Raw genomic sequence first — 72,089 nt, forward strand, 5'->3', positions numbered from 1 at the left:
GATGCAAGCAATACCAAATGTATATTTTGTATGTGGAAGATATGCCTATGTGAAGTTACCAGATAATTGGTACGGATCATGCTATTTGGCTGTTGTCTTCCCTAAAATATATCATGTTGAGAATTTAGACACGCCTAAGAAAGAAATATCAACTAGATGGAAGCGAGGGCTGGGTGCAGCAGAAGTAGTTGGAGATGTAATAGGTGCTGCATTCCCTTTCTTAGGATTGATAATGAATGACATTAAGATCAGGAGGTTAGCTACAGTCGTAGATAGACTGTCTGCCAGTACTGCAAGATCCTTGATGCTGATAGAGGGGGAGATGCAATCGATTAGGGCAATGGTTCTTCAGAACCGACTTGCTTTAGATGTTCTGTTAGCAAAGGAGGGAGGAGTCTGTAGGGCCTTGAAGGTACAGGAATGCTGTACTTACATTCCAGACAATTCAAAGCCTCTAGAGAAGTATATACAAAACATCACTGCCATACACTACGAAATTGAGGACCTGGCAAAGGTAAATGTGTGGGAAAAAGTAGGTCATGGAATGGGTAAAGTTGGAAGTTGGTTTGCCAACTTAGGAAAGGGTATCGTTTGGTACATATTGAAACCCATCATCATAGTAGTGATTTGTGTAATCACTTTGTGGGGATTGGTGCGTTTGTATCAATGGTATAGAGCAAATAGGTTACAGAGAGCTATGAAGAAACAGGAAGAAGAGTTGACAGCGATGCAGGACACTCAATATAAAAGTCTGAAAGCATTAGAGAGTATGAAAAGAAGTGGTACTGTCCTGACTTCACTTTAAAGGTTCTACATTTTTAGTGTCTTGGTGATGATGACCCCTGAAGGTCATCAAAGGGGGGACTGAGAGAGCACAAGTTTGAAAAAAATGTATAAGTACGCCATATTTACAAGCACGTAGTTAGTTAACATGTACTTTGCACCAGAGTGTTTATATTTAGAAGTGAAATACACCGAGTGTCTTATATTCAGTGGTGAAATGCATAGAATGTTTAAGTAGAGTAACAATAATCATAACTGTGTGAGACTAATGTAGAAATGTTCGGGATGAATATGAAAACCTCACGTTCTCATGTTAAAGGAATAATGTAAGAGTTGAATGTAACTCTAAAACCCAGTATTTTGTGTAGGCCTCATGGCAATTCACAAGCAAATCTAAACGTGCTGCTAAAATAATGTGAGACAAGGTTGACATGGTTCTTCTAAATGTACTATTGAACTTAGGGTTAAAAGTATATGCTTTATAGATGTGTTATTTTAGAAACGTATGCTAGTTAAGAATGTTTGCTGTTTAAATCAAGTTAACGTTTTAAGAGTGCAGGAACCTGCTGCATGTAAATCAAGTAGGCCAGAACAGATAATGTCATGTAGTTTAAATCGTCATGTGCTCGTTAGAGGAGAGGTCGTGAGGTGTCCAGTATGGAGCTCTGAGAGTGTTTTATGGCCTAAGATATGGTGAAGTCTGGAATTTGAGGCCCACTGCAGGACGAGCTGTATGCAGGTGCGAGGGTCCTAATCAGCTCGAATGAAAGGGACTTTGTTCAGTGGCGCCTTGCGCAGGCCTGTAGGAGTTTCCAGGAATTTCAGGGGGTATCAGCGCACTGAAGAAGCCGCCTGGGAACCAAGGCCAACTTTAACGAGGGTCTTCAAGAGTACCATCATGGAGTTTGCCGCGGAAAGATGTACCACGTGAGGGGCGTCCCAAGGGGCGTTTCTATTGGAAATGTGATTTGGTATTAGGGAAAGAGACCCGGGAGGAGAGCAGGGCAGATGATTTTGGGGAGCCTAAGGAAGCGGATGGGTAGGCAGATAGGCTGATCAGGAGAGACCCATTATCAGAGTAGAGACAAAGAGAAGTGCGTGATCTTCTTAGGAAATCACCACGGCTGACACCTAGAGGGTAAAGATCTTGTTAAGTAGGGATGTCATTTAGTGTAGTGTAGGGACAGACTAACCTTAATTTTCTTTTCTGTAATGACTTTGAGGTTGCAACTTGTATCCATTTTAGCAACCCTGATGGTTTTCGAACTTGTACTTATTATTTTGTTCTTCAGACTCAGACTATTTAAAAAGTTCATGTTCATAGTGATACCGATCTACCTCTTGAATCTCATTTTGAGAAGTTTGTATCTTCAGTTATCTTTGACTTTATATTAAATCTTTAAAACTTAATTTTGGTCAGTGGTCATTTAGAGTGGTGCAAGTTCTTAAATTGATTTTTACTGCGAGATTACCTTTTACTCAAGACAGGTACCAACGATTCAGTCGACAGGAAATGGGATTTGGTAAGATAATTAGTAACCAGTAATCCCGCGTTAGCATGAGCACTGTGGTTCGGCACTCAGACAGGCAGTAGGAGCCTGGGCATGTTCTCCACCTAGGCTGGTGGAGGACATGCAAAGTGCACAAGTCTGAGCTGGCTGGCCAAACAGTCATGCACACTCACAGTGTGCCACCGCTCCTCCCCATGCTCCTCTGTCATCAGAGCAGCCCACCTGCCCGCAAAGCTGCCGCAGCTGGAAAAAGTAAAATGATAATAACAACAAGTAATTTCCTTTATTTCACTGCTGTAGTGCAGTGGAGTGATGCTTCTCCGCCTTAGCTGTGGAGCCACCACTGCATGCCCATCACATATGGCTGTGCCCATCCATCCTTCTTAAGTGGCCTTTAATTTTTTTCAGGAGCTCTGCAGTGGCAGCCACAACATTTTCTCCATGGGCCAATTACAGCATATCTAGACATCAACGGTCCACATATCTCTAACTTCAAACAGAATTCAGAAATAGCCAGGCCACTCATAATCGATTTGAGGCCTAAGAACAGTATCCCAAACCTGTTGTTTAACACCCAGATTCTAACGTCTCTGTATTTCCCTACTTTAGCTACACAAAATATGCATTCAATTATTAATATAGATAAACTAGATTCGTAATTCTGATCTAGGGTAGTGTAAAAAAACTTCCGTTTAAGAAAATGTAAAGACTTTGCAGAGTTTCGTGCATTTGCTGGCACCTCGCTACAGTTCATAAAAAAACAGGAAATTTGGATCAGATTGCCATCCATTATCCTGGTTTCCTAATTGCAGCTTCACAAATATTTCATTCTTTTTATTCTAACACTTTTATTCTGTTTCAAGGGCAATCAATAAAGCGATCCAATAACTAATCCCACAAATATGAAAAAGACTTACAATATCATATTTCAGTTAAACATAACAGAAACTAGACTTACAATTAGTATGCAATAAAGTAGAAACAATCTCCATATTCAGGTAATAAAAATTAATATCTGCATTTTAATGACTCATTCTTTTGGATCAAAGAACAGATTAATATAAAAAATATGAATCATTGCTAAAAGCACATGGAAACAGCTATTCACCTAAGAAACACTAATAGATAACATGCTGACAGAACATAGAAAAATAACTGCACACAAGCACGTCACGCTGGGAAAAACACTGATTACACGACTAAACTCAATAGGCTCATTATTAGAGGGAGAGACGCAAGAGGCAAACAGAGAGGGGTCTGCAGCGGCGGAACTGACACAGGTTCTAAGGAACTAATTAACTAAAGCTACAATAAGTCATGATCAATTTTAGGCAAATGCTGGAAAACTGTGCTTACTTTTACAATCCGTGCTTCTTTGGAAAGCTGGGAAAGCTATAATTATTTCCAAACATTATAAAACATTTCTCTGCAGGGTCTTGACGAAAAGCTAGATTAAAAAACACCGCTTTTTCAACCTTTCTGTCCACGGCGTGCTGTTTGATCATCCAGGAGGCAGCGCATTTGGAATTATATTACCTACTGGCGGTCGCCAGTAGGTAGTTATAGATAGGATTGATTTCCATAGGAAATCCGCAACATTCTATTGGGAATAACTTTGGCGCCGGTGGACGAATCTTCGCAAATGTCTCAAAGAAGATGGCCCGCTCCGCTCTGCTCCTTCCCTGAAAGTTTGGGGGGGATTCGTCAAGCGGGGGCCGAGATAAAGGGGGGTCCCAAAACGTGTTTTCCCCATATTAATTTCCATAGGGCGGTAGGACTCACTTTTAGCCCGAACGGCTGTATGGATTTCCACAAACCTTGGCAAAATTGTAGTGACTGGTAGCCCGATGTGCCTTTGCTATGTCTCAAGATATGTGCTCCAGTGGATTTTGAGTAATTTAGGTTAAAAAAAATATATATATATATATCTGGGCGGAGCCTAACCACACATCTGATCTGATTGGCTGTCAGCACTTCATCCAAGAAGTGTTGGCAGCCATCTTGGGACCAATATACATGATAGCACCTCATTAAAAAGCATTGTAGTTAATAGAGGGTTTTAGGACTTTAGTTACATTATAAATCATTTGTTGATGGTACCATACTCATTTTAGGAATTGTGGTGTGTTCTAAGGTGATTTTACCATGTGAAAAAGCCTTCTGCTGTGATATCATGAATCATGTTTGAAAGAAAGCTAATATCTCATGATTTTCCCACAGTGGTTTGGAAGGGGATCTATAAGCTAAACTGAAAGTATATTTTCTGTAAATTCACATTATCTTTCTCAGTCATGTGAGAATGAAGTCTGACATTCTCAGTAAAACATGTACATCCAACAAGGACAGAGACTGTCAGTTGATTCCTTTGTTCTACTGCAGCCTCCTAGAGTGTTCTAAAGAACAACTAGAGCGCTAACAGTCCTACTGATTACAAAGGTATAGCACACCTGAAGCCATCGTGATGGGAATAAAGTGGTAACTCTTAAAACATTTAATTTAAAAAGGAACAAAATGAGGGGGTATATTATGCCATAGAAAGTATTATTAGTGCTGCAAAAAGAAAAATTAGGGCACATTTTGAGTGACTTCTCAAATCCTCTTCTATTTCATTAAAAAATTCTGACATGCAGTCTCCCAAGATGGCCACCAGACACATAAGAGCCCAAATGTAGCCCAAATATCACCCAGATGTAGCCCAAGTATAGCCCAATGACAGAATGTCCCAGAGTGTTCTAAAGAACAACTAGAGCGCTAACAGTCCTACTTATTACAAAGGTATGGCACACCTGAAGCCATCTTGATTGGAATAAAGTGGTAACTCTTAAAACATTTAATTTAAAAAGGAACAAAACGAGGGGGTATATTTTGCCATAGAAAGTATGATTAGTGCTGCAGAAAGAAAAATTAGGGCACATTTTGAGTGACTTCTCAAATCCTCTTCAATTTCATTAAAGAAATTCTGACATGCAGACTGAAACATGCACTTTGAATACCAGCATTCTTCCCTGGTGAGCAGTAGCTTTACTACAGTGATCTAATGAGCAACTAGAGTGCTAACATTCAGAATTTATGGCAAATGTGTGCCACATCTGAATTTTTTTTTATTTTTTTTATTTATTTTGTATAGCGCAAACAGCTACCCAACAAAGGGTTTCCCGGCGCTGTGATTCAGTAGTAGTAGATCGGACGACTGACTTAGATGTTAAATAGCCAGGTTTTTAAGGCCTTTCTGAATTTGATATAGTTCACCTCTGTGCGCAGAGCTTGTGGCATAGTGTTCCACAATGAGGGTCCAAGGTAGGCGAAAGATTTGCCGCCCATACGTGACAGTTTTATTTTAGGAACAACAAATTTATTAGCTGTTGCAGATCTCAGAGTCCTGGAGGGATGATAGCAATGTACTAGATTTTGTAGATACTTAGGGGCTTTATTTGTAGAGATTTTATGCATGAAGCATAAGGACTTAAATTTAATTCTGTTCTCAATTTTTAACCAGTGCAGCTCACGTATAAATTTGGTGGTGGATGAGTGGATAGGAATTTTACCTAACAGTCTCGCGGCTGCATTCTGCACAATCTGCAGTATGCGGATTGTGGCTTTGTTTGCCCCCAAATATAGTGCATTTGCGTAATCTAACCTTGATGTTATTAAGGCATTAATGACATTTTTTTTTGTATGGTCTGGTAGCATCCAACAAATTTTTTTTAACCACTTCAAGATGACAAAACAAGTGGCCGATGTTTTAACAGCTTGCTGGTGCATACTCAGTGTGTCATTGACAATAAAGCCTAGATTACGGGCCTGAGTAGTCGGAATTGGGGGAGAGCCCATAATGGAAGGTCAGTGCTGAGGTCCCCAGAGTTCTTTATTCTTTCCCAAAATGATTAGTTCGGTTTTTTCACCGTTTAGTTTCAGGAAGTTTTTTTGCATCCACTCTGCAATTTTCACTAATCCTAGATTTAATGTGGAGGGGTTGTTATTTCCTGATGGTGGAAGGGAAAAGAGAAGCTGAGAATCATCAGCGTAGGAAAACATCATTAAGCCGGTCTCCTCGACTATTTTTGCGAGCGGGCTCATATAAAGATTAAAAAGTAACGGACTCAAAATTGAGCCCTGTGGAACTCCGTGTTTGAAGGTAAGGGTTTCAGAGCAGGCAGATTGGGAAAAAACTTGAAACGGTCTGTTCTCAAGTAAAGATTTAATCCAATTTAAGGCGGGGCCACAGATGCCAAATGAGTGGAGAGTCTTTATTAGTACCGCATGTGACACAGTGTCGAATGCGGCACTGAGGTCAAGAAGCACCAGTGCCACTGTTTCACCCCTATCTATCATAGCACGGATATTCTCTGTTACACCTAATAGGGTGGTCTCAGTTGAGAAACCAGCCCGAAAGCCAGACTGATGGGGAGGTAGCAGGTCATGTGTGGTTATAAAGTCTGTAAGACAGCGATGGACATGTTTCTCCAGGATTTTAGCAAAAATAGGGAGAAGAGAAATTGGCCAGAAGTTAGAAGGCACTTTTGGGTCCGCGTCAGCTTTTTTCAGTAATGGATGAATCATAGCATGTTTCCAGTCCTGAGGCACGTATTCTTCCTGCAAGGAGATGTTTAGAAGGTCCGTGATAGTGGATAAAGCTTTCTTACTAAGTAATTTTAAAATGGGACATGGTAAGGGGTCTCTTGGTGAACCAGATTTAATAGTATTTATGAGGTCAATGACAGTTTCCACATTAAGCATGGGCCAATTGTTTAATGAGAAGATGTGAGTTAAGCAGACATTGGCATCTAGAGTGTCCTCTTGAATACCAGATCTGTTAGGAGGGGAATTACGGGTATCAATGAGAGTTTCCTTGTGTTGATTTTGATCAAGTTCGATGGCCTGGTAAATTTTATCAACTTTATTTACAAAAAAGGTGGCTAGTTGATCGCATTGTATTTTATTAAGGTCAGGTGGGGTTGGTAAGGTGTTTGAGCCTGCCAGCTCTTTAACTGTTTTGAAAAGAGTCTTAGATTGATTTAGGGCTGCCGTGATTTTAGTGCAGACAAAATCGGCTTTGGCTTTACTACACATCTTTTGGTAGTGTGTTAATTGGATTTTATAATCTTTTTTGGTTTCCATAGAATAAGACTTTCTCCACTGACGCTCAACAGTTTTGCATTTGGTCTTTTCTAGTTTTAAAGAGTCGTTATACCAGGGGGCAGGCAAACGTTGATTTTTTCCCTTTAGCTTTGTTTTGGGCAAGCACGAGTCGATGGCTGTCAGAAGCCATGTCTGAATAGAAGCTGAGAGATTTTGCACTCTCGTGTTAGTACATGGTGTCGTGGCTTCTAATAAGGTATTTAGAATATTGATATCAAGTTTTTTCCATTTCCTAACAGTAGGGGTTTGGACCATCGGAATGTCCTTATTATGGGGTTGCGTTTGAAATGAGAATTTAATAGGAAAGTGATCTGACCAGGGAATGGGCAAGGCAGGAAAGGTGTCCAAGTTATGGATATTGGAGAAAATTGGATCCAATAGGTGACCTGCGGTATGTGTAGGGCCAGAGTTCTTTAAGCTTAGATTGAGAGACGCAAGGTCGGCAATGAGTTCTGTAGCCTTTGTGCAATGGTCATTGTCTAGGTGTAAGTTTAAATCACCTATGACTGTAAAATTGGCAGTATTCATGGCGAGAGGGCCTAGAAGTTCCGATATATTAGTTAGCCAGTTTGATGCTACTCCAGGTGGGCGATAGATGAGTGCACCCGAAAAGGTAAAATTGGGAGAAAGTATCATTTTAAAAGTGGCGCCTTCGCACCCAGGACAGGGACATTTTTTAAACTCACAGGTGTAAATTTTTTTAAAGATCACAGCTATGCCCCCTCCTACTTTATTTATCCTATCAAGGCGTATGATCGCATATGAATCAGGAAGGGCCGTAGCCACATCAGGTCCAGAGCTTGCATGGAGCCATGTTTCAGTAATAAATAAAGCGTCAGGAGCTTCATCTATTAATAAATTGAAAATTTCTATTTTATGTTTGGGTAGAGAAAGACAGTTTAAGCTAAAGAAAGTAAATAGCTTAGAATCAAAGTTTGAGCATGTCGTTTTTGTTCGATTCTCAAATTGTTTTATCCCAACAGAATTTGTTTTCAAAGAACAACTATGGCAAATATTGTAATTTATCTTCAACTCAAATAGACAACAGTGCGGTTGTTTAGGTGTTTTTAAAGCTAGTAGTTGTTCCGAACTGTATTCTATAGAGGAAGTAATGGTACTATCAATAGTTATAGGGCTGGTGACACATACCAGTGAAGGAGACAGAGAAATATGAGCCATGGCCGCTGGGCGCGTCCGTGGCGCGGACGGGCGCAGACGGGCTGACTCAGGCGTGACTCCGGCGCTGATGCAGGCGCGTCCACAATTCGTGTCCGCTATCGCGGAGAGTTTCCGTTTCCTTAAGTAGGGATGGCTAGAGCGCTGTTGAAGCTCACGCCTCCCACCCAAGATGTCCGCCGTTTCCGAATCTGATGGCAAATAAATCGGTATTTAGCCCGTAAATCGGCTGTTACCGACTATGTGCAGGATCTAGTTTTTATAATGCCAGGATTTACGCTAGTGCTGTAAATTAATCAAAAAGTTTTAAAATACGCCGTTTAAAAGCTCACATTCAGCATTTAAACAGAAGCAATAAAGTGCAGTTCAGAGGGCAGTCTACCTCCCGGCTACTCGCCTCAGGAGGGGTCCAATGTTTTAACAAACGAATGAATGCCTTCTTGATGGAACCAAAGTAAACAAGCATTGAAAATGCAATCGATCTCGCCCTCGTTTAAGTTAAAGCCATTCTGTTTGTAATGAGGTGGCTTTTTAGCTTTGCTTTTAATAGTGTTTTTTAAACTTTCATGTAAATAACATGCATCTGTATGCATATATGTATATGTATGCATGCATTTATATTTGTATTTATATAGATAAACAGATTATATATGTTTATATATGTATGTATATACATACACATACATATATATAAATGCATATGCATATATATGCATATATATATGTGTATATGTGTGCGTGTAGAGAGAGGTAGAGAGGTAGAGGTGTAGAGGTAGAGAGGCAGAGAGGTAGCGGTAGAGAGGTAGAGACTAGTAGAGAGAGAAGTAGAGAGAGGTAGAGAGTAGAGAGTGAGTAATAGAGAGTAGAGAGTGAGTAGTAGAGAGTAGTAGAGAGCAGTAGAGAGAGTAGCAGAGAGTGAGTAGTAGAGAGTAGTAGAGTGAATAGTAGAGTGAGTAGTAGAGAGTAGTAGAGAGTGAGTAGTAGAGAGTGAGTAGTAGAGAGTAGTAGAGAGTAAGTAGTAGAGTGAGTAGTAGAGAGCAGTAGAGAGTAGTAAAGAGTGAGTAGTGGAGAGTAGTAGAGAGTGAGTAGTAGAGAGTGAGTAGTAGAGAGTAGTAGAGAGTGAGAGAGAGAATAGTAGAGAGTGGTAGAGAGTGAGTAGTAGAGTGAGTAGTAGAGACTAGTAGAGAGAGAGTAGTAGAGAGTGAGCAGTAGAGAGTAGTAGAGAGTGAGTAGTAGAGTGAGTAGTAGAGAGTGAGTAGTAGAGAGTAGTAGAGAGTGAGAAGTAGAGAGTGAGTAGTAGAGAGTAGTAGAGAGTGAGTAGTAAAGAGTGAGTAGTAGAGAGAGAGTAGTAGAGAGTGAGTAGTAGAAAGTAGTAGATAGTGAGTAGTAGGGAGTGAGTAGTAGAGAGAGAGTAGTAGAGAGTAGTAGAGTAGTAGAGAATGAGTAGTAGAGAGTGAGTATTTCAGAGTAGTGGAGTAGGAGAGAGTAAGTAGTAGAGAGTAGTGGAGAATATTCCAAAGTTGGGCACAGCACCACTTGCACAATAAGTCCAATCAAATCATATCACTTAGAGTCCTTATTGAAGCGCTGAATCTTGGTGTATATTCAAATGCTTTTATTTTCCTTAAGTTTATGTACCACAGCCAGCCGAAACGTTTCGTTCTGTACATCAGAACTTCTTCAGGGCGTTCTTATTTCCTTCAAGTTATGTCGGTATCCTGTTGTCATATAAGTAGATATTTCTTCCAAATGTTAGACAAGACGTAAGTACATTCTTATTCAAAGTGACTAGGTATCAATTTTACCCACACAATTCGGGCAGACTTGAGTAATTTATAGCATCCTCAAAGTCAGGCTTTCAAAAATTCCAAAGTATAGGACATGATAATCCAAATCCAAATGTTTCTCAGGAAAAGTCATTTTCAATCGTTCGGAATATCGGTGTTTGGGCAGATATGACCCAGGGACCCCCAGTATGCAAGGGGAATTAGTCCCCCCTCTGCAAACGCGCCAGTGGCCTGCGTTGCAGAGAGGTGTAAAAAGGGGCATAGCCTCATTACACCTCTGTGCAATGCAGCCCCCTGGCGCATACTGGAGGTTCCAGGTGGGCTAGTTGGCCCCCAGGGACCCCTAGTATGCAAGGGGAATTAGTTCCCCCTCTTCAAACATGCACGGGGGCTGCGTTGCAGAGAGATGTAAAAAAGGGTGTGGCCTTATTACACCTCTCTGCAATGCAGCCCCCTGGCGCATACTGGAGGCTCCTGGTGGGCTAGTTGGCCCCCAGGGACCCCCAGTATGCAAGGGGAATTAGTTCCCCCTCTGCAAACGCGGCAGGGGGCTGCGTTGCAGAGAGGTGTAACAAGGGGCATAGCCTCATTACACCTCTGCAATGCAGCCCCCTGGCGCATACTGGAGGTTCCAGGTGGGCTAGTTGGCCCCCAGGGGCCCCCAGTATGCAAAGGGAATTAGTTCCCCCTCTTCAAACATGCACGGGGGCTGCGTTGCAGAGAAGTGTAAAAAGGGGCGTGGCTTCATTACACCTCTCTGCAATGCAGTCCCCTGGCGCATACTAAAGATTCCTGGTGGGCTTTCAGGTCTTATATAGTTAGGAATTAGCATTAAAAAACCTTTGAAATTCACTGAAAAAACATAGGTTTCAGGCCTTATATAGTTAGGATTTAGCATTTAAAAAACCTATGAAATTCACTGAAAAAACCATAGGTTTCACACCAGTTATAGTTAGGAATTAGCATTTAAAAAACCTATTAAATTCACTGAAAAAACCATAGGTTTGACACCAGTTATAGTTAGCTGGAAATTTTACTGACATAAAACCATTGAAATTCCCACGTTATAGTTAGTTGGACTCACTATAACTTGCGCGCCTGCAATGCACTGCTGATGACGTCACATATTACATCACTCATGACATGGTCAGTGACATCACTCATGACATCACTGATGACACCATCCTTGTGACAGAGTGACAGACCTCCTTTCAGTGTAATGTAACCCTTGAAACACATATTCAAAAATAGAAACTAAAATTTTCAAAAAAATAGAGATACCCATACCAGTTACAACAACCAATTCAGTAATACCACCATCTATATACACATCCACTCATTCACCAACAGTTCTATATAGTCACTCATACATATATTCACTCATCATATGTAGTGAAACACCTATACATCCTGTTACACACCGACAGTCATCCAAAAGTTACTCACACACATAATCACACATGCAAATAAACTATTGAACATCCATTTATTTGCATATACAGCTATACACACACTACCACCTTACTTCTAAGGAAACTTACACATACTTACTCTCTTAAACAATCACTTATAGAAACACATACTTATTTAAACAATAACTCTTTCAATCTCTCACTCTCACATATACTCACTTATATACATCAATACTCACATATACTAGATTAAAACATATGTAGTTACTGATAAAGACACTAGTGAGACAGTCATTCACTCACTAACACACACATATACACACTCATCCACCCATACAGTCCTGCACATATGCTGTCTTCAAAACACATACAAACAGTGAGTCAGTCATTGATGCATCTATGTGCTGAGTAACACCCCCACCAAACCATACAGACACTCATACTGATACTAAAAAAAACATCTAATAACCCATATACACACACATGTAGCTACTCACCAACCCATGCAGCCACTTATACACAAAGTGAAACACTGATACAAACATTTAAATATTTAAACAATACTCGCTAATATATGTATTCACTAAGATACACGTAATAAGCCAGTTAACCAATCATTTTTATTTTTTTAAAACATCCATTAAGACACTTATTTAAACATTTATTCTTCCATCGACCTTTACATATACATATATAAAACATATTTATTTTTCAGAAAGACACACATTCACTGGATGGTGTCATCGGTGATGTCATGAGTGATGTCACTGACCATGTCACGAGTGATGTAATATGTGCCATCATCAGCAGTGCATTGCAGCCGCGCAAGTTATAGTGAGTCCAACTAACTATAACGTGGGAATTTCAATGGTTTTATGTCAGTAAAATTTCCAGCTAACTATAACTGGTGTCAAACCTATGGTTTTTTCAGTGAATTTAATAGGTTTTTTAAATGCTAATTCCTAACTATATATATATATATATATATATATATATATCGCATACAACTTGTCCTGTCACAGCGGGAGCACTGTTACAGCCGGTGCTTGCGATGGGACCAGGGCAGTGTCCCAAAATTGTATTCAAAACCAAAAAATCGCCGCACTCGCCTTGGGTTTCAATTTGCAGTTTTATTATTCAAAACGTGACAACACCTACGCGTTTCGAACCGTAGTTCGTGTTCACGGTAGCCAGTTAGTGTAGTCCCCTCATTAGTTTTAACACATTGATGCCTGTAAGACACGCCCCTAAGTTTTGGGGCATGCTGGGACATGTAGTTTTACTCTGTTTGAGCCATCACAGTTTACAGTGTGAGTCATGGGGATTCGCTGCATTGGGGCGAGGATCTCCATAATAGCTAAACTTCACGTGAGCCAGCCCCCTTCCACTCTGCGGGCAGACTCAACACGCACATGTCAACATGTGCGTCATAAAGCGCGACTTGCCCTGGTTAACAGAGGGCCCGCTTTTAGGTGAAATAGCGCCATAACTCGCCCCAATGCAGCGAATCCCCATGACTCACACTGTAAACTGTGATGGCTCAAACAGAGTAAAACTACATGTCCCAGCATGCCCCAAAACTTAGGGGCGTGTCTTACAGGCATCAATGTGTTAAAACTAATGAGGGGACTACACTAACTGGCTACCGTGAACACGAACTACGGTTCGAAACGCGTAGGTGTTGTCACGTTTTGAATAATAAAACTGCAAATTGAAACCCAAGGCGAGTGCGGCGATTTTTTGGTTTTGAATATATATATATATATATATATATACAGGGCACAAGTCCTAAAAAAAGAAGTGGGGGGACTCTCCAAGGTAGGCGTGGTCACAGGAAGTGACATCACGACAGGAAGTGACATCACGACAGGAAGTGACATCACAACAGGAAGTGGCATCACAGCAGGAAGTGACATCACATGTAAGGCAGATCTATCATTTGCATATAATGCAAGATTTAACAATTGAAGCTGCTTGGTACTTAAGCCTGTGACTTAAGGTCCCTGCATGGAGGAATTAGCAGCCCAAATGTGGATGAAGTTTGGCGAAGGTGACATGAACACATTTTCAAAACGCTACAGGAAAGTTTGACTGCAAGATTTAGTATACATTACAGGTTCCCAGAGAGGCTGCTTCCCACACTCGATAATGACTATTACACACAGTAGGGCTCCATATTCACGTTATTCTATTGATGAGTGTTATATGTTATCTCCCCACCTATTGTAAACTAGCGACTCTGTATTAAATAGTTTTGTCCCAGCTGCCTCTCTCTAGCTGTGGCTAGATTTATTTATTTTATTTATAAAGTTTTATATAGCGCGAACTTGATCCCGAAGGATATCAGAACGCTTTACAATTTGCAGCAAAGGTAACAAATCAGAACATTAGTCTAACATTGGGAATCTTGGCTGAAGACAATGGAGCTGCCGGGGCATTAGCTTGGGTCAATGCCTAAATTTTAGATATATTAACTGGCCATTGTATTTATTTTAGCAGATTTATTTATTTCTATTTATTTTAGGAAATGTATTTAGTTTTGGTATATTTTAGTTTGACTTATTTGCCTTAATTTACTTCAGTGCAACAAAATATAAACATTGCTTTACTTTGTATTAATACTGTTTATTTTTGTGATAGTTCCTAAAAAAAGGGCCGATTATGACTCATGCATTGTAATGGTTGTTTCCCCCTTTACAGAGACTACTTACTATAAAATCGGGGTGGGCCTAGCTCATGATGTCATTTTGTGGGGACCCCTTGAAGAAAGCGGGCAGAACCTTTGCAAAACTTTGTGCCCCCCTATCCAGTAGTGCAATTATCCAAACACTGACAGGATTGAGCCTAAATTAAAAATATACTGACATACGTAATGCCAAGTCAGACGTCATCATGGAGTCATGTTTAAATGAACAATCCAGCACCATCCTACACCTCCCCATTCCACAAAATTATACAATTCAGACCAACAACACAAACTAGAAGGGGGCGTTGCTGTCATCATTAAACATTCCATGTGGAAACAGCGACACACGGAAGAACACACAAGGGTACACCATCATACTACTTACATTTTGTAGCCTGGTGTCAATTGTTCAATGCAGGGCGTAATTTGTGCCAGTGCTTAGCGCCGGCACTTAATTGGCAGGGCCGGGTCTAGTGGGACTCTGATTCTACACGCACAAGGCGCACAGTGCATGTAAAATGTTTTCATTTAACTTACAGCACACGTGCTAGTACTAATACTTAATTAACTCCTCAAGTCTCGTGCAGCCGCATCGCATTGTGTTTAGTTTTTCACATCTCAGTTTACCCTTAATTGTTCACGATCACTTGAATAATGAAATATTCTGAGTGGGAGAGCTCTTTGGCAGCACTCTGCCAGGTTTCTCTCTCGTCACTCTCATGCTGCTGTGTTAAAGAGCCTTGGTTCTACCGCACAAAGAATTAGGGTGACCAACTGGCATTGGTGCAAATTCAGGACGGTGAGTGTAAAAATTCAGGACAAAGGGTCAAAATTCAGGACACAAATTCAGGACAGGAGGTCAAAATTCAGGACAAAACTTTAGGACAATAGGTACGTTTTACAGACACATCAGAGGTTGTGCAATAGTATATAAGTAAGCCCAGCCATTTCCAAAAGTATTCAACCATTTGCAAACCTATCCATCATGTATCCTTCCATCTATCATTTCACTCATCCATCCCTTCATCCATCCCCTCATCCATCCTTTCACTCATCCTCCATTATCCATCCACCCTTTCACCCTATCCATCTGTACACTTATCCATCCACTCTTCATCCCATCCATCCATTCACTCATCCATTCAGCCATTTACCCTTTCACCAATCCAGCCATCCTTTCACTTACTAATCCTTCCACCCATCCACTCTTTTAGTCATCCATCCATCCTCCCTTTCTCTCTCCATCGACCCTTTCACTTAGCCTTCCTTCCTTCCATCCATCCATCCACCCACCCATCCATCCATCTACTCATCCACTCATGAATCCATCCATTGCCCCTATCACTCATCCATCTATCATTTCACTCCTTCACACATCTATTCATCCTTTTGTCCATCTACTCTCCCTTTCACTCACTCATCCATACTTACACCCACCCTTTCACTCATATGTCCATTCATTCACCCTTGCACTTATCAATCCATCCATCCATCATTTCACACATCCACCTACCCCCCATCATCCACCCACCATCCACACACCCACTCATCCATCCTTTCACCCACCCACCATCCAATCCACTGATCCATCCTTTCACCCATCCACCATCCACCCACCCACTCATCCATCCATCCTTTCACCCACCCACTCATCATCCATCCATCCATCCTTTCACCCACCCACTCATCATCCATCCATCCATCCTTTCACCCACCCACGTATCCATCCATCCATCCCTTCACCCACTCTCCATCCATCCATCCTTTCACCCACCCATCCATCCATCCCTTCACCCACTCTCCATCCATCCATCCTTTCACACACCCATCATCCATCCGTCCTTCCCCTCATCATCCATCCATCCATCCCCTCATCATCCATCCATCCTTCCCCTCATCATCCGTCCATCCTTTTCCCTCATCATCCATCCATCCTTTTCCCTCATCATCCATCCTTCCCCTCATCATCCATCCATCCTTTTCCCTCATCATCTATCCATCCATCCATCTGTCCTTCCCCCTCATCATCCATCCATCCTTCCCCTCATCATCCATCCATCCTTTTCCCTCATCACCCATCCATCCTTTCCCCTCATCATCCATCCATCCATCCATCCTTCCCCTCATCATCCATCCATCCTTCCCCTCATCATCCATCCATCCTTCCCCTCATCATCCATCCATCCTTCCCCTCATCATCCATCCATCCTTTCACCCACCCCCTCATCATCCATCCATTCCCTCATCATCAATCCATCCATCCCCTCATCATCCATCCATCCACCCTTCCCCTCATCATCCATCCTTTCACCCACCCCATCATCCATCCATCCATCCTTCCCCTCATCATCCATCCATATATCCATCCTTCCCCTCATCATCCATCCATCCATCCATCCACCCTTCCCCTCATCATCCATCCTTTCCCGTCATCCATCCATCCTTCCCCTCATCCATCCTTCCTTTCATCCATCCTTCCCCTCACCCATCCATCCATCCTTCCCCTCATCATCCATCCTTTCCCGTCATCCATCCATCCATCACCTCATCCATCCTTCCTGTCATCCATCCATCCTTTCCCCTCACCCATCCTTCCATCCCATCCATTTATCCTGCCCTTCATCCATCCATCCTTCCCCTTACCCATCCATCCATCCCATCCATTTATCCTGCCCCTCATCCATCCATCCTTCCCCTCCATCCATCCATCCATCCATCTCCTCATCCATCATCCTTCCCCTCACCCATCCATCCCATCCATTTATCCTGCCCCTCATCCATCCATCCTTCATCCTTCCCTTCATCCATCCTTCCTTTCATCCATCCTTCCCCTCACCCATCCACCCATCCCATCCATCTATCCTGCCCTTCATCCATCCATCCTTCCCCTCCATCCATCCATCCTTCCCCTCATCCATTTATCCTTCCTCTCATCCATTCTTCCCCTCCATCCCTCATCCTTCCCCTCATCCATCTTTCCCCTCATCAATCATCCAGCTACCCTTCCACCCATACATCCAGCTATTTACATTTTCTCTCCATCCTTCCCCTCACTCATCAATCCATCTATCCTCTCTCATTATCCATTTATTCAATCTTTCATTCATCCATTCACCCTTTCACTAATTCATCCAGCCATTCACACATCCCTTCACTTACTCACTCGCCCACCTTTCCATATTAATTTTGAGCTGAGCCCTTTTGAGAAGAGGCCCATCAAGAACTTCACCCTCGCTGCAGGGGCCGTTCCAGGACTGGGACAGAAGCCACCCAGGGCGGAGACAGGATCCACCACAGGGGGGGACAAGAGCCATCACAGGCGGGGGTGGACTGGAGCCACAACATGGGGGGACAGGAGCAGGAGTCATCACAGGAGAGGGAAGGTGATCCACCAGGGTGGGCACAGGGGTGGGCATGCAGTATTCTAGTATCATCTTGGGCTTCTCGCTCCCTCCTGCACAAGACAACGAGAAGACAGGCTCTATGTCCAAAATGCCACCCCCCACTGTGATATACAGTACTTACAGAAGATACTCTAAGAGAACTGATTGAACTGATTGTCCTCCATACTTTGTTCATCAGTGTGGGTGCGATTGTGCCATTTCTTTATTGTATTACATTATGCATGTTTGAAGAACCGAGGTTTGCTTACAAATTAGGGACAGTAATTAAGCTCGGTGAAGAGAAGCAGGTGCTGCCTCGGTGTAATCAGGGGTGTAATCTGGCCGAGTCTAGGATGTTTGGGGCCCTGGGTAGAAATGGATGTGTGAGCCCCCCTCTAAATAGCAGATACAAGACGCATTCAGGGCTGTTTGCATGCGAATGGATGCCCTGCTCCTGAACCTGCAGCACCTCCCTCTGTCACCTTCACGCACCTCTTAACAGCTCATCAAGGGCTGGAGGTGTGAGGGCTGCCATCCCGCTGTGCCTCTACAGTGCTGCTGCTGCTGGGGGTCGGAGCTTTCATACAGCCTCGGAGTCAAGAAGGGAGGTGGGGGCAAGCTGTGCCCGGTTCAAATTACGGAAATGCTTTATTTACTTTGTGCGCGCCGCGCTCCCGTTTTTTTAATGGTGGACGCGGTTTTGATTTAGCAGGGTGGACGGCGTCCACCCTGAAAAACCCTCGGAAATAAGTGGGGGGATGCCGTCCACCCGCGTGGTACCCCGACTCGTGCCCTGTATATATATATATACACACACACACACATATATATATATATATATATATATATATATATATATATATATATATATATATATATATATATATATATATATATATATATATATATATATATATATTGCAGCTCCAAACTCCTTCACCCATACCCAGCCGGGTTGGGAAAGAAGAACAGCACTCACGGGCTCAAAATTCGTGCAGCAACAGTATTTGTATTCCTTAAGCAAACGCGTTTCGGGACAGCGTCCCTTCGTCAGTGGTTCAACATCGAGAATCACGCCACGCCATTTTTAGAACACATTTGGTTGCAAAAATGAAAAGCGGACTAATTACAAGCCACATTGAGGTAGCGCCATCTTAGAGCAGTCAAAAACAATTTAGAATTGCAAATTGCATACACTCTTAAAACATGATTGTAAATTATCTTTTTCATGAATTGTAGCAAAACATTTTAGCCGTGTATCGGCTTAGACTGCCCATTGATTTATAACCTCAAGATTGACTGTTATTTGAGAGGTCTTCTCGCAATAGGGCTCAGCAATGGAACTACATGTATTCCAATTAACGCTCATGGTATATTTGCCATGGCAGCTTGAACAATACCGTTTATGTTGTTATCTTGCCGTGTATCGGCAATTGCAGCCTCATGGCTGCTTAAAATTCAATCTGCCTTGTCCCCCTCAGAAGACATCTCTCATATATTCGATTTTAGCCATTGTATGTTCAGAACCACAACAGACATAAGTACTCAAAACCCACAACAAAATTTACAATAAAATTCAAGATTTCCTATGTTTTCCGTGTCATTAATCAGTTCATATTACATTCTCAAATAATCATGGTGTAATATGAACTGATTAATGACACGGAAAACATAGGAAATCTTGAATTTTATTGTAAATTTTGTTGTGGGTTTTGAGTACTTATGTCTGTTGTGGTTCTGAACATACAATGGCTAAAATCGAATATATGAGAGATGTCTTCTGAGAGGGACGAGGCAGATGGAATTTTAAGCAGCCATGAGGCTGCAATTGCCGATACACGGCAAGATAACAACATAAACGGTATTGTTCAAGCTGCCATGGCAAATATGCCATGAGCGTTAATTGGAATACATATAGTTCCATTGCTGAGCCCTATTGCGAGAAGACCTCTCAAATAACAGACAATCTTGAGGTTATAAATCAATGGGCAGTCTAAGCCGATACACGGCTAAAATGTTTTGCTACAATTCATGAAAAAGATAATTTACAATCATGTTTTAAGAGTGTATGCAATTTGCAATTCTAAATTGTTTTTGACTGCTCTAAGATGGCGCTACCTCAATGTGGCTTGTAATTAGTCCGCTTTTCATTTTTGCAACCAAATGTGTTTTAAAAATGGCGTGGCGTGATTCTCGATGTTGAACCACTGACGAAGGGACGCTGTCCCGAAACGCGTTTGCTTAAGGAATAAAAATACTGTTGCTGCACAAATTTTGAGCCCGTGAGTGCTGTTCTTCTTTCCCAACCCGGCTGGGTATGGGTGAAGGAGTTTGGAGCTGCAATTTAATAACGCGGTACACCGCCGCGTTTTAACGGCACCCGACACTGAGAGTGACTCACGGTTTCGGTGTTTCTGGAGCCTTAATATATATATATATATATATATATATATATATATATATATATATATATATATATATATATATATATATATATATATATATATATATATATATATATATATATATATTTCCTGTTCCTTTTGCAATGATTTTGATAAAAAATTATATTCTTGAGAGTGTTGTGTAATGATACCAGGGTCAGATATATGATTGTTTTTTGCAGTCACAAACGGAAAATCGACCCGTGTGCGGCTGCAAAATAGGTCTGCCCTATATACAAACTCTATTTTTCAAGTCAGTAACCTATTACCGACTTGCAAAATAGGGTTTGCAACTCGCTATTAGGAAGGGGCATGCCAAGGGCATCCCTTCCTAATAACGAGTCATATGAACAAATGTTTTTCGACCGGAATTGTGGTCACAAAACACTTGCAGTTTACCACCTATGTGAAAAGGGTGGTAAGCCACTCGCTTTGTGACTGGCAGTGAAAATATTTTCTAAGAGGAGACAGTGGTCCCACAGACCACTGCCTACTCATAAAAAATTAATCAGAAACATTTCATTTTTCTTATTTAAATGCATTCCGTTTTCCTTTAAGGTAAACAGGCTGCATTTTTTTTACACTGCTTTATTTACAAAGCAGTCACAGACATGGTGGTCTGCTGACCCCAGCAGGGCACCAACCCTGGGAGTGCTAGACATTCCTGATGGGGTCGCAAATTGCACCTGCCTCATGAATATTAATGAGGCAGGCAATATGCGACCCCATTAGGAGTTGCAAACAGTGTCTGAGACACTGTTGTAAATTCCATTTTGCGAGTCGCAAAACAATGCAATTTGTGACTCGCAAATTGGAAGGGTCGTACGTCTGGCCCCTAGTGTTTTATCCAATACTGATGCTAAAGCATTTATCATACTTCTGTATTATTACCTCATGAGAAATGATTATGTATTGTGGTCATGATCGTCACAAAAGACTTGGTATTCGGCAACCCCAACATTTAGCAGTGGCACTGGAGAGGTTTTGAGATAAATGTGGGCAGTCTTCTAAAAAGAAGTGTCAAAGCAACTCTTCAAAACAGTGTGTGTCCAGACGAAAATCTAGATGTACTGCACTGATTTAATTAGAACCATGCCTTGACACCTAAATTCACTGATGGCTCTGTCCAAAAACTCCACACTCACTTAGAGCTGAGCTTCTGATAATAGCCAGGATAAATAAATACACAGAGTTTGCCTGTAGTACTACCCAAAACACTCAAAGAGCTTGTACAAAGATAACACCTAGGCCCTCGCTATGAATGACCTCTTAACTTTGATTCAAGTGGCCCAAACGAGAATTGTAAGTAATGCATTATTACTCCATGTTGTCTTACCACTTGGGGTAACACCCCTTGTGATGCCAGGGTCAAATGAACTATGTCAAACCCGGTGGAGGATGTCCCTGGAAAAGGGCAAAAATGTGAGCACTTCATGAGTAAATCAGTGACAAAACACCAATTTCCTCCTATTATTCGGCATTTCAGATGTAAAATCTGATTTAAAAAATATATTTATAAAGTTTTATAAAGCACGAACATGAGCAACATTTTGGTGTCAAAGCGCTGTACAACCTTATAAATAGCATCAAATATACAAAATACAAGGAATAAAATATAGACTATACGGCATGAAAAGATAATACAAAGCGACATAGTGAAAACACCAGCTAACAAAATCAAATTGGCACGGATAGTCACCTCAGATAGGAAGGAGATTATTCAGTAGTCTCATTTTTACTTTGTTTTTTAAAAGAACGAATGAAGGGATGGTCCTGATCTCTGGGGGAAGAGTGTTCCAAATTATTGGCGCAATTCCAGTGAAAGATCACTTATAGGTTTTCTTTTTGTGAAATTTTGGGGGTTTCACCAGTAGGGAGCATGTACTACGAGAAGCTCTATTCATTCCGGATAGCACCAGCTCCTGAGCCGGGTAGCGAGGAGTGTTGTGGTGGATGGCTTTGTATGTCATGCATGCTATTTTTAGGTGGATCATAGATTCATAAGATAGCCAGTTCAGAGAGTGGAGGGCTGGGGTGATGTGATAATTTTTCTTTAGGAATGTGATGAGCCATGCAGCAGCATGGAGGGTAGCCCTCAGCGGTGCTTTTATTTTCGGTCGGCTAACAAAGGTAGCATTCCCATAGTCAAGTTTGGAGATCACGAGAGCCTGAACAACCATCTTACGATCTGCATTGAGCAGGAAAGGCTTTAGTTTTCTTAAGACGTGGAGATGCACATTGGCCCCTCTGGTTGTGGAGCTGATGTGATTCATCATGGAGAGGTTGTTGTCTAGTGTTATTCCTAGGGATTTTGCTGACTCAACAATATTTGGGGTACAGTACAAAGCGGTGAGTAGTGGGAGCCAGTCTTTGATGATAGAGGTGGGGTTGGGAGGCGAGATTAATATGAATTCGGTTTTGAGGGTGTTAAGTTTGAGGTGGTTAAGTGTTAACCAGTGTTGAGTTTTGTTCAAGCTGTTATTGAGCGTGCTGATGTCGTTAGGGGAGGTAATCTTCATGTACAATTGTGAATCATCAGCGTACATATGGCAGGAGATGTTGGAGTGTTTGAGGATTTCAATCAGGGGTTCCATGTAAAGATTAAACAGGGTGGGCGAAAGTGAAGAACCTTGGGGAACGCTGATAGTGACCAGTGTCTGATCTGATAAGTCATGATTGATTAGGACTCGTTGAGATCTGGAGGGTTTCATGTTTGACTGTGTCAAACACTGATTATAGGTCAAGAAGGATTAAAAGACAGGATTCATTATGATTAGGGGTCCCAGTTTTCACTTTAAAAGCATTTTTACATATACATACAGACGGAAAACGAGTTTTCCTTTATGTGTATTTATATATAAAAACGGGAAAATACTAGTACATTTTGCCTCACTACCGTGCTCCAGCAGACCTGCCTACAGTAACACAAAATGCTTTTGTTGATGCCCCAGCCATTTACCGGGTCTCCACTCCGTCCCTCGAGTGAGGTCTTCATTGACATCAATAAAATCACACCCCCAACCATCTGGTCTCTCCCCCTCCTTAGAGGGTTAAGTGGTGTCAGCCCGGGCAGAGACACAGCTTCCCGGGCACACACACAACAGCACCCACCTGAGTACTTCACAGGTCTTTGAAAGACCATTTACTTGTTAACGTGGCTTTGTTGTTCTTTCACCCCTTCTTGGAGCCCCCATGAAATTTGGCTCTAGTTGCGCCTCTATAACCAGCTCCATACTAGCAATCAGAGGTACTGCTCCAGTGACAGGTGAAGGACGGTACTGACATGTATCACGCGCACAGGTTCTGTTCCAACTGGTAATCCACTGTCCGATCTCTGCCCCCATCTTATCGTTAGGGGAGATCTAGGGATGGCACACAGTGGTGAGAGTCCAATGAAGGGATGGGTATATACTGCTAATATATCTTTTGTTGTGGCTAGGACTCAGCAGGTATGAGCCCTGTGCTCCCCTATGACTGGATGGGCACGAGACTGTGATCTCCCTGCTGTCTCCCTGTGAATGGCGGCCTCGGTGCAGGATTGAGACTGGTTACTTAGTGAGGACTCACTACTTCAGCATGGGTGACTTCTGATTTGCCTGGTCCTCAGTGCTTCTGTAGACGAGGGAGAGAGACCTGCAGCCTTAACTGCTTGCAAAGTGACCCTGTGCAACTTTCATAGTAACATCTCTGAGTGAAGCCGAGTGTGCGTGTCCCTCCCATGTCCTTGCACACTAGTGACAGACGCGCATTGCGCATCATCAAGGCACTACAGTTCAGCATTGACCCTTACAGGTAGATTCATCAAGCATTTTTGCGAGCGCAAATGGTGCGAATCGCAAAATTCGGCCGTTTGCGCCCGCAAAAATGGCAATTGAGATTCATCAATGGTTCATGAACTCGCAATCTGAAAAATCTCAAATAATTGCGATTTATCAAATTGCGATCGCATTTAAGGAATCTCAATTTGAGATTCCTTAAATGCTATTCATGAACCTTTTAAAAATTGCTATTTTTGGCCGCTATTTACCGCGAAGTCTGACTTCGTGGTAAATAGCGAAAACTTAGAAAAATGCACTTAAGTGCATTTTTCTAAGTTGTATGTTACACATACACACATGTCCTTTGGACATGTGTGTGTGCAACATCAGTCTACATTTACATTTCAGGGGTGCTACAGGGTGTCCTTTGGACACCCCTGGCACCCTTGAAATCGCATCCTTATTTGCGATTAGCAAATTGCTAAACGCAAATAAGGAATGACTCCCCATTCATGAGTCATTCCTTATTAGCGATTAGCAATTTGCTAATCGCAAATAAGGAAGCTGTAGGAATCGCAAATAAAATTGCGATTTCTACATGAATCCCGTTTTGCGAGTCTTTAATAGCGATTCCTTAATAATCGCTATTATGAACTCGCAAAACGGGACAATGATGAATCTGGGGGTTAGTTCTTTTTTCTAGACCATCAGACACTCCAAAAGTACAAGGCTGTCCGTGATGTCTGGATATTCATTGTGAGGACAGTGATATCAACATCCCGGCGTGGCCTAGGAGGTCCAACCCATGAAAAGAAAAAACAAATCCCACAATGTCTTTTAACCCAATTTGGCAGGACGAGCAATCACCAACAATAAGGATTTCAGAATGTTTGATAATGTCTGATTGGGTCATGGTGACTCTTGTTTATTTCACCACCACCTGGATTCATGCCCATCAAACGTGCTAGTGGCTCTCTTCATCCATTCTCCATGCATACCCATCAAACACTGTGCTGGCCCCTCTTGTTATTTCACTCTCCACCCATAATTCACATCCATCCAACATTGGACTTGTATCTCTCGTAATATCTCATGCGTCTTGTTATTTCACTCCCACCTGTATTCATGCCCATTAGACACCGTGCCAGTGACTCTTCTCATCTCAACCTCTATCCACCATTCACACTCATCGAACACTGTGCTGGGACCTCTCAAAATGTCACCCTCCACCTGCCTTTCACTTGATCAAAGACTTTTCTTTTCATGTTGTTAGCTGTTCAAGCAAAAACACTCATCGATTTCTGAATAATGAGTGTAAAAGCTTTAATTTGAATTCCCGATGAGTGTTTGCTTTTTTCCAGTATGTTGTTACTTTTTTTCAGGCAGCATATTACTGTAGTCTATTGCATAATTTGAATTGAATTGCTTCCAGGTGTTTATAGCGGAGCACAATTGAGTTGTAGCTGAAGGCAGTGCAAATTTCTCTCAGTGGGGCAGTATGGTGTTCAGTTGGGGAGTGGATGTGGCACTCTGCTGATGACAGAAACTGCAAGGCTCTGAGACAAATGGCTTGTTATAGCACTTTTAAGCATATTTGGGACATGCTGCAAATAGCAACGTTTTCAGATGAATGTATAGTGTTGACCAATAACAACCGAGCGCATGTGTGCATTGTCAATTTAAATAAATGTGGAAAAATACTAGCTGTAGTGTCGTATTTTGCTTGCGGCAAAAATAAATGTGGATGAATACAAAAAAATGCCCAAAAAATAAATATGGATAAATACACACAGAAATGGCCCAAAAAAAAAATGCCATAAAACTGGGAGACCTAATTATGATCGAGAAAGCGTGAAGCATCGTACTGTGACCTGGTCTGAAACCAGATTGGCAGTGGTCGAGGAGTTGGTGCTGGGCAATGTGATTGCAGAGTTGTTGATGAACACTTTTTTCCAGGAGCTTGGCTAAGGCTGGGATGCTAAAAATGGGGCAAACATTGTTGGGATCAGAGAGGTTCGCTTCTGGCTTTTTGAGTATAGGTGTGGCTTGTCCACTTTTTAGACAGTCCGGCATGGTGCCTTGTGTAAGAGAGGCGTTGATAATTCTGGTCCATAGGTGTATCAGCAGGTGTGAAGTTTACTTGAGGAATTTGGAGGGGAGAGGGTCATTGAAGTGGTTGGAAAGGTTAGTGGAAGACAGTAGTTTTGAGATGTCTGCATCCTCAAATGTCTGAAAGATGGACCATGAGGCATTGTTTTTAGGTTTAAAGAGAAGGTTGCTAGGACAAATTTCCTGCAAGGTGGAGGTGTATTGTGACGGGGTTCAGGCTGTAAACAATTCACAACAATGCAGACCTCATTTTCAATTGACTTAGTTTACTAAGAAAAGAAGGAGGAAAGTGTTTGACAAATTAGGTAGGGTTGTAGTGTCAGATGTGGAGGATTTACATTTCCCATTAGTTTGTTGTTTCACCAGTTCAAAGAGTTTTTTGGGACGGTTGAAGGCTGTGTCCAGTTGCTGATGGAAAAATGATGATTTGGCACTTCTGATGCACCTACTGTAGCTCCTCTTAACAGCCCATAAAAGATAAGCCAGTAATGCTTGGTGATATTATTTTTTTTCTTGGCCATTTGTAATGAGGTCCTACATTCATTCATCTAAAGTTTTCTTTTGTTTATGATAAGGCACTCACCCAGATGTCTACAATAGATAATACTTAATCGTGACCTCCTAATGAATTGAGCTAATATTTCCCACTTCTCCTCATTGCAGATGTGTCTCTAAAAACTTTAAATATGCCATTAGATCCATTATGCAATCAATTAAAAGCTGGGATGCCCAACATGAGAATGTTTGTGTATTATCATAAATTTTGTTCAACTGACAAATTGTGAAAAAAACAACACAATGCCCGTTATACATATTGGTGCAAGGGAAGGTCATGTCTATCAGAATACTGTGCAACCTATTAAAACCACGGCCCATACAAGGCCATGCAATGGTTTTGTGTCCATCGAATTATTGTACCATGAAACGGTCACCCCCACAATAACAGGTTCAGACCAGGCTTCCAGAATAATATATTCATTTTCATTTTATCTGCTGAAATAAGACTGAGCACTTGAATAATAAATCAATCTAGGTCACGTTTTTACCTGAAAGCATGCAGAGTAATATTGAAGACTCGTAGTTTGTGTTCAATAGAGAGGATTTTAAAATGCTTCTTGTTTGTTTTTGTTTTGTATCTTTAAAAAAAGATTATGCACCATTGTTCTTTTTGATTTATAAAATCATGCCCCCCCCCCCCACGAAAGATAGCCATAAAGGCCCACGCACTGGCTGTGGCAGTGGACACTGAGCCTCAGGGAGAAAGTGTATTAACAACACACCTAATAAATTCAGTGGAAGGGGTCTTAAATAGTATTGATGTTTCCTTAAAAATATTAATTGGGTCTAGTATTTCAAAGGCCACCTCTGCCCCAGGGGGCTCCACTAATCTGACTACTCCCTCCCTAAATGCAAATTTGGTCACACACCCTTTTTACCCCCTTTAATATCAATCCCCACGGGTGGTGACACCAATAATATCGTGACACCAATGCAACCCCCAAACTCACAGCCATCTCAAGCAGATAAAGTAGGTTCAGGTCCCCCAAAGCAAATGCGAAAAAAGGAGAGTTTAGTCACAATGGCAGGAACAATAAGTCAGTTTTAGTTGATTCGAGGAAAAGCCATATGATAACACTTCATTTACCCCCAGAAGCAACTCCTTATGTTATTGTTCTTAAAAATGTTCCCCCCCTTGCCTCATGGTAAGGAAGAAGACTGGAAACAACGTAAAAACAAAACAGTGCATTGATTGGTAAAAACCTTGGGCTGGCCCGGTTGTGATATATTACATGATAACATCAATAATGTTGAACGTGTGTCTTAGTTAGGTTCACACACAAAAACAGAAGCAGGTGATTGTATCATGGTGAACTTTAAGGATCAGAACTTGGTACTTTGGCTTATGGATAGGCTTGTTTGGAGTGAAAGTGCGGGTGTCTCTATTGAAGCTGTACCATTAGGATTCTTTTACAAGCCATTGTTTAACACGGGCACTGGCTGTGTGCCCAAACAGATTAATAAGCCTCCCCTATTTTCTATCCCAACATTTAACTATTTTTCACCCCTAGACCAGGTGGAATGACTGAATTATCAGCCCCGGTTGAAGACTGGAGCTGAATCTTTCTATCTTATGCACGTACCCGCAATATTAGATGGAGCTGGTTATCATGTGCCAGTAGTAACATCAAGGGCCTCATCCAACATTAGCACCCATGAGAATGTCACGGAGTCACTGTCAGCGTGTCCTGACACTTTACTGACTGAAGTGCGGGTTTGCAGCACGTCACGAGAAAAGTCAATACAAGTGTTTGATGTTCCAGTCTATCCTGCTATTGGTTGTATAGAGAATGACCACCATCGCCAGTCAAGTGTTATTGCAAATGGCAGTTTATACTGGAATATAGCAGGACTGCAAAGTAAACTAGAAATTACAGAATGGTTAAATTTGGTTTTGAAATATAATATACTCTGTTTACAGGAAATCTGGTGTTATGATGCAGCTTATTTAAATGGTTTTTATTCCATACACACACCAGCTAGAGCTCCCATAGGTGAACATAATAAAGGAGGACTATTAACTTTAATTTCAACCACACTAAATGGCAGTATAAAAGAGATGAGGTTGGAGTCTCCACATTTCCAGATTGTTAACATTCTGTTTAAAAAACACCTGATGTTTGTGGTCGTCAACTTCTATCATAATACTTTTAAAGATACAAATACTACTATTGCACAGGAACTGGAAACTGCATTAACAAAGCATATAGAGGAAATAAAAATGGATTTTGTAGTACTAGGGGGGGGGGGTTTAATTGTAAATTATGCTCTCTGTCCAAATCTGGGGCCCGTCACCGCTTGCCCAGGGAAATGGGGGGGGGGGAGTTATCTTTTCGAACACAGTCTATGTGGGAATATTTTCAACTCCCTGTTGTTGAAATTTTCACTATTTTTAACATTGGATTTTATAGACTTGACAAAAAATAATGTGGTAACATACGTCGGTAAAGGCCAAGGCACTCTGATTGATTTTATTATTTTGTCTGATCACTTTAATTCACACATAGCTACTCTTAAGATACCAAAAGTATATTTTAGTGATCACTATCCACTAATATTGACTCTGACGGTCCCAACCGATGAGCCAACTATGTCACAAAGAGTAACACCTCTGTCCTATTCTAAAAACCAGGGTTTATTAAGGAAATGGTCCACTATTAACCCAGACCTCGTTTTAGAAGAGATAATAAAGCGCAATCTTGAGCAAGTACTGGAGTGCCTGGAAGTAAAATTAAACATCCCAGTCATGATTAAATCATACAAGGCTATAAACTAGACGATTAGGGAACTTTTAACCAAGAGTCAGCGAGACGGGAAACAAAAAAATAAAAGATGATTCAATAGAAAATGCTATGCTTCCACATGCATAATAAATTAATTACAACTTTAAAAACTACACCACGTGTTAAGGAGGCAGTTCATCAGGCTCGCATAGACTATAGGAGTGCTCTTGAGCACCGTAAGATGGAGATCAGGAAAGATGCATGGGGTAAACTTCATCAGGCGTCACAGAGCAAAGACTCCAGACTCTTCTGTCAGACGGTTAAGAGGAATATTTCTGTGACACACAAAATAGTATTATTGATGTAACTATTATACCGGAAACATGGGTGAAACATTTTACTGACCTTTATGGTAACAGCATCGAATCAACTAGTGGCTTTTACATTGAATATGAGGTATCTCCCCTTAAGCTGCCAACCCTAAACGAGGTAGATAGGGCACTTTGCCAGACTGAAAAGAACAAGGCTCCCGGGCCTGATGGGGTACCTGCGGATTTTTTTCTAGCAGATACAACCTTGTGGTTACCAGTGCTAACAAATATATTAGGCTGCTATGCGGCTTTGGGTCCACCAGATTCTTGGAGATCGGTAATAATAGTGCCCATATATAAAAATGGAGACAGATCAGACCCTAAATGCTATCGACCAATCTCCCTAATTGATTGTTCTTGTAAAATAATGGGCCGAATAATATTAGAGAGATTGGAGGTCTGGATCGTAGAAAATGGGAAATTTTCTAATATTCAATATGGATTTAGAAAGGGTCTGGGCACTGTTGAACAGTGCCTCAATCTGCACCTGGTCATCGGCAAATATACCATGGCCAAGCCAGGGACCATCTACCTTGGGTTTATGGACCTGACCTCTGCCTTTGGCTGGGTTCAGAGGGGGAGACTCAGGGAGAAAATGCTGCTTATGGGCATCGATCCATCCATTGTCCATTACCTAGCAGCAATGCACCACAGAGTCACAGGGAGAGTACGTTATGGAGCAGCTGGTGAGTTGTCACCTCCAATAAAGATGGATTGTGGGGTCGGCCAGGGATGCGTACTTGCACCATTTTGATTCTGCTTATATGTAAATGATTTAGAAAGTGAGATCAGAACTGGTAATATAGATGCACCAACAGTAGGTAACAGGTCTCTACCGGCCCTATTATATGCTGATGACTGTGTTTTAATGTCGAGGACTGGGGTGGGATTACAAAGGGTTTTAACTGGTTTTAATGATTTTATGAGTGACCTTGGCCTAAAAACCAAAGTTGCAAAATCACATGTAATGGTAATAGGTAAATCTCTGACAAAAATAAAACATTTTATATAAATAATGAAATATTGTCTTGGGTACCAACTTTTTCTTACTTAGGCATACTTTTTAATGAAAAAAAATCATGGGCACATCTAGTGGATGCAAGGATTTGTAGCTTTAATAAAAACGCAGAGGCCATCTTCAGATTCACAAAGAAATTAGGCTCCCGTCCAATTAAAGCCACAATAGACATCTACAAAGTATGGACATGTGCCGTCGCTTTGTATGGAGCAGGAGTCTGGGGCGTCACTAATACTCTGGGATTTCAGAGAGCGGAAAATATTATGTTAAAACGCACATTGACATTACCTCAAAGTACTCCTGTCATTATGTGCCACAACGTATTAGGTGTAACACCGTTGACTTTTCATATGCAACTAGCTCCCCTGAAGCTCTGGCATAACATATGGACCAAGGAAGAACCAGTTCTGAATTGGGATATCATTTTGGATTGCTTGAAATTAGATTTTGTAAAAAAGGTTCCCTGGCTATCTTATATTCAAGAACAATTAGGGAAACTGGGTATGGAGAATTGTTTCAGCACCCCGGGTGACATTTCTGCAATCCCAAAACAATCTGAAAAGGGATTTTCTTCTTTATTTGAAGCATGTAAGAGACGGTAAAGAGATGGCAAAAAAAAGGGTTGTAGAGCACTCATTATTATTCAGCTCTCCAAAAATTGAACCGTACCTCTCTTTCCATTTCAATCAGGCTAAAATGTTTTATTTGATCAGATTCAGGATGGATATTGCTCATCTCCTGGTGTCGTACCCATGTGATGCATACTGCTATAGTAAACTAGAATTGTGCCCATGTGATTCTTTTTCTGCACCGAGCACTTTACATTTTATGTTTTTTTGTAAATTATATTCTGGCCCGAGACGTACTTTTAAAAAAAACATTACTAAGATTCTTAAATATTAGAAAGTGCCAATCTGCGCTATGTCACTTACTTATTTTAAATGATGAATTTACCTGCCTAATGATTTATAGGTATATTTCCACTGCAGTTCGGCTTCGTAAAATTGTTAAAAAATGATTCCAGTGTTTTGATTTTGTCAAAGATTAATTTTATTATGTATAATCATGTAATTCAAATGTTTTTATTGCTCTTTTGTGGCTAAATTAGCCGAATAAAGATCATTGACTGACTGACTGATTTATAACAAAAATTACCATCTGTATAACTGCAAGAGTTTCATTAAGTTCTGCATTTCAAAATGCAAAGACTATCCCCCACATGCATCATTGTGACATTTTGCACTTCTTAATTTGCGAAAAATAAGGAATCGCAAATTAAGAAGTGCAAAATGCTATGCATCATTATTTTCGGTATTCATTTGTGATTCGGTAAAAATCGCAATTTTTACCGAATCCAAAATAAATACCGAATTCTTAAGTACATTTTCGCAATTCCCATTGATTCCTATGGGCCAAAAGGCTCATAGGAGTCAATGGGAAGGCAGTAGCAAATTGCGAGTGGCACTTTGAAAATTTCATGGGTGCAGGGGGGGGTCCAAAGGACCCCCCCATGCACCCCTGAAATGTATTTTTCGCATCATGTTTCACACACACAGGTCCTAAGGACATGTGTGTGTGAAACATGAATGTTGAAAAAAAAACATTTTCAGCATTTAAAACACTTTTTCCAAATTTACCGAGTGGTTCAACCACTCGGTAAATTTGACACCCTAATTGCGATTTTGCACTTTTAAAATTAATGATGCATTGCTTTTAAGAAATCGCACATCTGCGACTTCTTAAAAGCAACCGCAATTTTAGAACTCGCAAAAATGCTACGAATTCTACAATTGCTTCATGCATCCCAAAAAGCACTTTTGGCATCGCAAACGGCCGATTTTAAGGAATCGCACCGTTTGCGACTCCAAAAATGCTTGATGCATGTGGGGGTTCGAGAATGGCTCTTGACAACATGCAGATTCTCACACGACCCTGGTCTTAAACATCTAGCATCAGTCAGAAAATCCTCCTTATAACAGCATCTACTCAAATGCTCTCTCTGCACTGCCTTTACTAATACCCTGATATACATCAGAGACGTTTTAAGGCATGGGCAAAGTGGGCAATTGTCCATCCCCCCTTCCAAGGGCTCCCCTAGGAAAATGTACCTTTTCTCTGGCTTACGTCTTTGTATTTTGTATTGTAATCTTTTACTTATATTTAATATGGTTAAGCAACATAGGGCTTGAATTAGCAAAATATGGGTAATACAATTCTAGTTTGTTCCATACAGGGTCCCCACAATATTTCTTGCTGAAGGCACGTAAAACCCTTAATATGACACAATAGACACAGTGCTTGCCACTATAGATACCCTAAACGTGAGGTAGACATGCTGCCCTTACCCATAAAAGACGTTTTGGAAAAGATGAGTGCTGAGACCTTGCAGCACATATGGAGGCCTTCTTCGATTCTTGGTCAAAGAACAAGTTCATTCCACAGAGCATGTAAAAATACCTACCAGTAAATCTCCAGTATCATTCCAGGGAGATGGCAAGTCGGTTCTGAATGGATGCCCTCAGGAGTTAGCTTGTTTTGGCACTTCTCTTCCTTTGCTGCTCTCTCCTACCCGATTCCACAGTGGGAAATGCGGGCATTGTTGACCACAAGGTGAGCCCTCACCAAGCTTGCACTATTGAACCTTAGCAAGAGTGTGCACCTGGCTATGCTAAGGAGAGTGTGTAAGCCAGTGGCAGGTCTTCTTCTTTGGGAAGATGGGCTGACCTGGCCCTGTGCCTCACCAATCCACAGAATCTAGATATCACCTTTGGTTATTTTTAAAGCGCAAATATCAGAGAGTAGTGAAAATATATGTTAATGTCATGTGACCTACTGTCCTGTTGGGTACTTGTTTGAATGAGGACAACATGCTGATTGTAGGCTACTGTCCAACATGGGAACTATTGACTAAACTATTAGTTGCACCATTACATAGACATCTTGGCAGGTAATATTCACCTCTCAGAGCAATAGCTCCTCTTTCAGGTATCAGGCCAACACATCAAGCAGTATTTAATTACAAGAGAAAAAGTTTGGTCCCAAGACTCCTGCCTAATTGGAGGTCTATTGCCTGATGGTAACGCTTGAAGGGGTAAGAAGCTAATGCTGGGCCAGCTACCAGAGAGAGGACAACTATTCTCCATATGAGACAGCAACCCTCACCATTATAACTTATCATCTAACAAAGTAATATAGTCTGGGGCTTTTCTCTGAATAGTGCTGCTGCTGCCCGATAGAAGAACTGTAACTTTTACCAGGTTACTTCTTGGCAGTGAGGATACTTTCTCATGTCCCTTATTGGCAAATGTCTGTTGAGAGGCTGGGGCAACCAGTGCCTGAGTGAGAGGGAGCAGGATGACTAAGTTGTGTATTAGCTATTGCAGCTATTGTGGGATGCGTTGGCTCAGTGAAAATGTGGGACTAATGCCTGACGGGGAGGAGTATTTTTTGATGCAGGGACCTGCCCAAGTTAGCTCCTGCCTACACTAGGCCCAGAGGATTCCATTACTTACAATGACTCCCATTGTCTGCTGTTAGGTAAGTGAAGGAGATAAAATTCCTCAAAACAATGCTCATTACTAGGATTGAAAATATGGTGATAGAAAAGGTGCCATCTAGCTGAGAGAACAAAAGGTGGCTGCAAATTGAAATGTCTCTGATTGTATCGTATTGTAACATTTCTATAGCGCTTTTCCACCTCTTGTCAAATGCCAACAGCAGTCTCCAGCTAGATGTTTAGATGGACCAAAACCTTCGGTGCATGGATGAGGGAAGGTATTGGTTTAGTGTCACAGATTAGTGTTTTTTTACCATGTTGTGCTTGAGGCCCAGAAAGCGTTCTACAAATCTTTTGCAGACATGGGTAGCAGACCCTTAACCATAAATCAGAAACTACAGGAAAATTGAGGTATAGCTTAAAGCTTGAGGTCAGCAGTGTTACATTTTATAAGAGCCTAAGTCTTTGTTTGTAATCTGAATTCCAGTGGCTGATACTCAGTACTCTTTAAGGGGTGTATTCCAAGGTTTTCCTGTCTGAACAGCGAAGATATTCCCCTAAAGGGGTGACGAACAGAATCCACCAAGGCTCTGGAGGAAGTCAAACCTGGAGGCTCTGTTAAGCCTCCAGTAAATTACCATTTATGGAGCCTGCCCAGTCAATCACTATATGCAGTCCACCTACAGAGAAAGGATCCCAACCTTTGTTGATGCTGTTAAGCCACTATTAACTTGCTTAATGGAGTCCGCTCAGCAGAGACAGGAGAACAGCTCATGGAGGTACTGTTAAGCCACAAGAATACATTTAAGTACATGCCACAAAGTATTCTTGCCTAATTGCACGCACTCCATGTTTAGGCTTCAGCTAAAGGTACCTGGGGGATGTTTCTTCACCTCCAACTTGTGCTCAATGGACTGTGAAATGAAGGCTCAAAGGCTGTGAGTTGTCATTGCTTAAATACATTCCTAAATCTTCATAGCCAGTAAACAAGAGGCATTGTAGTGATTTACTCTTTTTTGTATGTGGAAAGCAGCGCAGTGGTACTGTCAAAGAATTTAGGTGAGACGACAGATCCATAGTGATCTAATCCTTTTTGAATATGGAAAGCACCACAGCGCCACTCAGTCAGAATTTAGGTGAAATGACAGACCATAATGGGCTGAGGTGCTGGAAAACAGGTTGATGGGGGCTGAGAAACAAACACCACACCGCTACCCATTAGTGACCCTCATTCACACACTTCCTGTGTTGGGGCAATTTCTGGGTCATTAAGGGTAGAGCCTTATTTAGTCATCTTTGGAAATCAGTCCTTTACATGCCAACATGTTGCATGGTTGCATTTCTTCTTCTCTTGGCACAAAACCTGGAAATGCTCTCATGTAGGTACAAGTGTGATCACCTTTATACATAATATAATGGCACTGAAATAAAATGAGGGGTTCCAATTCTCTCGCTTTCATGAAGGTAGGCGAAGGCGACCACCTAAATGTGATGAACGTTGAAATGACCCTACGATTCAGAAAAGGGGTGGTGATGAACAGAGTGTCTGAATTAAGCAGACCACTCTTACCCAGTCCAAAGATCAGGGCTTGATCCATCACTGTTATTTAGCTCACTGCCCCATCCCAGCTCAGAACCTGGCTATATGCAAATTAGTCTGTCCCTGGCCCAGTGCATCATGGGAACAGGGCAGACCAAACTACCAAGCCAATTCTTCACCAGAAAGGATACAAGCTACCGGGGACCGGTTTCTGGCATTTCAGCCTCGTCGGCCCGGCTTGCTTGAATCCTGATGGAGCAGTGAGCAAGGGACTCATGTCTGAGTATACCCTGCCACACCTATAGTGGCCAAAAACGATTCAGAAAAGGGGGTGGTGATGAACAGAGTGTCTGAATTAAGCAGACCACTCTTACCCAGTCCAAAGATCAGGGCTTGATCCATCACCGTTATTTAGCTCACTGCCTTAGGTGAGACGACAGATCCATAGTGATCTAATCCTTTTTGAATATGGAAAGCACCACAGCGCCACTCAGTCAGAATTTAGGTGAAATGACAGACCATAATGGGCTGAGGTGCTGGAAAACAGGTTGATGGGGGCTGAGAAACAAACACCACACCGCTACCCATTAGTGACCCTCATTCACACACTTCCTGTGTTGGGGCAATTTCTGGGTCATTAAGGGTAGAGCCTTATTTAGTCATCTTTGGAAATCAGTCCTTTACATGCCAACATGTTGCATGGTTGCATTTCTTCTTCTCTTGGCACAAAACCTGGAAATGCTCTCATGTAGGTACAAGTGTGATCACCTTTATACATAATATAATGGCACTGAAATAAAATGAGGGGTTCCAATTCTCTCGCTTTCATGAAGGTAGGCGAAGGGGACCACCTAAATGTGATGAACGTTGAAATGACCCTACACTTATTATCAGCTTTAGATTCTCCTCTCCTTCATTCAGACCATTAGGATCTAGCTCAGAGGGAAGCAGAAATTAAATAGATCTCAGTGACTCAGTTTCTTTGCTCATAATATTGCCTGTGTGATCTATGTCATATGACCTGGGTTCTAATTATGCCACGTTCATTATCATCATTAAATATTCATCACAACTCAGGGCATATTAGCATTTCTTCATAAAAGCACAAGCATGGTGAGTGGAAATGCATGCTCCTTGCCAACCACAAGTTATATTATCAAGCATCTTTGGAGACACAGTCGCCATCAGGAGTAGTGTGGCAGTTATTACATAACACTGCCCTGTCATGAGACTGGCAGGTCTTACTTTTATTACATCTTTTTGTCATGGGAGACCTGGCCTACTTTCTCTCTATGACAGCAAATCTGTTTATACAATAGTATAGCTTCATTATTCTCAATGGGTAACAAATGGATTTGCACACATCATGTGGTGCTTATGTGTGCATGGAAAGCAAGATGGTCCTCTCTTATATTAGAGCGTCCCTTTCCAGTACTACATTACAGTTGAGCTTTGGACAATAATAACAGGCAAAGTAAATCACAAGAGAAGGCTGAAAGCACACTACTTGAAACAACAACTGAAACTCAAACTAAGGGGCCCATTCGGATCTCGGGCGGCTCACCACCGCCATGCGGGCGGTGGCGAGCCGCCCGAGATCCATCCCCGCCCAACACCCAGTTACCCCCGCCATATTACATATTACTATGGCGGGAGGACCGCGGCGGACGGAAAGACCGTCTGCCACTTTTACACCCAGTCAACAAGTTGACCGGGTGGAAAAGAGTTTAATATGGTGGCGGTGTCTGTCAGGGTGTAGAAGCATGCCTTTCCGTGGCGGCATTGCTGCGACGGAAAGGCATGCGGTAAATGCTTGCGGGGGCTCGTTGCAGGCCCCCAGGGACTCTGGGGGTGGGGGGTGCACATGGGGGGTACGTATGGTACGCCCTGCAGTTCCATGCACAACATGCCTTCCTGGCATTGTGGGGGGCGGTGGTGAGTGCACCGCCCGCCACAATGACAGGAATGCCACTGTGGCGGGTGTATCCTAAAGGCCCCCACTGGACCCCCGCCCTTATGGTGGGCGTTGCCATTTCCCGAATGGATGGCGGGTGTCCGCCTGCCACCCTAATGACCCCCTAAATCTCACATGAACATGTAAAAGTACCACAGTGCAGGGTGTTACCTACATCACATGCCATGTATACATTAAACCATGTTAAAACACTTCGAAAACTCCTACATCTCTCAACTTAGTTCTTCCTGGGGGGTGCCTTAAAGGGGTCTTCAAGTGTAGAGAAAGAAACTGCTCTATTTTTTAGTCTTTAATCTCGCCATCACCAACAATAAGCATTCCAGAATGCTCCTTTGTTTGACAGAGTCTGATGGGGTTTGAGACCTATTGTGACAAACTTCCCCTTTAACGTCCTGAAAGCAAGGAACCAGGTCCTTCTGAATCACTATAAGTTGTTGTGAAATGTCCAGAAGCACCTGACAGCCCTGTGAGGATGATGACTTGTAAATGAGAGAGGAGAGAGAAAAAGTTATTTCGAGATGGTCAGTGACTTCCCCTCATAATTGCTGTTGATTACAGGAATCTTGGAGCTGGCACAGATCACATTCCTCCTGTACCTGCCTGTCATCCATCACCGAGATTTATGGCGGTGGCATCTGCTTCATACAATTATACAGTGTCATTGATTTGCCTCCCTAGGGTGACCAACCGTCTGTCATTTTCACAGACTATCTGTAAATTAGTCCTAACATCCCTTGTCCCTAATAGATGTCTTAACAGGCAGCATTTGTCTGTAATTTTAGCTTCTTAGATGAAGGACAAAAGTTCATTCCAACAATTGTGAGTCTCCAGCTGAAGTGGAAGAGTGGGTCTCCTGTGCTGCATTTCGGAGGTAGGGGCAGACGGCTTAAACGACAGAAGCCTTCATGCCAGAGTGTCTGCTTCCCTAAAAGAAATACAAACGTGTCCAATCAGTAAACATAAAAGGCTGCTCTGGAGCTGGTAGAGCTGTGAATTGATGGAGTCACTTGAAGCTTTCTGATAACAAGATATTTTCTTTTTGAGAGGGACTGTAAGGGTTTGCTAAGCTGAGCTGGAATTCGTGCTTTTAATGCACAGTTATAAAAAAATGTTTGCAGTGGATATAATCTGTATGTTACTGAAATCTATCATTTAGAAGCACTTGTTATCTTTCACCTAAATGTATCCGTGCATTTAGTGGCAGCCTGTGTTATGCTGTGTGAAATGCACGTTTAAAATATTGACTGAAACATTCACAGAGCTTTCAGGGATCTCACAGCTCTAAAAAAAAAACACAAGTCACTTTCCTTGCTACACCAAACAGGATTAAATTCTGTGGAGCTTGTGTTGCACACATATACATCAGCAGTGATCACATATACATCAGCAGTGATCGCATCAACCAATACAGGTTTAATAACATACAATAGTGAATTTTCCACTGATTGGTTTAACTTTTATTTATTTTTTAGTTAAGGTGTGCATTATTTTATGTGTAGTTACCTGACGGTGAGAGAGCAACAAAATAGTTACACTATATTTTTCTTTTGTTAGATATGCCTTTGATTCCACCTGCGCTCACTGACCCTGTCTCAATGGTAGTAGCCATACTTTTTTAATGCACTTGAGCCACTGCATTGAATATCTTTAAGTTGGGTGAGCCAATAAATTAAGAAGGTGAGCCCAGCCAGAGGTCTAGCTCGGATCTTAGAGCCCGCGCAGGCCCAAGCTCTGATACATTTGCTATGTAAATCTTATAACAAAAATAATGTAAAATATGATAACATTTAAGAGAAGTGTATTTCTTTAACACAGGAAGCGTTAATACATCACATTGAAGCATATTAAATAAAATACTCTAGGGCAGATTTACAAGCCCCTTGCGCCTCTTTTACGCCGCAGTTGCGTCACATTTGTGACGCAGCGGCAGCGCAAAAGATGCGCCATGGTGCGGGGTATTTACAACGTGACGCATCTGGGAGATGCGTCACGTTGTAAAGCCCTGCGCCAGAAGGAGGCGTTCCTGCGCAGGGGGCGGGGGTTCCGGCGCAGGAACGCCTCCTAAAAGTGGCTGAGTGAAATCTACAAGATTTCACTCAGTCTTTTTGGGGCCCATGCTGTGTCAAAACCCTGCGCCTGTTGCGACACAACTCCAGCAATGCGCCACTTTTACGGCACAGATGCGTGACGCATCTGTGCCGTTTTTGCCCCATGGTGCGCCGCATTGTAAATGCGGCGCATTCCTGGTGGCGGAGGCATGGCGCACAATAAGTGGCGCATCCCTGCTGATATGCAGGGATGCGCCACTTATTGTAAATATGCCCCAATAGGATTTTGTGCAACAACTGCCATTCAGAACTCACATATTTGAAAGTGCTTTCCAGCACATTAATGGAAAGAAATTGTGAAGTAACTAGGATTTGCCTAGGATCACACAATTTAAGTAAGGAAGCCGCTCGCAGGAAGCCGCTCACAGCCGTTCTTGAAGCGCTGAGCCCTTTCCAACTCATTGACATTTCCGTGTTCGGATTGACTCTGGCTGTTCCTTTTTGCTGACTTGGGCTGTGTAACCGAGAGAGACTCTGTTCCCCTATCGAGCCACGGACTGAGGCGGAGGAGACAACATCACCGGGAGGCAGCGGGACTGCGAGGACCAGAAGGCAGTGCGCGACATTGGGCGCAGCTGGTCCTCTTCCCGCCTACCATCAACTCCCCGCAGTATAATACGGCTCGCGACCCCGCTCTGCGGGAGCCGCTCGCAGCCGTTCTTGAAGCGCTGAGCCCTTTCCAACTCATTGACATTTCCGTGTTCGGATTGACTCTGGCTGTTCCTTTTTGCTGACTTGGGCTGTGTAACCGAGAGAGACTCTGTTCCCCTATCGAGCCACGGACTGAGGCAGAGGAGACAACATCACCGGGAGGCAGCGGGACTGCGAGGACCAGAAGGCAGTGCGCGATATTGGGCGCAGCTGGTCCTCTTCCCGCCTACCATCAACTCCCCCCAGTATAATACGGCTCGCAGCCCCCGCTCTGCGGGAGCCGCTCGCAGCCGTTCTTGAAGCGCTGAGCTCTTTCCAACTCATTGACATTTCCGTGTTCGGATTGACTCTGGCTGTTCCCTTTTGCTGACTTGGGCTGTGTAACCGAGAGAGACTCTGTTCCCCTATCGAGCCACGGACTGAGGCAGAGGATACAACATCACCGGGAGGCAGCGGGACTGCGAGGAACAGAAGGCATTGCGCGACATTGGCCGCAGCTGGTCCTCTTCCCGCGTACTATCACTATACCTCCCACTACTTAAACAGGCCCACACCCGCGTCTCGCGGGATGCACGCGGGCGGCGCCGGGCGAAGCCCGGGCCAAGGGCGAGCCCGTCTACGCCCGTCCAAGCCCAGTTAAGGCTGGACTGGGCCACCCCTCTAGGATTCATCCACCGGGCCTTAAAGGCAGAAAGAGGTACTGTTTCTGCCTTCGGAAATGGAATAAGGCTTCTTGGGGGTGATAGTGTTAGATCAATGATAGCATTAACACTCTTCAGCTAACTTGTGTGTTATTATTGTCAGGACATTTGAAAATGACTTCTAAAGCCGGTAAGGGTAAGATAAAACAGGTGGGGGGTAGTGTCAGAGGGACATTGGACGCGTTTTTAACAAAGGCAGTTTCGAATTTGGAACACGAAATTTCAGTTGCCGAGACCCGCTTGTCATTAGAGTTTACAAAGTAAAGAGAATACTTCTATCACAGATATTAGTATTCCCTTACTACTCCAGGACAATTCACAACCACTATCTCAAGTGTCAACTAGGATGGTGCACCACGATGTTGTAAACCTGGAACCCTCCCTAGATTTGTCGCTAGAGGAGCCCTCTTTGTTACAGTTGCCTAACCCTACTCCTGTGAACAAAAAGAGTAAAGCTCCACAAAAAGCATTATGGCAAGGAGTACTACTGAAGAGGAAGAGAGGGGGAAATTCACATCGGGGTAGGCGGACTAAAGTACCCAGAACAGGTATAAGCCCCCCTACTGATCAAACTACGTCAGTACAACAGAAAGATTTGCCTCCACTAGAGTCAAATTTTCGGGGAACTGAGAATTCGCCCAAAATCCAAACTGTTGAAACTGTCACAAAACATTGCACAGCTGAGAATATAGAACATCTAGTTAGATCTTTACTTCTCCCGTTATTAGAGAGGATAAAAAGACTTGGTGATCAATTGAACACACTAGCGGTAGAAACTACTATAAACACAAAACTTCTAAAAGGTCTAGCAGCCCATAAACTGAATAACACAAGTGGGGGGCAGAAACTCATAAATAATTCTGTCATAAGGGTTACCTCATCCTGTTCTAAAAAGCCTAGTAAGATGATCGAGAAAGTAGTAACAGGCGTTAAGGTGATGAGGAATAGAGGGTCAGTTAACAATACATCTAATACTCGACCATCGGCCAACCCACAACCAGCTAACAAAGACGCAAATATAGATAAGGCTCATCTACTAGATAAGGTCACTAAAAGTATAGGATGTCACATTGACTTGCCACCAGAGGCGGCCCCATATGTTATAGCGCTCACGGGGGTCCCAGAACTTATAGAAGGGAAGAGGGAAGGCTATACAGAGTTAAAAAAACAAAGTAATACATTGGCTCAGACAAAACATGCCACTACCCCCCAATATAGACGGAGAAATAGCTCATGTGAGAAGACTAGCTTGGGTAGAATCGAGACCCAAAGACATTAATGGGGACGTAAATATTATTAACTTAAGAGATCGAAGGTTGGTAACGCATATTGCTGATTGGTATCAGGAGCGTGGAGGGAGCGGCATAGCGTCTCGAGCTCTGAGCTACTTCTATCCAGAGGCGTTGTTTACTCCCTGTGGCGAGGGAGGTTTCCCTACCAATCTTAAATATACCATCAATGCCCCTTATCCTATGAACAGAAATCAACTGAGACCTACTTACCCGGTTTTTAGGCACGTAGAAAGGCCCACCATCTATCTGGGTGATGGTTCACAGCAAGGTTTTTATACACCATACTGGCAAATTCCCCTAGCAAATCGTTATGATGTTTTCTCTGGTTTGGATGATTTAGATTGACATTTGAGAACTATTGCGGTGGAGAATTCGTTAAGATCTATTACTCCGCCACTTATAGCGCCAAATCACCCAAGGAGGAACGTAGCCCTGGGGATGGTAGGGGATTTAAAGGACTTGAACGTCCTCACTGGGAAGGAGGTAGCAGTTGATGAACAGCTACACAGATCAATTCCAGCAAATGATATACCCATGGTTTCCCAATTCGTGTCAGAACCTCAGGCCCCCTTTTCAATCAAAGGAGACCGAGAAAACCTTGCCCCAGTGAATACATCCCTCAAATGGAGGGATTCTATTTATAGTCTTCTATCTTGGAATGTTGCGGGCCTGGCAAGTAAAGTGTCCCAGCAACACTGGCTAGATGTTGTTACTAAGCACACTGTTAGTTGCTTACAGTAAACATGGTCCATGTAGGAAAAACATATAATTGGGTTCCAAACTTTTCATACCTCAGCGGTGGCTAGCGCACAGGGTCGTAATAAAGGGGGCCTGTGCATATATGTTTCCACCACTGAGGGCATTAAAGTGCACAAGTTTCTGTCCACTGAGTTTTATCAGATACTGAAGATAAATTGGGGCCATATGAATAATATGATTATAGTCAATATTTATAACAATGTGCCACCCGATATAATGGAGACTATAATCAACAAGCTCTTGTCGAGCCTAATTACTCTAAATGACCAGTCAGTAGGAGAAAATGTTATGATCTGGGTTGGGAATTTCAACTGTACTATCTGTCCTTATAGCTCAACGGGCATGTGCGGCCTATCTGAGCATAGGGAAGATAGCCCCACTCATTTCATCCATACGAAACTTGGTAGTACTCTTAATAACATCCTCTTTTATTTTAACCTGTCTTTCGTAAATGAGTTATGTAACCCGAGTATATCGTTTCAGCCTACTTTTAATGGGCGGGGGAGTAACTCTATAATTGATTTCACACTAATTTCTGCAGTCCATGCAGGGTTAGTAGTATCTTGGGAAACGGGTGAGGCTTTGTTTTGTGATCACTACCCTATATCCTTAAGTATAAAAATCAAAAGACAGACAAGATTGGCAGTGGTGTATTCACCATACACATCAGAGATCAGATTGGCCTCAAAAAATGGTTACACTATCAAATGGGACAAGGTAGAACCTTCAGGCTTTTTGAAAAAATTAGTCTCGACATCTGTTGAAGATATGTACATTTGTCTGGCACAAGATGAGGACCCTGAAAGAGTAATGGCCTCCTTTTCTAAGATACAGGCCGCCGCAAAAACTCTATTGACTAGAGAATAAAGGGCTAAGGCAATAAACGTCCACAGGTGGTTTGACAGCAAGTGTACCAAAGCATTAACAACTCTTAAAAAGGCCTTGCAGGCAACACCAAGAAACCTCGACCTAATTCGGCAAGTTAGAAAGTCATATAAAAATATAATCAAGGTAAGAAAAGCTACACTAAAGAAAGAGGCATGGGTGGCCCTAAAAGAGGCGTCGCAAAGAAGAGACAATGCAGCCTTCTGGAAGGTGGTAAACGCCCCTTACTTGCAAAGTAAAGAGGCTGATTTTATAGACATTGCAATAACTGGGGATCTTTGGGTGGCTCACCTTAAACATCTTTATGTTTATCTTTAGTAATGGGATTGTCAATTTTTCTGACTTTAATCAACCTAGCCCATTCCCATTAGCTATAACTTTTAGCTGCCAGGAGATTATTAAAGCGATAAAAGATAGTTCATCAGGCAAGGCATCAGGTCCGGACGGCGTGCCGATCGATGTCTCTAAGGCTGAGCCAGATCTTTGGGCCCCCATGATAACGAATGTCCTAAATAAGGCTAACCAACATGGCTTTATATCCTCCTGGGCTGACGCTATAGTTGTACCCATTTTTAAAAAAGGTAATAGGAACGACCCCACCTGTTACCGTCCGATCTCGTTGCTGGACGCGTTGATGAAGGTGGCGGGTCGCATCATCCTAAATAGGATACAAATCTGGGGGGAGGATAATCAAGTATTTTCAAACCTGCAGTATGGCTTTAGATCAGGAAAAGGGACTGTGGAACAGTGTTTAAATCTGGCCCTACTCATCTCGAAATATACCCAGGCAAAGAGCGGAAATCTTTTTATCTCCTTCATCGATCTAAGTTCCGCATTTGACTGCGTAGATCACGAGTTTCTATGGATAACACTTTGTGATATTGGGATCGACAGCCAAATTCTTTTATTTATTAAGGAACTTTATAGGGGTGCAGGTGCAAGGGTTAGGTACGGCCGTAGAGGGGAGTGCTCAGACAAATTCCCTATAAAGAGGGGGGTTAGACTGGGGTGTATTTTAGCACCCCTGTTATTCACCCTATATGTCAATTCAATCGGATAATATCTCAGGGACTTACAGCACGATTACCCAACCATCAGTGGAACCACAATACTAATACTATTATACGCAGATGAAGCGGCCTTAATGTCACGGACCAGATTAGGGCTACAGAGGACCGTGGATAAATTTACCACCTTTATGAGGGACAGAGGTTTAAGAGTTAATATATCAAAAACCTACACAATGGCCTGTGGAAAAGGTATAAGAGGGTGCACTACCCAATCTTTATTGATGGTAAGAGAATTGAAACCACGGATAGATTCTCTTACTTAGGTGTAAACTTTGACAGGAGGGGAAGCTGGCAAACAGCAGTGAATGCTAGGAAATTAGCTTTTACACGTACTATTGGAGCCTTGAGAAACTTCACGACCAAATTAGGGGGGAAGTCAGCGAAAGAACTAATTTACATTTACCAAGCTAAATGCGTTTCAACCGCTACATATGGTGCTGGCTTGTGGGGGACTGAAAATTAACCCTGGGCGTTGTGGGCGTAGTGGGGCTTCACGAAGCTACGCGAAGTGGGCAAAAAACTACGCCCACCCACGCACTTCGCGTAGCCCCACTACGCGCCACCCGCCTCCCTCCCGCCCTCCCTAAATGCTTACATGAATATATAAATGAATTATAAAACCACTTACCTTGTCCGCCGCGTCCCCGGGGCTCCCACTCGTCATCGCGCCGGCGGCGCACGCGTCTTGGATACTAATGCGCATGCGCTGCCGTCCACGCATGCGCATTTCTCGTGAGAAATGCGCATGCGCGGCCGCCCGCGCATGCGCATTAGGATCTAAGACGGCGGCGCCGGCGCCGCGATGACGAGCGGGAGCCCCGGGGACACGGCGGACAAGGTAAGTGGTTTTATAATTCATTTATATATTCATTTAAGCATTTAGGGAGGGCGGGAGGGAGGCGGGTGGCGGGTGGCGGGCAACTTCGCTACTGTTGCCTGCTTCGTCTACTTTGCAAAGGGCGAAGTAGGCAACACTACGCCCACTTCGTGGGCGTAGCGAAGTTGCCCACCCAGGGTTACTGAAAATGCTCAGGCGCTAGAACGCTGTGAAAATCAGTTCACTGCCACCTACTGGGTGTTTCTAAATCTTCATCCACGTACATGCTACATATAGAAGCAGGCCTTCCCTACATTTCAGATACCATAGGGATGTCGCCCATACTCCTCTGGCATAAGGTTTGGGTTACACGTGAGACCTCACTAAATAGAGACTTAATAAATGATTGTCTCTCTCTTGACGGAGTGGCCAAAATCAAATGGCTATCCTATGTAAGAAACATGCTCAATAAGATAGGACACCTGGAATTCTTTGATAGGCCAACTAGTATGGAGGTGATATCAGGAGGCTTGTTGAAAAAGATGGTTCTTGACCACTTAGCCAGTGCTAGGTGGAGCATGGAAAAAGAGAAAAATACCATCCTCAGATATCAGCAAATAACCTCTCATGAGGGGCTACAAAAGTATCTTATTTCTGTCCCAAGCCCGTATGCTCGTATGTTGCTGACTCGCTTTAGGCTAGGCACCTTTTTTCGTTTGATTACTTTTCCCTTTTGTAATAATTGGTCCATGGATAACTTTGTATGTCCCTGCGATGATATTTCTTATCAATCGAACATACATTGTGTGCTGTTTTGTAAATTTTTGACTAAATCAGATAAATGTCCATCTAGCACTCCATTTCCTATTCATATACTTCTGTTCTCTCTTTTATTGCTGTGTGACTCCCTCCAAAGTGTTTTGTCAAAGAACACTATAACAAACTGAAGTTTGGAGAAAGAGGAAATTCCGCTTGCAAGTGGAGGTGTGCACATTTATGCATAGACCTGTGTGGTCTTTAACCAATTCTCATCTTTTCAATAATGAATTCATACTATGTTTTATCTTGATTTCCAATGAGAATTTATTTAGTTCAATGTTTTCAATCTTCAAAACTTTAACTCCATAATCAGTGGCGATTTTAAACTTATACATTCAACATCTACCCGATGCATTTCGGGACCAGAACGACCCTTCCTCTAGGGTCTGTGTGGAGAAAACAAGGAATTTAGTGAGCTACTCAGCTTCTGTTCACGCATCTATCTTGATAATAACTATATTCACATCACAGCATTAATACATACTGTTCAAAAGATTCAGTCTACACTAACCAACTAAATAGCAAAAGGTTGCGTTCTTATATACAATTACCATAGGACATTTGCAAAACATCTTAGTTATACACCCACTGTTTAAATGGTTTATACGGCATTAACTCGTGCTCGAGTTTTACCTGATGCTCCAAACAAACATAACCACGGTAAACAAAGCAAATTACATCCAGATTCCTAATTCGCATAACATTCATGTATGTAAATCTTTCTAGCGCCAAAATGACCCCATCTATATTTCACCAAGGTAACATGCCACACAATCAAACGTTTATCATGCGAACTTACAGCAAAATGTAAAGTCTTTCGCGCCTCGATCTTCCCGCCAATCAGAGTATCGCTGACATTCTGAGGCTGGCTTTTGTAAATTATAAGTGATTTCACTGGCTGAAGACGCGATCACATGACCGCTTTTGTTTACCTCTCAAGTAATACTCTATTACTTTGAATTTTAATCTTTGTGGGAATGTGTAAATACTGCCAATCGGTCGTACACCATAACTAAATAATTTGCTATCATTTCCGGGCAACTATTAGTGAATACGAAAATCGTTTTGTACATTTTATCTGAAACGATAAAAAACAATAATAAAAAGACAAAACATAAACGGTCCTAAAAAATTAATTAAACTACAATAATGGGTGAAGAGCTTTACATGAAAACTCTACGCTAAGAAGTTCGTCAGCGATTTTGGAATGGGATCATACTGTGTAACAATGTTAGGCAAGAAACCAATCAATGTTTTCCTGAAGTCATGTTCATAAAAAACAGGATAGTTCTATCCTGTCATTTAATCCTTGTGGTTGTAGGCTCCCCATTCTGTGAATCCAAAAGTATTCAGACCTTAGTCTCTGTTTATGTGCGTCAATGTCTGGTTGTGGTTTTATCACTTCTAGTATGGTAAAACGAACTTGGGCTATATTGTGACCTGCTTCAGCCCAGTGTGCTGCTACTGTGGATTTTTGATTCTTCTGTCGAAAATTACTTTTATGTTCAGTAATTCGTATCTTAATCTTACGTTCAGTTTGTCCAATGTATAACTTACCACATGGGCATTTAATGCCATAGATCATTCCTTTCGTGTCACAAGTACTAGAATGTAACAATGAAATCTTTTTGCCAATCATCGGATGTGTGAAAATTCTACCTGTTATAACATTATTGCAATGCATGCAATTTTCACATCTTTGCATGCCTTTATAGTTTGTTTCATCTTTCTTGGTCGTTTGTCTTTTCAACAACTCTTTTAAATTCTTAGATCGGTTGTAAGCAAATGTAATTTGATTTGCGAAGAGTGCTTGAAGATCTGGTTCCTGCGTGATAAGTGACCAATGTTTTCTCATAATGTTACTAATTCTTGTGGTCTGTGTAGAATATTTCAATACGCACACTGTGAGTTTAGACTCTGTTTTTTCTTTTTTCTGAAGTAAGGAGTCTCTGTTCATTGCCATAACTTTCCCTTTGGATTCTTCAAGCAAGGTTCTTGGGTACCCACGTTTGAGATATTTTGGATATAATTTACAAAAGCAAGCCTCAGAATGTCAGCGATACTCTGATTGGCGGGAAGATCGAGGCGCGAAAGACTTTACATTTTGCTGTAAGTTTGCATGATAAACGTTTGATTGTGTGGCATGTTACCTTGGTGAAATATAGATGGGGTCAATTTGGCACCAGAAAGATTTACATACATGAATGTTATGCGCATTAGGAATCCGGATGTAATTTGCTTTGTTTACCGTGGTTATGTTTGTTTGGAGCATCAGGTAAAACTCAAGCACGAGTTAATGCCGTATAAACCATTTAAACAGTGGGTGTATAACTAAGATGTTTGCAAATGTCCTATGGTAATTGTATATAAGAACGCAACCTTTTGCTATTTAGTTGGTTAGTGTAGACTGATTCTTTTGAACAGTATGTATTAATGCTGTGATGTGAATATAGTTATTGTCAAGATAGATGCGTGAACAGAAGCTGAGTAGCTCACTAAATTCCTTGTTTTCTCCACACAGACCCCCGAGGAAGGGTCGTTCTGGACCCGAAATGCATCGGGTAGATGTTGAATGTATAAGTTTAAAATCGTCACTGATTATGGAGTTAAAGTTTTGAAGATTGAAAACATTGAACTAAATGAATTCTCATTGGAAATCAAGATAAAACATAGTATGAATTCATTATTGAAAAGATGAGAATTGGTTAAAGACCACACAGGTCTATGCATAAATGTGCACACCTCAACTTGCAAGCGGAATTTCCTCTTTCTCCAAACTTCAGTTTTGTACATTTTATCAGGCACCACGAAGGGCTTTTTTATTACCTGTCCTAAGGGCATGGGGGATTCGAACCTGTATATTAGCCTTTGTTAAGCTAGAAGAAGATAATGTTATCCATGCAGTAACCAGTTTTTTAAATCTTGTCATAAAATTTTGGAACACAATGTGATGGTTCTTTTTAGTAATTATAAACTGTTCATAATGTATAATTTTTAACTATGATATCAATTAGCTTTGACCTGGCTTTGTTTCATTCGATCGTGTATGTTGAAAAATGTGTTTTTATATCATGTGCTTATATGATTCTGATTTCTGAATCGAATAAAGCTTGTTTTGAATTTGAATTTGAAAAGTAAGGAAGCAGCAATTTATCTTTGTAAAAATCAGCCAGGAAATGGGTATTTGTCTTTCCTTATGTTAAGGCTTTGTTTTGACTTGTTTGTGCATTTTTCTGCAGTTTTTATATAGCATGAACCCGACCCAAGTGTATTGGAGCACTGTACATGAGCACCACTTAGATTACACAAGGTTTCATTAATTATTTATAGACATTGGGAGATTAAGTAATTTGCCCAGAATCACAGGATATTGATCCGATGCAGAGACTCAAAGCTGTCTCCCCAGTTCTAGAATCCGCAGGCCTGGCTTCAACACCACATCCTGGGTAGAGGGAAGGAAGCAGGAAGAAGTCACATGAAAGCTCGGCTCGTTATGGGCTTGAGGTTCCAACAGGACCTTGAGCTCAGCCATAGCCGGACTTCAGGCTGAAGTCTGGCTCAATATCATAGTGGTTCGGAATGTCTAGAATAGCTCTATAATGTCTTAAAAAGACAGCAATATTGTGTCCTGCCTTCTCTTACTTTCATTATGGACCTTTTTTTTTTAGATATTGTGTCCTGCCTTCTTTTACTTTTATTATGGACCTTTTTTTAGATATTGTGACAGATTAACCTGTGATCTCTCTTTATTTATCACAGTATTCTATTCATCTACCAGATTTGCACAAAACACTGTCTTCTGGTTTTAAGGGGGATTGAGAAAAATACATTAATCTAGTCAGTGGCTTAAGTGCAAAATGTTTTACTGGGAAGTCTGGGTTCAAATCCCGGATTTCCTGCATGGCTAAGTTGTGTGATCTTAGTTTTATTTATTTATTATATTTATTTTTAGAGTTTTATAGAGCACGAACCAGACCCATGAGGGTATCAGAGCACTTTACAGGATTGACAGGTGGTACAGGCAGTCTTGGGACGGGTGTATACAACTGGGATAGGAACAGATAGCTGCATTATTCATTGAAAAAAATAATACGCAATAACATAACCCAGATACAGGTGGGATAAAAGAGGTAGATACATTATAAGAGAGAGCAACTGTCTTAATTCCCGGGTGGGATGCCCAGAAGTGCTGGGTAGGTGTCCTCCGGAAGAACCATGGGTAATGCCGAATAGACGGAGAAACAAAGTTGCTGAGGTGATTGAAATGCAATCGTTAAGTGAGGAATTTGCCTATGAGAAAAAGTCAAATCGATTTCCTTCATGTGTAGAATAATGTACTTGATAGTGACATTTAAGAGCACTTTCAAGTAATTCAGTTTAGGTTGGACTGTGTAAAAAACAAAATTCACTTGTATGTTTTATTAGACTTGAATGTTCCACCATCCATAACAATAACATTTCCCGTGATGTAAAGTACAGAGGATAATTGGATCACTTTATTCACTCCTGGTGTAGTCTAGAGGGGTCAGTTAATTAATGTTTTAAAGTTCATGTTTAGAAACTTTTGTTTCAGATAAATGCCAATACAATGTTGTGATCCAATGCACTAAACTGAAACACTCCCATATGTTTTAAAAAAAAAATGTAACTGTTGTATGCCAAAAGAGGTTACATGGCATGATAGTAGCAAGGTATGTATCAATAGATTCTATCATACAATTACAGAAGAATAGTGCTGGGCTATTTATGAAGAGTTAGCACATCATTTTTACATTTTCTTTGTAACAAGCTGACCCATAATACACTGTCCAACCTCACGCGCCTGCCCAGTTGCCGCTGCTTTAACGATTAGCGTAGGGAAGCAGAGCAATGAACCCTGTGGTGTTCAGAAGAAAGTGCTCTAGAGCGTAAATCATGACAGTGTGTCGGAGATAGGTGCCCTTCAACCACTGCTTGAGTAGTTGCCTAGACGTGGCAAGAACAACTACTATAGACAAATCAAGAGTGCACGTGTCGGGGTAAATTATGGGGGAGAGTATCATTCTTGGTGCAGTCTTCAAAGCCCTACACCAAAACGTCCCATGCGTGTGCAGTAAAATATTTTATTAGACCAGCTCATTCCTCCCTGAGTAACAAGGTGCTCTTAGATCAAAACCAAGAGAGGGAGACCTCGGTCCAACTTATGATAACCAAAGGAAGTGAATCCTTCCAGAGCATTATAATATTGCATTTTGCTGCCAGAAGAGCCTGGTGGAGGAACTTGGTTGAGGGTTTCTTGAACTTAAGGCGGGAAATACGCCCAATAGGACTGCTTCTGGGGAATTTGTTAGTATACAGCCCATTGCGGTCGACAGCAACTCCAGAACTCTCTACTAGTATGAAAGGAGTGTGGGGCAAGACCAAAGAATATGAAGTAAACTTGCATCAAATTGCATACAGCGAGGACATGCAGCTACAACTACCGGGTATATTTTGTTAATTGGGACAGCTGTAAGTTAGGTTTGGTTTAGAATGATACATTGAATGTACTTAAAATGGGAGCTGTGGGATACTTTATGGGGATACTTCAATATTTTAACCCAGTCCATATCGTGCAGAGGTTTGGTCATGTTAGTTTCCCAGTTATTACGGAGAGATGACCCGGAGTAGTTCCGATGTTGCAGGAATGCTCTGTACACCCATCTTATCAGTTTACCACCAGTTCCTATGGTGTAGAGGATCTGGTACACTTCATGTAGGTTTGGTGCTAGGGTCGAACATGAAATATGGCATTTAATGATTGTTTAAGGTGTTCGTAAGAAAGGAATAGACCTAGGTAAAGATTCTAGTCTGCCATAAGGGTGTGCAAATCTAGTAGCTTGTTGTCAACAAACAACCCAATTTTGAGAGGCCTGAAACATGCCACTGACGGAGTTGCCCTGAACGAAGCCATCCTGTGTAAGTAGGGAGGCCTAGCAAAGGTGGTGGAGGAGTTTCTCGTATTAGTGAGTTTACATGTTCTAGTAATGCAAGAGAAAGCAGTGCGGTATAACCCCCTGATGGCGTTGAGTAGAATGGTCAGTAGGAAACTATAAGTAGTGCAGTAAGCCCTCCTTAAAGTCTTTACGGGTAAACCCTTCCTTATACAATGGGCGGCCAGGCAGCCAGCGAGGCACCAAAGGAGATGTGCAGCTAAAATATAGCATTCTGAGTCTGGAAGGGCTAATCCACCAGCAGTCACAGGTATCTTTGTGGGGTAAGAGCTACTCAGCGGCTCCCTGGTCCCCAAATCAAACTTGGGGCCTGTTGAGGTGTCTGAGGAAGGAAGGAGGGATGAGCAGGTGAAGATTTTCAAAATAATACAATCACTGGGGTAGTACCACCATTTTCATTAGTGCCACATGGATCATTACTGAAAGCGGAAGAGAAGATCAAAGAGCAAACAGGATTAGGTATTGGGAGGTAACTGATTCCCCATTCAATCTGGGCTCTAATTGTACAGAAGAGGGAAAACACAACCATAAGTTAAATAAATACTTCATACAAGATAAAATCTTAATCATGTTCTTAATTTGTGCTTGTGTAATTTACATCCCAAATATTTTGCAGATTCTGCATGGACTTTGGCACTTAAGACCACTGGTTTGGCCTTGAACCATTTTAAGACAAGGACAGAGTGGGGGATTACCCTGCAAAGCCTTCCAAGCGGTCTGGCCCCTGCTCACCATTCACAAGCACAATCATCAGCTGATTGCACCAGCAGAGCCTGGCAGGGTGGGTAGGTACTGCTTATTCAACAACTTTACAATGCCTCTTCTGTGTCTCTTGTCTCTGCTGAGACAAATCCCCAGGTACACAATACTTTCCGATAGTCATGGCGGGCACCTCTTGGCTGAATTTAGGAATTATCCCACATTGTTCTTCTCTTCCTTATGCCTCCAGTTCTTAGCAAGAATCCTCAATTGCTGTTGATCTCCCATCTAATCTCGATTTCATCCTGATTTTTAATTCTATTTGTCCGGTATTCTGGACTCCCGGTTCTGTGCTATATCTAGAATCCCGGACACACACCCCAGTGCTGTGAGAGTACAGATAAGTTGTGGGCACCTCATATCCTTACATTAGGTGTGTGACTGTTGCCCATGCCATCTGTTCTGTCTCATTAATTGTTTTTTAGGTTTATCGTTGACTGGAGGTTGAGGTCAGGCAGATGTTTTTGTTTAACTTGTCTAAACTAGTGATGGTCACTTACCTTCATGTTTCCCAAACTGTTGGCCATAGGTTTTAAAATGTTTAGAAACATAATCAAAACTTTGCTGGGTAAATCTGGATAGGGGTGATGTACTTGGCACCATGCTCAAGAACACTAATTTAGTCTTGAACAAGGACATAATGTGCCACCTGAATGTAGCATACCTTGACGCAATCACATAAACACCATAGTGAATATATAGGGCTATGTAGAAAATAGTAAATAAATGCACTGATAAAATAGTGGAGTATGGCCTCTCCTTGGATGTGTCTGTAAAATTGACCTTTTGTCTTGAGTTTTTGTCCTGAATGTTGGTCACACTATCCATTCCTGATAGGGTGGCTTGGAAAAACCTCAGATGTATTGATTTTACCCAGGTAATGCCTTGCATTCATCTGCTCTCATGTAAAGCAAAACAGAAGCTTATATCAGCTTTGCTTTTTTGGAATAAACTCTCTATTGCTAGTAATTTGTTTATTGTTTAGTTAGTAAAAACCGTAACAATTTACGTAAAAAACAGCATTCAGCAAATATGAGCTTAAAACAACAAAAACAACAAAAAACAATAGAAAATAAAATTTCCGTAAAATTCCGTTCATGTTCGTGAACTTACATAAAACATAAAAAAGCAATTCTTAAGTCAGTATTTACATATTAATAAGAGACGTCTATCTGTCTTTTAACCACAAGACTGAAGTGTCCATATAAAATTATTTCGTTAAGGACTTGCTTGCTTTCAAAGGTTTTTCATGAGCTTGCAAAAACTTTATCATTCTACAGTACATTTGGGGGTCAGTTGGATCCAGGCCTCCCTATTGGAACTCCTTAATGAGCTCTCAACTGACTGACAGCGGGTGACTCTCAACCATGGCACTTATTTTTAGGGACAGGCACACATTTTTTCTCAGACCCAAAAAAGAGAAAAACACAAAAACAGGAAAGGACAAGGAAGAGGAAAATGGAAAACAGAGACAAAGGTGGAAAACAGGGAAGAAAAAGAACCTGCAAGCGCAACAAAAAGGTGCGGGAGGGTGGGTGTAAGAAGAATGAGGTGGAATCAAGACTTCGTAGTGTTGGTTTTCAGCCATCCCGCTATGCAGCAGCATCGATCACGGACCGCTGGGAAATTTCTGGGCACCAGCTCCTATTATTTTACAAATTAAGCACTGGCTTTCTCCTAAATAACCTTGTCAATCGGCAACTCCATCATACTCCCACCCCCTATTCAGATTCTCTGTGTTAAAAGGCAAATCACCTGGTACTCTGCGCACAAGACCACTATTCCAGGGACATCTAATCAAGGAGTTCTTTGAACTAAGTTGACCTCCTGCCGACAGACTTGATGATTGCATGTGACATGCAGAGTGATGGTAAAAAGCACACGGAAACTATTTCTTATTCGTTACAAAGTCTTATACCTTAGCCCACAGAGTTAACAAGCACATGTCTATTTCGGGGTATTTTCAGCTAAAGAGGATGTTAGACACCGACTGGAGATGAAATGCCTGGTTGCAGCAGGCATGTGAGTGAGTGTGAAATAGCAGGAAGGTGGATTTTTCTGGATGACTGATTGACTTACTGTTGCATGGCATGGATTGTTTTGATATCTGACATCCTAAGAAAATGGGTCCAATTGAAAAAAATTGTGTGTCTGAGTAACTCTTAGGTGTGCAAACATTTGCATTTCACACTAGTGATTCACAAACATGAAGTTACACTGGGAAATAGATTTATGCTTTCTTAATATTCCACATCCTGGGTGGAAAGTCGCGTTGGAGATTCCCAAAACGTAAATTTGCAATTGAAAAAGACAGACCTATTTGCATTGCCAATGCTTGTTTTATTTGAAATTAGATTGATTAGGGAGAATATGTGTGCCTGAGTCTATTTTTCAATTTTTTATTTGTATTTATTTTATTCGTTTGATATCATACCAACTAGGCAATAAAAACCACACTTATCACGACAAATCCAAAAATCACCAATCAAGACATCTAATATTTACATACAAGCATATACCTTCAATTGGAGAACTGTAGGACATTATCCCTTAAATACCATTGAGTTGGGTTACAATAAACATCTGTTATTCAGCGCCAACATACCCTTCTGGATGAATGTGCACTTTAGAAATACACGTTATGTTATGTTCTGTTCTGTTATGTTATGCTATGCTATGCTATGTTATGTTACGTTATGATATGTTATGTTAAGTTATATGTTACACGTTACGTTACCCAAGTGCAAAATACTATTAACCCAATGCTTCAACAAATGACCCAAGGCAATGACAAGCCTCAAATACTGAGATACAAAGGGGTAGACACATAGGGGCATATTTACAATAAGTGGCGCATCCCTGCATATCAGCAGGGATGCGCCACTTATTGTGTGCCATGCCTACGCCAACATGGTTGCGCTGCATTTACAATGCGGCGCACCATGGGGCAAACACGGCACAGATGCGTCATGCATCTGTGCCGTAAAAGTGTCGGAAGCACGACGCAGCTCCAGCAATGCTCGGGGGCCCTATTATTCCAATGCTGCGTCAATCCTTACGCCTGCTTCAAGCAGGTGCAGGGTTTTGACGCAGCATGGGCACCAAAATGACTGAGTGAAATCTTGTAGATATCACTCAGCCACTTTCAGGAGGCGTTCCTGCACTGGAACGCCCCCCCCTGCGCAGGAATGCCTCCTTCTGGCGCAGAGCTTTACAACGTGACACATCTCCCAGATGCGTCACGTTGCAAATACCCCGAACCTTGGTGCATCTTTTGCACCGCCGCTGCGTCACAAAAGTGACGCAACGGCGGCGCAAAAGCGGCGCAAGGGGCTTGTAAATATGCCCCATAAAGCTTAAAAAGATCATTACAGTGCAAACCGAGAACCCAATACAGGACCCGATGCTGCTTGAGCAAACCCAAGCCAGGTCCTAGAAATACCCCCAAGTATGCGCTATAGATGCAAATTGGGCAATCTGTTTTTAAATGTTCACTGTCATGTATTTTGAAAGATGGAGGCCTAATTAAATTCATTCAGAACGCATGGCAAACAGTTTTGTGCCAAGACCAAATAACATTTTAAAAATTGACATTCTACTATTAGTAAAAATGTGTGCATACAGTATTCCAAACAGAACATTTAAGCTGCAACTAAAAGGATCAATTACATGGCTAACATAAGCCCCTAGATACAAAGTGGTCAAGGTAGCCAACATTTCGGCATCAACAGACAGGAATTTTGCAAAAGCCAAACATGCTGTCATGTTATTACAATGCAAAATTATCCTCATCAAATCGTTGATGCAACGAACCTGTAACTTTCTGAAGACCGGCAGTAGTAGGATATGTCTTATGTTAGCAAAGTGATCACAGAAAACGATTATGTGCGAAAGTGACAGTACATTAAGCTGGCAAAAAGGGCAGATATCCTTGTCCGAGCCCGCCTGTCTAATCCTTTTCCACCTATTGAAGGAAAGGACCTGACCCAGCCTTACCTTCAGAGCCCACCACTTGACAAATCTACTTTTAACGTCTAGTAGGTAGGGCTAGATTGAGCCACTATAGTCTGCCTCCAATAAGTGCTTCAGGTTAATTCTCTTATGCACATCGGCTAGATTGCTGTTCCGCGAGCACTCTTTTACCAAGTGTTTTAGTGCTCGTTTCTGTTGGAACGGTGACAAGTTTGAGGGGACATATCAGGTCAGGTGATTCAGGGAGAACTCAATTTCCAGTAGGTTGTCGACCCATTGACCTACATTACATGTAAGTGGGGTTTTATGAAATGCCTCAAGGAGTCTTCTTCAGATTTTAAAAGACAAGCCTAATGATTGAGCAACCTCTGTTTATATGTAAGTAAAATGTTAGTGAGGCCAAACGCAAGCCTCAATGCACTATTTACTGTGCCTATGGACAGCCCCAACAATTTTTTCGAGATGATTGTTTCAATAATTTGCAGATGCTTAATATTGTTTCAGGTCCAGGGAAGACACGGCTTGGCATTTCGGGCTGGACTGTTCCCATGAGGCACAGGGTCAAGACTGATTTTCATTTGGCCATGTCTGAACTGGGGTGGCGAGTGAGCTAATGAATGATGATGGATTAAACCCAGATCAGTTGACTGGGGTGAGTGCTTGCAATGTTCAACACTCCGTCCATCCTCCCCTTTGGTTTTGCTTTGTTCGCCCTAAGTTGGCAGGGTATGTCCAGACATGGGTCCCTTGCTCACTTTGCCACTGGATTCATGCTAGCCTGGCTGATGACGGCTGATTAGCCAGAAACCGGTCCCAGTATGCTTGTTTTCGGTCCAGGGAAGACATGGCTTGGCAGTTCGGGCTGGATTGTTCCCATGAGGCACAGGGTCAGACTGATTTGCATATGGTCATGTCTGAACTGGGGTGGAGGAGTGAGCTAAAGAATGATGATGGATTAAACCCAGATCAGTTGACTGGGGGAGAGTGCCTGCAATGTTCAACACTCTGTCCATCATCCCATTTGGTTTTGCCTAGTATTTTTCTCTGACAAAACCTCGCAACCATAAAGTAACAGATGTATTATTTTTGCGTCATACACCTCTCTCAGGACTTCTACAGACTTGTGGCCCAAAGCCAAATCAAGTCTTTGTAGTGCAGCGGCAACAGACTTAGCACGCAATTCCTGAAGAGTGACATGAGCTTTAAATTTTAAATCATGACTAAATAGCAGGCCTAGGTATGTATATTAGTTTACCACCTCCACTTGAACACCTCTCTACCACCACTTAAACTTTATGGGCCGCCTCCTTCCTTTTGAAAAAACATGACCTTAGTTTTGGCCGTATTTATCTTCAAGTCATTTCTATTACAGCAATGTGAGACAGCATCAAGTTGCCTCTGCAGACAAAGCAGCATCAGATTTGATAACACTGTGCCATCCACATAGAACAGGGCAAATATAGTCTCCATCCCCAACTCAGGCGGAAAAGACCAGACCTAATTTAGGCCTTCCATAACATCCGCTATATAAATTGAGAACCAGAGCGGTGCCAAGATGCACCCTTGCCTTAGGCCATAGATCTTTTCAAACAAAGCCCTGTTACCCCCAAGTTCCACTTTAGTCCACGAGCCCTCATGCAATTGAATTAACTGCTTCAAAAGATCCGAGATAGTTCTATCGAGCCATCTATTCCCAGAGGAGAGTCTTATTAATAGCATCAAACGCCGTTGACAGATCGATGTAAGACACAAAGAGGCACTGATTCCTTTTGAGGCACATTCTTCAGTCAACAAGTTTAATTTCAAATAACCATCTGTAGTTGATTACCCTTTCCGAAAGCCCATTTGGGTCAAAGGTAAAATGCTGGCCACACTCACCCAATCTCTTCTAGTAGACCCAGCGAATGCTTCACATCCAATTTACTCAGAATGTCCAACAGGGTGATCATACGATAATTCGAAGGCGAAGCCTAATCTCTCTTTTTAAATAAGGGCACCCTAATGCTACCTTTCCAGGATTCCTATATATCCTGCCCCCAATTATTGTGGTGCCAGGGTCTATGCCTACAGGTGGGGGTTGAGTTAAATAATGTCTGAGGAAATACAGTCAGGCCCTTGCGTCCTTGAGCTTTTCAGACCTTTTATCCCTTATTCAATGCAACTAACGGAGGGGAGCGGAATGAACTCTGCCTTCCCCTTGACATGCAAAGTCATCGGTGAAGGTCCCAAGGCACCCCTAACATCATCTTTTACCTTGTACAATTCTGAAATGTAATTGACCCAGGTTTCTTCGGGAATTGGCACTGCGCCAATTTTTGTGGCTGGCCAAAGTATAATATTGGTGAAACGCACGAAAGTGGTATATGAGCCTAAGACTTGCTTTGGCGCCTTGATGCCCTTGGGCTAAGTTGCGCGATATAAGATTCCTTTCATTCAAGTGGTACAATTATCTCACCCTTTACACTTTATAATCTATACCTAAGTTTACTCAGGCTTCAGATTATGCTCAAAGTGTGTGAAATATAGTGATCTTGTGACTTGAGGAGATTTAAACACAATTTGCAGCTCAGATCATACAACTTAAGAAAACTAGATTTCCAGGTCAGTTTTTTTCTCCACTTCTCCGCCTTTGATGGGTGTTGAAAATAAATGTGGACAATTAGTCATTGATTATTATTAGTCAATGGTTTTTAATCAGTGATTGTCCCTTAATGATTGTATGCTGTTTGTATGTGTATGATATTTCTATAGCATGAACCTAGCCAAAAGGCAGCAGAGCAAAGTACATGGTCAAACACAGGAATAAAGTCAACGAGTAAGTCAAGAGGAAGTTGGGTTTGCGTATGGTGATGCAGTGTTCTTTAAAGAGATGAGTCTTTCCTAAATTTAAAATTTAGGGCAGTCTTGATGGATATGGCGATGCACCTCCAGATACTGAGCGCTTTGATAGAAAAGGACTGCGGTCTTGGTTTTTCTTTTTTGCACTTTTTAGTATGCAGTCTGATGATACTCTGGGTGTGGGTGTGCTGAGACCCACCAGAGATGATGAGTTTGTCAGCAAGATAAGGGAGGGGTGCAGCCTATGATAGCCTTGCAAATGATCTGGCTGGTTTTGAAGATGGTGAGGAGAGCCAGGGGGAGCCAATAGGGTTCCATCAGGATGGGGGCGATATCATCATATTTCTTTAGACCCTCGATGAAACTTGTTGCAACACGTAGGATGCCCCTGAGGGATCCCAATGTGAGGTCTGGAAGGCCAGAGAGTAGAGCATTACCATTATCCAGATGCGAGACTACAAAAACTTGATCAGCAATTCTGTAGTCAATTTCTGAAAGAAAGGTTTGATTTTCTTCAGAAGAGAGAGTTGGTACCAGACAGTCTTTCTTTTTGGACAAATGTGTTCCTTGAGGGTTAAACCGGTGTCCAGGGAGAATTCAAGTCACTTAGCATTCAGTGAAAGATGGGGATCGAAGCCATCAATGTTCATGTCATTGGGCCAGGTTTGTACTGTTTGTGTTTATTGATCTTGGTAAATAAGCCGAATTCTGTTCTGAGCTTCATGGAGGCATTGGAAGTCTACGTCTGGATGTTCTGCAAGCAGTGTTTGAGATACTAGATGTCAGAAACAGAGGCTACTTTTAAGTAGAACTGTGTATCCTTGGTATATTGGTGAATTGTGATGCTGTTATCTGTGAATAGAGCACTAAGCACCTCCATACAAAGGTTGAAGCTGCCCTTAAATATGAACTCTATGCTTCAAAATCTTTTCCAGCATTACGGCCCATTGTACTAGGCCGTAACATAAATTGAAGGTCTGAATTATCTTATTGATAAGAGTCCACTGGTTGGACATATAAAAAGGGCCCTAGCAGTCCTCTGTAGCTTGCTACAGAAGCTGTAAAGGCTACTAGAAGGTTTGTACTATTGAACAAGGACAAAATGTGTCATCTGACTGTCGAACAACTAGAGGCAATCCCAGAAAGATCACAGTGAATAAATAGTGTAATATAACAAAATAGTAGATACATGTGTTCATAAAGTAGTAGGGTATGGCTTCTCCTTGGATGTATCAGTAAATTTGCCCTTTTGACCTGAATTATTTCCCTGGATTTTGAACCTTTGTCCTCAATTTTTACAGTTCTGCCAGATGGTCACTGTAGTCCTCCTAAGAAAGGCCATGCCACTTATGTTTTTTACAAACTAAGCACTGCAGTGCCCACATCTCTCTTTCCAAGTGTCTGTGTGCATGGCAGGCTGCACCAAATCCAGCATATGCTCAATGAAACATTTCCTTGAAAGAACCCAAAATACCATAATTCTCCCAAATGGCCCACTTGATCTGAACCTTACCCGCGATACAGTGAAGTTCTGCTAGCACTCAGTAGGGGATAGGAGTCAGGGATTGCTTAGTTGATGTGCGTTAAAGCAAGGTTGAAGGGCAACTTATACTAGTTTTTTACTGCTACATCTCAGTCCTGCTACTATCTGCACTAACCCATGCGAACATAACAACATAGAACCCCCTTGCACAAAGAAATCCCATATAATGCCTCTGCAACCACTCCTGCACAGGTGAGAGGTGCAATATGGGGAAAAGACAGGGGAAGGAGGGTCAATGCACAGAGACAAAGGTCTCAATGAACATGGAGCATCAATGGACCATGTAGCAGATACTAGGCGGATACGGACGACTGGAAGGCCAAGTTCTGAAAATTGCTCTCTACCAATAGGTTAATGAACAAGGGGTAGGGAGCTGCTTCGAGCAGGAACAGTGATTTGTGTGCGCTGCATGGCTTTTTGTATTAGCAAGAATGGTGTATCAGTGCTGCATGTGGCCATTTAAACTCTGCCTCATTGTTTTTTATTATGATCTTTGCTGATTGTGAAGCAGACATGTTTGAAAAAAAATATGAGAATTTCCAATCGGTGGTCTTTGCAAATTTGCACAACCTTAGACGTGTGGCATTGCCTATTGCTGCATATAGAGCTATATAAACAACAAACAGTGATAATAAAGTACAGGCGGATACCAAGAAAGGCATCTAAAATGAATACCAACATTAAAAATACAGCCTGCTATACTTCCAGTTGAAATCTTGTCAAGTTGGAGCATCACCTCTGTTACATTTGTTTTTAGGCCTGGCTTGACAGTACAGAAGCCTACAAGAACTTTTGACACCAATGTTTTAAAATAGACAGTAGACTTTGGCTCCCCCCTGAGGAGTATATCTCTCTTACTTCATGCTATTGGTCGTTTGGTTAACTATTCCACCCCCACCCCCGGAAGGCGTGCATTGTACGTATGAGCCACTATTTTATTCAAAATGCACTGAATTATCACAAATAAATCTATTTTTCTCAGAGATGCATTGTATGTAGAAAGCAATTTTTTTTACAGCGGCATGATATGTTTTAGTGTTTTGTTCAAGCCTCAAAATACATAGGCTGTAAGTAAGTAATATCTTTATTTGCGAGATGACTTAAAATCAATGCAAATGTAAAACATCAAATCAAATTATTCTATATTCTAAAACCACACTTTAAATTAGGCATAAGTAAAACTGTAAAAATTGTCCAAATTGTCCAAATTTAAAACCATTAGTTATGTGCCCGAATTTACAGTTCAACTTAGCCGGATCGATGTTCTGAAGATAATTTAACAGGATTTATTGAAATTGAAGTCTTTAAACCTGCAGTGCTGTTGCAAGACATGGTTGTAGGCCATGCAATTTCAGCCTTTTTCCTCCTGTGTAATACATTCAGACACAGCAGGGGCTTGAGTGTGGCTCACCACAGCTGAGGAGAGCAGGTGCAGGTTCTCTGAGATACTAGTATGGTGGTGGCTGAGTCTTCAGTGCCTAATGTGATGGCCCACTTGACCAGCTGTGAAGAGTTGGAATTGAGCTTTTGTTCTGCTTTACATACAAATTGGACCAAATGGCAGGCTACTTACTTATTTACTTACTTACACAGGCTGAGCTGGTGTGGCTCTTGTTGCTTGAATTTAAAGACACTTGTGTAAGTTGGGCGACCTTCAGGCAGGCATGGGTCAACTCTGGTTACTGTCCCGTGTCTCATACAAATGGAACTTTACACAAGTGGGACTAGGCTCTAGACAAAAGTCTGTTAATTGCTAGGCTTATACAAATGTTATGCTACTTCCACAGTTTAATGTTATCAATCCAGGACATGAGCAGTAGCCACATCAGGTAAAAAGAATGCTTGATGCAACACTCTTTATCTCAAAACTAGTCTGTGGACCTCTTGAGTTAAAAGACAGGCCTTGGCTGCAGTGCACATACTAGATTAGCATGTAAGAAGGATCGCAAAATGTCAGGGCACCAGATATCATCCAAATAAACAAAGAGAGGAGTACCACCATAGAGAATCGAGAAAATTCCTAATGGGGTGTGTGACTGACAAAAGGAAAGAATGTATCCTTTTGTTAAAAACCCCTCACTCACCAGCCTAGTGGTGACATGCTTCATCATCGGGGTCCACCCTGGCGGCCTAGCGTCACCAGGGTGTGCTACAACACCTGAAATACAGTGGAGCAGGTTGTGAGTGTAAGTGCAGAAAAAGTGTGTAAAAATTTGTCCTGGTTTAACTTAGTGGGGAGATACATTTTATTTACAGGCAACTGGACAATATTAAAAAGGGTGGCGAGATACTATAAGGGTAGTTAAGGCCAGATGTATCTCTGTATGTGTACTGGTCTACATGTTTCAACCTTAGATAGAATATACCAGGTTTTCGTCAGGACCAAAAACAAGGAAGTGGACAGTCTGTGCCCCCTAAAAGGCATACCCAATCCTAATTCCTCGTGACCAAGTTAGCAAAACTCGCCTATGGTAAAATTCTCTAACCACAATGGGCGAGCATGTGAAGTAAAAATCAAAAAGACCTGTTGGAGAGGAAAAAAGAGAAACGAACATCCATCAGACGTGATCATTGTTACATGCCTGTTACGTAGTGCAGTGTCGTGTCTCTGTGTCATCATGCTTCATGCCACTCTCATTAGGAAATTGTGTTGGTATCAGCGTGATATAGTCGTGCTGTTCGTTAGCCCACTGGGGGCATGCTATTATGCCAACTCTCGCATACTTATCAAAAGGTGCGTGCTCTGTGGCATACAATATTTTTATTCCAATCTCGCGCACTCATAGTAATTATAGTGGTGTAATATCTTACTCTCGCATCCCTGCTATTGTGGTCGCGAGGGTCATTTTTAGATGTGCAAAGATTACCCGTAAAAGTCAAGGGACACACAAGGACTTACTGACACATAACATGGAAAACAAACAAACATATATTGGTAGATGGGAGGCGGCTTACTCCTATTCTAGTGTCTGTTGCATCGGAGGGCAGGGGGTGGTATCACCACTTGTAAAACGTATTCTGCAATTATATGGAGGCAACTGTTACGAAAAGGGGTTGTCGATCGAGATGGGCCGCATATCACGGTAGATTCCGGACTCGGTAATGGCGGTGAGTCTCAGAAGCTGAAAAGAAAGTCTGCTCTACTTACAGTTTTGTCGTGATGGAAGTGGCCAGTAACCTACATCTCTCCTCCGCTGACCCGCTACAACTGCCGGGACTCCCGTGTGCATTAATGTTAGGATCCGACTTCCGGGGTGGGCGGGGTTTCGTGCGTGTCACGTGGGCGTTACCGTGGCAACTGTTGTCTACATTTGACTACGGGTGCCGCATTCGGCCAGAAAGGTTTAAGGTTGCAAGCCCGTAGTTGTGTTATGGGATTGGGCTGTTAGGTGGCCGCGGAATGACGCTGTGGTGTAGAAGCATCAGTGGGATATACCCATAAGTTAGTGTTGGGTCGCTAATGCGAACGTGACAATAAACGTGCACATTTGTTTGATGAAGATAAACCACTGGCGTGGAGGGGAAAACAATAGCTTTACAGTAGTTGTTGTAATCTGGCTGCAAAAGACGCTAGTGAATTAAGAGCGTCTGGCAAGAAGGTGTAAGCGCTACAAACGGCGCGGATAGGTGTGCACATCATTATAAAACGGATTGACCATCACGAATGTTACGCGGTCATTCGTTGCAATAGTGCACTTGTTAATCGTAGAGTCTGCCACATTGGGAAGTAATGGGAAAAAAAGAAAGAAAGGGGGGGGCATTGTTGGCAGATTGAACAACCCGTGTGGTTGCAATAATGGGATTATGTGGGTTGGGATAGTATTGGGCGTCTGGTGTGTATCTGCTGGTGGCCAATCCACATCGTTTGCCAGGCAGGGGTAAGGTTGCTCTAGTCATGTGATGTAGCTTCAGAGTTGCAGATGTGTAAGGATATAACATCGCATTACATGGGAGGAGAGTATAAGTCATGACTCCAGATGGGCAGGCATCAGGGTATGTAGGTATCCCTAGGTTCTAGTTATCTTAAAACAGCGGCCCAAGGAATATTGTCGTTCAGGCCTATCTTATGTGTCGAAAGCCTGTAGATCCAGCGTTGTTCCTTTTCAAATAAGCGGTTCTGTGAATTTGGACTTGGTTGTACTTGTTCTATTACTGTCCATTGCATGTCATTGGGTGTGTGATATGCCGCCAAGAAGTGGTCTGTTAGTCTTGTGGTGTTTTTCTTGCAGCGTATCGTACTCCGATGTTCACTGATACGTTGCTTCACCTTGCGGGTTGTCATGCCTATATATGGTTTACCACATATGCATTTGGTCAGATACACCACATTGCTGCTGTTGCAATTGGTGTGTGATCGCTGTTCCCAGGTTTTGCCTTCTTCCAGATTGAGGGTTTTGGTGTTTTCTGTGAGGTGGCATACACTGCAGTCTCCACACTTGGAGTGTCCTGTTACGGGAGGGAGCCCCCAGATTTGTGTTATGCTGGGATTTGCATTTGTAGTTGTTGTCTTGGGTCTGGTATTGACCAGGCTATCTTTAAGGCTCTGCGCTTTTCTGTATGAAAATAGCGGTTTGTCCCATTGGAAGTTTCCAGAATTAAGTATTGACCAGTGCTTATTGATGCTTCTGCTCACTTGGTTGGATATTGCGTTATAGGTGGTAACGCATGTGAGTGGTGTTGTCTCATTCTCGTTTATCTTTTCTTCAAGTAGGGCATCCCTGGGCTGGTTTCTTGCCCTTTTCTGGCATCTGTTCACAATTTTGGAAGGGTACCCCTGTTGTTTCAGTTTTTTGGTGAGATCCTCTGCTTGGTTTTTGTAGTCTGCTAGTTTGCTACAATTCCTGCGTAGTCGGAGGTATTGTCCATAAGGGAGGTTTTCCCTAAGTGGACGAGGATGGAAACTTTCATACCTCAGAAGGTTGTTTTTGGCTGTGGGCTTGAAGTGGGTTTTCGTCATCAAGCGTTCCTCTTCCCTGTTGATCTCAATGTCCAGAAAGATCATTTTATGCCTGTCATAACAGTGTGTGAACCGTAGATATGGGTCACATGTATTGATCCATGTTATGAATTCCATGAGTGTTTCTTGCGGGCCTTGCCAGATTGCCAAGATATCATCTATGTATCTACGCCAGAATTTGATGTGGGTAGCATAGGGATTATCACCTGACAGGATGAATTTCTACTCAAAATCATACACGTAGAGCCCTGCCACGCTGGGGGCAAAAACACTGCCCATGGATGTACCCCCTGTCTGGAGGTATAGTGATCCCTCATATTCAAAGTAATTTCTCTTGAGGTCAAGAGTGGCACATTCCAGTATGAATGGCTTTGGTGTGTGGTGTTCCCAGATGGCTTCCTCCAGAGTTTTTTTTAGGACAGTTATGGTGGCATCCTGTGGTATGCTTGTGTAGAGGCTTTCAATATCGAAGCTCACAAGGATGGTGTCTTCCTCCATTTTGATGTCATCTAGGAGTACAAGTAGGCTTTTAGTATCTTGAAGGTATGTGGAGGTACCCTGCACTATGGTCTTAAGAAAGAAGTCACATAACCTGGATAGTGGTTCTAACAGTGAGCCTATCCCTCATACGATGGGTCTTCCTGGTGGGGGGATTTTCCCTTTGTGCATTTTGGGGACCAAGTAGAAATATGGGATTTTGCCTTCCGTTTTTCACAGGTAATCTGCCTCCTGTTTTGAAATCTTCCCTGTGGCTTCCTCTGTCTCCGCAAGTTGTGTGATTTCAATCCGAAGGTCCTCTGTGGGGTCAGATTGGAGAGGCTGGTAGTTCCTGGCATGTCCTAGTAGTCTCCTGCATTCCATATTGTAGTCAGATTTGTCCATTAGTACAAGGCCTCCGCCTTTGTCTGCTGGTTTGATTATGATGGTGTCGTCCGATTTTAGATCTGATATGGCATTATTTTCTGCTCTGTTGTTATTCTGAAATAACTTGGTGACTGTCATTGATTCAATGTCATTGAACACCGCTTGCTCAAAGGTGTTAATTTCTACTGGAGTTGTGTGAGGCGGTGGTATGAATGTGGACTTGATTTTTAGTCCAGTTTCATTGGGTACTTCGTCAGTGGCATTGGTGTCATGTTTCTCAAAAAATGCCTTAAGTTTGAGTTTTCTAAAAAATTATGCCAATTCACAATGCAGTTTGAATTTGTCCAGAGCCGCTGTTGGGACGAAGCCAAGTCCCTTGTTAAGGACCCTCGCCTCCGTCTCGGTAAGCACCCTTGATGATAGGTTAGTTGCTAGCTCCTCGCATTGCTTGGTCCCGCTTTGTTCATTCCCGCTTTGCTCCTGGTGTAGCTGCCCACCGGGTCTTCCTCCTCCCATTGGACATTGTTCCCTTGTTTTTTGCGTCCTCTTCTGCGCCTGCCTCTGTTGGAAAAAGGAGGGCGAAATTGGTTTTGCTGGAAGGGGTGTTGTTGGAATGGCGGTTCCCATCCGTACATCGGGAATTGCTGTGGTGGTTGGAAAGGGTTTTGAAAGAGGGGTTGGCTATATTGTGGCCATTGGTAGTGTCCTCTATAGCCTCCTCTCTGTCTTTGTCTCGGGGTCCCGTTCCCGGATCCTCCACTGCTGTTAGAGGTATTGGAGGTGTTGCTTGAAGCGTCAGAGTCAGGGTCTGGTGTTGTTGATGCTTTATAATCTGCATCTGAATATGGGTACGCCTTCACGAAGGAAAATCTTTTAAGATCTTTTTGGAATTTTAGTACTTTTTGTTGCGTGAGGTTGCCTCTATATTCATTAATTTCTTTGTTAAAGTCATCCAGTTTCTTTTTATACCCTGTGATACTGGCTTTGATTTGTGCTTCAGTGACTTGTATCTCTATCTGGATTTTCTCTGATAGACGCAACGCTGTTTTGAGGATCAGCATAATCCAGTCGTGTGTACAGTGCCACGCAATGAGGGCCCAATCCTTTCTGACCTCTGGGTCATCCAGGAAAATGCGCGGGGCATTAGTAACTAATAATCCCTTAGGTGCCATATTGTTAGTTACGTACTCTTTGAGTATAGTCCCGTGTAGTATGGCTCTTATTCGGTTACGCTTCATTTCAGACAATTTGTCCCAATCTGAAGTTTGCGAAATGGTGCTGTTGATGTTAGCATCTGCAAATACTGTGAGGTTACTCATAATGGAGTCTATCTCCTCCGCTGAGTAGGATAAACCTTGGTTTTCCGCCATGTTTGCCGTGTGTGGCCTATTGTATTATAGGTAAAATTGCTATGTGTGGACTCTCGCAGCTGTGCGCTGCCAGGACATAGACTAACAAAAGGGAGAGCAAGGGATCGTGTTCACCTTAAGTGAACGGAGAGTACTCCTGTTCCCCTGATAAAGGACTAAATAAACAAAGAGAGGAGTACCACCATAGAGGATCGAATAAATTCCTAATGGGGTGTGTGACTGACAAAAGGAAAAAATGTATCATTTTGTTAAAAAACCCTCACTCACCAACCTAGTGGTGACATGCTTCACCATCGGGGTCCACCCTGGCGGCCTAGCGTCCCCAGGGTGTGCTACAACACCTGAAATACAGTGGAGCAGGTTGTGAGTGTAAGTGCAGAAAAAGTGTGTTAAAAATTGTCCTGGTTTAACTTAGTGGGGAGATAAATTTTATTTACAAGCAACTGGACAATATTAAAAAGGGTGGCGAGATACTATAAGGGTAGTTACGGCCAGATGTATCTCTGTATGTGTACTGGTCTACATGTTTCAACCTTAGATGGAATAAACCAGGTTTTCGTCAGGACCAAAAACAAGGAAGTGGACGGTCTGTGCCCCCTAAAAGGCACACCCAATCCTAATTCCTTGTGACCAAGTTAGCAAAACTCGCTAATGGTAAAATGCTCTAACCACAATGGGCGAGCAGGTGAAGTAAAAATCAAAAAGACCTGTTGAGGAGGAAAAAGAGAAACGAACATCCATCAGACGTGATCATTGTTACATGCCTGTTACGTAGTGCAGTGTCGTGTCTCTGTGTCATCATGCTTCATACCACTCTCATTAGGAAATTGTGTTGGTATTTTCATTCAAATCTCACGCACTCGTAGTAATTGCAGAATATGTTTTACAAGTGGTGATACCACCCCCTGCCCTCCGATGCAACAGACACTATAATAGGAGTAAGCCGCCTCCCATCTACCAATATATGTTTGTTTGTTTTCCATGTTATGTGTCAGTAAGTCCTTGTGTGTCCCTTGACTTTTACGGGTAATCTTTGCATATCTAATAATGACCCTCGCGACCACAATAGCAGGTATGCGAGAGTGAGATATCACGCCACTATAATTACTACGAGTGCGCGAGATTGGAATAAAAATATTGTATGCCAAAGAGCACGCACCTTTTGATAAGTATGCGAGAGTTGGCATAATAGCATGCCCCCAGTGGGCTAACGAACAGCACGACTATATCACGCTGATACCAACACAATTTCCTAATGAGAGTGGCATGAATCATGATGACACAGAGACACAACACTGCACTACGTAACAGGCATGTAACAATGATCACGTCTGATGGATGTTCGTTTCTCTTTTTCCTCCCCAACAGGTCTTTTTGATTTTTACTTCACATGCTCGCCCATTGTGGTTAGAGCATTTTACCATTAGCGAGTTTTGCTAACTTGGTCACAAGAAATTACCTTCTGAGGTATGAAAGTTTCCATCCTCGTCCACTTAGGGAAAACCTCCCTTATGGACAATACCTCCGACTACGCAGGAATTGTAGCAAACTAGCAGACTACAAAAACCAAGCAGAGGATCTCACCAAAAAACTGAAACAACGGGGGTACCCTTCCAAAATTGTGAACAGATGCCAGAAAAGGGCAAGAAACCAGCCCAGGGATGCCCTACTTGAAGAAAAGATAAACGAGAATGAGACAACACCACTCACATGCGTTACCACCTATAACGCAATATCCAACCAAGTGAGCAGAAGCATCAATAAGCACTGGTCAATACTTAATTCTGGAAACTTCCAATGGGACAAACCGCTATTTTCATACAGAAAAGCGCAGAGCCTTGAAGATAGCCTGGTGAATACCAGACCCAAGACAACCACTACAAATGCAAATCCCAGCATAACACAAATCTGGGGGCTCCCTCCCATAACAGGACACTCCAAGTGTGGAGACTGCAGTGTATGCCACCTCACAGAAAACACCAAAACCCTCAACCTGGAAGAAGGCAAAACCTGGGAACAGCGATCACACACCAATTGCAACAGCAGCAATGTGGTGTATCTGATCAAATGCATATGTGGCATACCATATATAGGCATGACAACCCGCAAGGTGAAGCAACGTATCAGTGAACATCGGAGTACGATACGCTGCAAGAAAAACACCACAAGACTAACAGACCACTTCTTGGCGGCATATCACACACCCAATGACATGCAATGGACAGTAATAGAACAAGTACAACCAGGTCCAAATTCACAGAACCGCTTATTTGAAAAGGAACAACACTGGATCTACAGGCTTTCGACACATAAGATAGGCCTGAACGACAATATTCCTTGGGCCCGCTGTTTTAAGATAACTAGAACCTAGGGATACCTACATACCCTGATGCCTGCCCATCTGGAGTCATGACTTATACTCTCCTCCCATGTAATGCGATGTTATATCCTTACACATCTGCAACTCTGAAGCTACATCACATGACCAGAGCAACCTTACCCCTGCCTGGCAAACGATGTGGATTGGCCACCAGCAGATACACACCAGACGCCCAATACTATCCCAACCCACATAATCCCATTATTGCAACCACACGGGTTGTTCAATCTGCCAACAATGGCACCCCCCCCTTTCTTTCTTTGTTTTCCCATTACTTCCCAATGTGGCAGACTCTACGATTAACAAGTGCACTATTTCAACGAATGACCGCGTAACATTCGTGATGGTCAATCCGTTTTATAATGATGTGCACACCTATCCGCGCCGTTTGTAGCGCTTACACCTTCTTGCCAGACGCTCTTAATTCACCAGCATCTTTTGCAGCCAGATTACAACAACTACT

The sequence above is a fragment of the Lissotriton helveticus genome, chromosome 10 (assembly GCF_964261635.1).
Source record: "Lissotriton helveticus chromosome 10, aLisHel1.1, whole genome shotgun sequence".
In the NCBI taxonomy this organism is placed as follows: domain Eukaryota; kingdom Metazoa; phylum Chordata; class Amphibia; order Caudata; family Salamandridae; genus Lissotriton; species Lissotriton helveticus.